Consider the following 56,040-nt stretch of genomic DNA (forward strand, 5'->3'; position numbering starts at 1 on the left):
CAGGCCCAAGATCACGCTCGCACATAGATTCTTCATGATTAGTACTTTAAAATTATCGTATACAGTTCCGTTAACGGACAATTGTACCGTGCAGTAACCCATAATGGTCGATGTCTGGGTTTTATCAGCCATAGAGATGGTACCCCGAGTAGGGACCACCTTTAGGGAGAGTTGTTGTGCTAGTTCAGGGTGGATAAAACTCTCCGTGCTTCCACTGTCAATTAAACATTTAACCCCGCACCCGTTTACCTCGATGTCCACCATTGATTTGGATAGCGGGTGCGGCCTGGTCTGGTCCACTGTGACCGATGCCACTGTAGGGCCCTGATCAAGACAAGATGGCGTCCACGCTGTCTGCTCACAAGATGGCGGACCCCACGAGGTCGGGCAAGATGGCCGCTCCCACGGCGCACACGCGGCGGTGGCGGGTTTTCCGGCGGGGTTCCCTCTGCACACCTTCCCGAAGTGCCCCTTCTTACCGCACTTAAAGCAGGTGGTGCCTTTCGCCGGGCACAGGTTTCTGGTGTACTTCGACTGCCCGCAGAAGTAGCAGTTGGGTCCCCGACGCGTCGCGGCTGTCGTAGGGCTTCTGGGAGGAGAGCGGGGCCCCGACGGTGTCGGGCTGCCGGGCGGGGAAGATGCCTTCCAAGATGGCGGCGCCCTTGGTGCACACGTGGCGGCGTGGGCGGCGCGGGCTGAAGAGTAGGCGTCTGAGTTTCTCTGGGCCACATCCAGGGATCGCGCTGTGTCCACAGCCTGTTTCAGGTCCAATCCCGTTTTTTTCCAGCAGTCTCTGCCGGATGTAAGTGGAGCTGAGGCCTGTGATGAAGGCATCGCGAACAAGCTTGTCAGTGTACACTGCGGCTTTTACATCTTGGCACTTGCAGTCTTTGCCAAGCGTTTTCAGGGTGACTAGGAACTCATCCAGCGATTCCCCAGGTCGCTGTGCGCGAGTAGCGAGCAGATGCCTAGCATACACCTCATTCGTAGGCTGCTGGTAATGCGCCTTTAAGATGTCGCAGGCGGCCGGGTACGTGTCGGCGTCTTGGATGAGGGGGTAAACCCTGTGGCTTACCCAATTCCGCAGGATTCCGAGTTTCATACTTTCAGCGTCCGTAGCGCCTGTGAAGGCTGCGGAATTGTCCAGGAAGAATTCCATACACATAAACCAGTGTCCGAAGCGTGCCGATGCGTCCGAAGCATGCTGGTCCAAATCCAAACGTTCGGGTTTCAAGAGTTGATCCATTGTGTTGAAAAGTAAGTTAATAAAATTGATGTGCCTCAATAAATCCGAGACTCAATGTTAGCGGAACAAAACAAGGCTTTTATTAACTTAGAAGGTAACACACAGTGGAGAGGTGTCTTCCATCCAGAGGTCTGCAGTACTGGATGCGAGGCACGCTGAGCCTGCTTACATAGGGGCCAGGTATGGGCGGAGCCCTACACACAGTACAATACAAGGTGAGGAAACGGAACTGAGGTAAGGGAAATGAAACTGAAACTAAACCACAGTCACAGGCACAATCACACAGAGAATACAGATGAGTGATGAATGGCATATTTCATCACAAGCATAGATGAAGGTTTCAGCAGCGGATGAGCTTCAGTGGAGTAAAATGGAAATTTATATCACACCTTTCGCAACGTTCAGTAGCCAAGTACTTTTCAAGTGCAGTCACTGTTATAATGTAGGAAACGCGGCAGCCAATCTGTGTACAGCCAGCTCCCACAAACAGCAATGTGATAATGACCAGATAATCTGTTTTGTGGTGTTGGTTGAGGAATAAACATTGGCCAGGACACTGGGGAGAACTCCCCTCTTTTTTGGATAGTGCCTCGTAATGTTTCCTCTAAGCTGTGTGCGTGCGTGGAAACGCAGCAATGGGGAAGGTGCCGTGCAGGCCACTCACAACCTTTCGCGTTTAAGATACCACACGTGCGCACAAACATTTTTTTTGAGCAAGAACATTGGTGCCAGGGGATCTTTTACATCCACCTGAGAGGACAGACAGGGCTTCGGTTTAACATCTCATCCGAAAGACGGCACTTACGACAGCGCGGCGCTCCCTCAGTACCGCACTGGAGTTAGCCTGGATTAGGTGCTCAAGTCTCTGGAGTGGGGACTATGAACCCACAACCTTCTGACTCAGAGGCGAGTGTGCTACTCACTGAGCCATGGCTGAACACCTGAACACTGACGGAGCGGAGCGTTGTTGGAGGTGTTGTCTTTCAGAAGCGAGGTTAAAATGGAGCTGCTGTTCAGGTGGATGTTAATGGCCCCATGGAACTACTTGAAGGAGAGCAGGGGATTTCTCCCAGTGCCGTGGGGCCATCGATCGTCCCTCAAGCAACAGTAACAAAACAAGAGCAGTCGGCCATTTATCTTACTGCTGTTTTATTACACTTCATAGAATCATAGAATAGTACAGCACAGAAGGAGGCCATTCGGCCCATCCAGTCTGCGCCAGCTCTTTCGAAGAGCAATCCAGTTAGTCCCACTCTCCTGCTCTTTCCCCATACCCCTGCAATTTTTTTCTCTTTGAAGTACTTATCCAACTCCCTTTTGAAGGCCACTATTGAATCTGTATCCACCGCTCTATCAGGCAGTGCTTTCCAAATTCTAACCACTCGCTGTGTAAAAGTGTTTCCTCCTGTCGCCTCTGGTTCTTTTGCCAATCACCTTAATTCTGTGCCCTCTGGTTATCGACCCTTCCACCATTGGAAACAGTTTCTCTTTATTTACTCTATCTAAACCGTTCATGATTTTAAACATCGCTATCAAATCTCCTCTTCGCCTTCTCTGCTTTAAGGAGAACAACCCCAGCTTCTCCAGTCTATCCACGTAACTGTAATCTCTCATCCCTTCAAAAGTATTTTATTGGCTGTGAAGCACTTTGAGATGTCCTGAGGACGTGAAAGGTGTTATATAAATGCAGGTTCTCTCTCACTGAGTGATTGACACCTCCACAGCCCATTAGTAATAGCGACAAGCCTACTTGGCTCGTTTCCCGGAGCAAATGTCTGTCAGAGTGGCCTCTTGCCTCTGAGACCCAGCTAACGTGGCCGGGCTGCTACTGAAACGCCTCCTCAGGAAGCCCATCCACCCGTGGCAAATGGGATATCCTCACTGATCAGGCAGGAGGTGGCACCAGCTGAGTTAGTTAGTGTGTTAGCTTCTTTGCAATATACCATTAGCAAGTCAAACCCCCAACCCCTCACTCCATCTGCGTCTTAGCTGCTGCTGTCTGTCTGTATACAAGCAATGGGTCTGCTCACAAAACGGCCCAGGATGCGCTGTTTTATAATGACAGGACCCTTATACCATTTATTGCACAATGTATTATGCTCCTTAAAACCTACCTTTTTGACAGCACTTTCTGCTGTCTCCCCACCGCACCGCCCCCCCCCCCCCATTCCTTTCCTGGTTCAGACCCCATACTGTAATGCACCTTGGGACATGTTGCTAGGTTACAAGTGCTGTAGAATGATACAGCACAGAAGGAGGCCATTTGCCTCATCGTGCCTGTGCCAGCTCTTTGGTAGAGCTATCCAATTAGTCCCACTTGCCCCCCCCCCCTGCTCTTTCCCCAGAGCCCTGCACATTTGTAGAGGTACCTTGTTGAAAGAGTAAAGCCAAGGATGAAGATGATTGAGCAAGAGTCAGGAGGCAGGCTATAAGGGTAAAAGTGAATGTTGAAATGACCCAGATTCCTTGAATCTTCAGGGTTGTCTCTCTAACCTGGCCCATGTTATACCTGAACTGTGAGCGCTTGATGCTGACACTGGATACTGGAAGCGGTAAAGTGTTCCATTTCCCAGTGCTGATGTCCCTCCCTTTGCAAAGCACGGAGCACAAAGTAAAATATTTTAAGCTATAAAATTGAGCCTGTAGTGCAAAGATTTGTACTATTTTTGTCAAGAATATTACGTTCTGGATCTGTATTATGGGGATGCATAAGTCTGTGTTTTAAAATTACCTTTTGTATTTTATGAGAATGGTGTTGGAGATGTAACTCTTTTTATAAGAAGAATGCAGAAGTACCTGCTATATTTTGTATTTATTGCTTTGCCCATAGTTTGGGTGGCCTTGTGTACAGTCATCAGTGAGCATGGTGATTAAAGACCTCTACCTACCCATAGTGCAAAGGACATCCTAAAACTATGGACAGCAGCTCCAATTTCAGTCCAGTTTCGAATCCGTAATTTAGTAAAGAGAGATTTGTAGGCACGCGTTATGTGCATGGGTAAGAGCAGCAACAATCTTAATCTCGGTTCTGAAAGTCTAATTATGATCTGGGTGTGTGATACCGTAGTAAAGGAATGTCTTATTTCTTGGAGCGAGGGGGCAGATGCTTGTGACGCAGTCAGAGTGCCATGTGTGATTAAAAGTGCATTTACACTTTACCTTTAGTGTGGGTGTGAAACAGAAGCTCTTTTGGCGTGATAATAAAGTTGCACTGTAAATTGCTCTCTCCACCTTCGTCTCAGTAGCTCTCTCCCGATCTTCACTCCTGTCTCTCTTCCTCCATTGCTGTCTCTCCTCCCCACTTTTCTTTTTTTTCCCCTTTCTTACTCTTTGTGCCTACCTCCCTCTCTCTTGAATCCCTTTGCTGTTTCACCTAATTCATGGCCCAGAAATTCGGGTCGGGGGCTTCCCGCGGGTGCAAGCCTCCGACCTGCACTTACCTAGCGCCGGCCGTTGTGCTGTGGGCCCGCGTGGGATTCCGATCCTGGGCCTGCTCCAACTGCCGGCGCGCAGTGCTTGCGTATCCCAGGGGCGCAGTTAGTTCGAAGCGTCCCCTGGGATCACGTGGGCCATGGGGAGCCAATCAGAGCAGAGAACCTGTCAAATCTATGAATACAATTCAGCCCCAAAACATAACTAAAACTTCAAATACATTTTTTTTTAAACACATTTTAAAAATAACTATAAATTACATAAATTTAAATTATTGTTTAAAATAGTTATTTTTTGAAAAAATTAATTGCAGTTTCTAACGGGGTTAAAAATAAACTTACCTTTCTTTAAAGTATTTAAAAATAATAAACCTGTGGAAAAAATGTTTTAATTTTACTTAATTCACCACTTACCTTGTTAAAAGCAGGCCTTGTGACTGCTTTTTAAAAGCGTAGCCCCTGGAGACTTACCCTCCCGGGAAAACCTGCAAAAAAAATGGAAGTTCCAGGCACACACGTTCGACCTGTGAACACCTTCATTTAAGGGAACTGAAGTTCCGGTTTCCCGCGCAGTGCATGCACGAAACCGGCACTTTCGTTGGGCCTACGCGTGAGTACCCAGCGCGTACTCACCCGTGGGGACCCGAATTTCTGGCCCATGCATGTCTATGACTTGTATCTGAACAGGTTCCTCCTTTGCAATTTGTATTAGGGCTCCCTCTAGTGTGACATTTTATGAATTTCTGCACCCTCAACAAGGTGCGCACACAGCAAGCAACCGCCAACACTCAACCTTAATTAGATTTGTCCCTTCGTTCAGATTCAATGCCTCGCTACTGCTGAGTGTTTGAGTGAGTGTGTGATTGTGTTTTGAGCAGTAAGAAAGAGCATGGTTAAAAGTTGCCACTTAGTTCCCTACCGTGGGAGTAAAGAGTTTGTTTTCGTTCAAATCTGGTCAGAAATCAGAATTCTTTGACCGCCTCTGGGAAATTGTACGACTTGGATCAGCAAACTGCACCACGCTCAATAAGTGGATGAATCTGCAGGGCCTGCAGCCAACATCACTCGCACCACCGTTAGTGCACTAAAAACAACACCAGCTTAGCCAGTAACTAGGGAACGCACCCAGTTAACTTTAGATGTGGCAGATGTGGCTCAGTGGGTAACACCCTTGCCTCTGAGTCAGAAGGTTGTGGGTTCAAGTCCCACTCCAGGGACTTGAGCACAAAAATCTAGGCTGACACTCCAGTGCAGTGCTGAGGGAGTGCTGCACTGTCGGAGGTGCCGTCTTTTGGATGAGATGTTAAACCGAGGCCCTGTCTGCCCTCTCAGGTGGACGTAAAAGATCCCATGGCACTATTTCGAAGAAGAGCTAGGGAAGTTATCCCCGGTGTCCTGGGGCCAATATTTATCCCTCAACCAACATCACTAAAAACAGATTATCTGGTCATTATCACATTGCTGTTTGTGGGAGCTTGCTGTGTGCAAATTGGTTGCCGTGTTTCCCACATTACAACAGTGACTACACTTCAAAAGTACTTCATTGGCTGTAAAGCGCTTTGAGACATCCGGTGGTCGTGAAAGGTGCTATATAAACATAGAAACATAGAAGATAGGAGCAGGAGTAGGCCATTCGGCCCCTCGAGCCTGCTCCTCCATTCAATGAGATCATGGCTGATCATCCAAATTCAGTACCCTGTCTCTGCTTTCTCCCCATATCCATTGATCCCTTTAGCCTTAAGAAATATATCCAACTCCTTCTTGAATATATTTAATGAACTGGCCTCCACCACCCTCTGTGCAAGTCTTTCTTTTTTAGATAGCCAGCCACGTTCAGGTATTTTAAGTCCATCACAAATTTGATCCAGGTTTCATTATTGTCACCCGACCAGCTGTAATTCAGTTACCAAGAGTAAGACAGTCTTGCTACAATTGTACAGGGCCTTGGTGAGACCACACCTGGAGTACGGTGCACAGTTTTGGTCTCCTTATCTGAAGAAGGATATACTTGCCTTAGAGGCGGTGCAATGAAGGTTCACTAGATTGATTCCTGGGATGAGAGGGTTGTCCTATGAGGAGAGATTGAGTAGAATGGGCCGATACTCACTGGAGTTTAGAAGAATGAGAGGTGATTTCATCGAAATTTGTAAGATTCTGGGGGGGATTGACAGGGTAGATGCTGAGAGGTTGTTTCCCCTGGCTGGAGTGTCTAGAACTAGGGGTCACAGTCTCAAGATAAGGGGTCGGCCATTTAAGACTGCGATGAGGAAGAATTTCTTCACTCAGAGGGTTGTGAATCTTTGGAATTCTCTGCCCCAGAGGGCTGTGGATGTTGAATAGTTGAGTGTATTCAAGACTAAGATAGATAGATTTTTGGACTCTAGGGGAATCAAGGGAGATGGAAATCGAGCAGGAAAGCCCGATATAGGGGCCGCATGGCTGACTCCTGCTCCTAATTCTTGTGTTATGTTCTTATGTAACTATCTCCTCTTTGCGTTTATTGGATTTTTGTATGTTTATTTCCCTGTTTGACTTTTATCCTGTTGTCCATTTAGTTCTGTTAGTCACACCATCCCACCTGGGTCAGAAGGTTGGGGGGGGGTTTGAGTCCCTTGAGTACGTAACCTTGGCTGATACCCCAGTGCAGTAATGAGGGAGTGCTGCACTGCCAGAGGTGCTGCTCTTCAAATGAAATGCCGCCCAGATCCTGTCTGCATGTCCCAGTGGTTCAGTCAGACAACACACCCTGAAGAAGAGACGGGAGTTGTCCCAAGAGTCCTTGCAAAGAACATTAACTGGTGATTCACATCACTGCTGTTTGCGGGATCTTGTTCCTGTATTTGCCCACACTTCAAATGAATCCATTGTAAAGGAGGTGCTTTGAGAGGGAATAGGTGCCCTATAATTGCAAGTCTTACTTGCTCTCTACTTTTTTGCCTTATCTTTTGCTCTACACCTTCCCAAGCATTTCAATAGAAGGTAATGTACTGAATGACAGCAAAGCACTAATACAAAATAATGAGCAGATTAGTGCAGTAACAAATTAAGTTCTACAAAAATCAAAGTAATTGAAAAACCATGAGTGCATAATTACACAATTAATGCAGCTGTAATTAGTTCTCTATAATAACTATTCTGCCATTCTGTTACTTTCTAATCAATACAGTAATGCAATGGTAATTACACTCATAGATTAGAATCATAGAATAGTATGATACAGCACAGAAGGAGGCCATTCGGTCCATTGTGTCTGTGCCGGCGCTTTGAAAGAGCTATCCAATGAGTCCCACTCCCCTGCTCTTTCCCCAGAACTATGCAAGTTCTGCCTCTTCAAGATATGGAGCTATAAAGTTTTAAGTGTGCAGCTACCATTAATTCTTTCTAAAAAGAAAAACCTGTATTTCTATAACGCCCTTCACGACCACCGACGTCCCAAAGCGCTTTACAGCCAATGAAGTACTTTTAGAAGTGTAGTTGCTGTTGTAATGTAGGAAACGCGGCAGACAATTTGTGCACAGCAAGCTCCCATAAACAGCAATGTGACAACGACCAGATAATCTGTTTTTTGAGGGATAAATATTGGCCAGAACACTCATGTTTGATTTACCACATTAATGAGATTGCGGGTTAGGTTGTGCGGGTTAGGTTGATTGGCCATGATAAAAAAAAATTGACCCTTAGTGTTAGGGGGGATTAAATACGTGGGGTTACGGGGATAGGGCTTGGGTGGGATGGCTGTCGGTGTAGGGACCGGGTGCTAGGGTTTGGATGATCAGCCATGATCTCATTGAATGGCGGAGCAGGCTCGAAGGGCCGAATGGCCTACTCCTGCTCCTATCTTCTATGTTTCTATTGGATTTGAAATAGTTAATAAGACACTGGGTTTGAAATGACGCAGGGTACTTTAGTATGGAGCATGTCAGCACATTCATAATTCCCATGTCTGTTATTTAATTAGTAACAGGTATGTTTGTATAAAATTCCTCTATCCATCATTTTACCAAAGTGCGAAGAAAGAAAGCTCTTGTATTTATATAGCACCTTTCACATCCTCACTATATTCCAAAGCACTTCAAGGAATTACTTTTTGAAGTGTAGTCACTTTTTTTAAATTCCTTCATGGGATGTGGGCGTCGCTGGCAAGCCCAGCATTTATTGCCCATCCCTAATTGCCCTCGAGAAGGTGGTGGTGAGCCGCCTTCTTGAACCGCTGCAGTCCGTGTGGTGAAGGTGCTCCCACAGTGCTGTTAGGGGGGGAGTTCCAGGATTTTGACCCAGCGACGATGTAGGAACGGCCGATATATTTCCAAGTCAGGATGGTGTGTGACTTGGAGGGGAACTTGGAGGTGGTGGTGTTCCCATGCGCCTGCTGCCCTTGTCCTTCTAGGTGGAAGAGGTCGCGGGTTTGGGAGGTGCTGCCGAAGAAGCCTTGGCGAGTTGCTGCTGTGCATCTTGTAGATGGTAGACACTGCAGCCACGGTGCGCCAGTGATGGAGGGAGTGAATGTTTAAGGTGGTGGATGGGGTGCCAATCAAGCGGACTGCTTTGTCCTGGATGGTGCCGAGCTTCTTGAATGTTGTTGGAGCTGCACTCATCCAGGCAAGTGGAGAGTATTCCATCACACTCCTGACTTGTGCCTGTTATATAATCCAATAGGACAGTTAATTTGCACACAGCAAGGTCCCACAAACAGTAATGAGATGAATGACCAGTCAATCAATACAGCTATTCTGATATAAAGTCCATGCACTGACAGTGTACAAACTTACAGTCTAAACAAAACTGCAAGTCACCTCAGGAACAGAAATCTGCTTCATAATTACTTTCATGACTGCGAGATCTATACAGGGCCGATCATATTATTGAGTAGCTTGAGCTGGGGGATTTGCCAAAATGAAAAAGGCAGATACAACAGAGGGCTGAAGAGATGGAAAAACTGGCTGTTATTAGTAAGCTTAAAGAAAGATATGGCTGTGGCGAGCCACATAAGAAATAGGAGCAGGAGTTGGCTATTTGGCCCTTCGAGCCTGCTCCGCCATTCAGTAAGATCATGGCTGATCTTCTACCTCATCTCCACCTTCCCACCAGATCCCCACTCCCACGCACGGAACTTACAAGAGCAGACAGAAGGGAGGGAATTTCAGAGAGTAAGTGGGTAATATTTAAGGTGGCTCACCACCACCTTCTCAAGGGCAACTAGGTGTGCAATTGAGAAGGTGGTGTTGGGCCTTCTTGAACAGCTGCAATCCGTGTGGTGAAGGTGCTCCCACAGTGCTGTTAGGGAGTTCCAGGATTTTGACCCAGCAACAATGAAGGAATGGTGCTATATGTCCAAGTCGGGATGGTGTGTGACTTGGAGGGGAATTTGGAGGTGGTGGTGTTCCCATGCGCCTGCTGCCCTCGTCCTTCTAGGTGGTAGAGGTCTCCAGTTTGGGAGGTAGAGCATATTCAGAGAAGATTAGAAGGTATATTGAAGGGGACAGGTAGACCCAGGAGTAGTACATAAGAAATAGGAGCAGGAGTAGGCCATTCAGCCATTTGAGCCTGCTCCGCCATTCAATGAGATCATTGATATACCTATCAATTCGTCCAATGAAAAGCGACGAGTTAGGAAAGTAACTATAGGTTTTTATTGACTAAATAACAGAGCCCACCCTCATGGGTGATCGGATCCAGCAAGGAGGAATACCAGCCAGTCGACTGCCTTTATACCTGGGCAGGTAGGTGGAGCCATGGGCGGAGTCAGTGATGGTCAGCCCAGGTATAACAGTGTGACAAGAGGCGACCTCGTATAGTGATACAACAGTGAGAACAGTGATAACAATATAACAGTGATAACTATAGTGTAACGATAGTGAACGATAAAAGTGGTTTACCACATTCACCCCTTCTTTAGATTTGAGTCCGGCGGGGTGAAGTGTACTACCAGTTCTGGTATGTCAGTCTGTCCGGAGGCCTCGTAAGCCTCTCCGATCGTCACAGCGGCGGTGTTGCATTATCCGGTGTTAATGCTGGTGTCTGCGTGGTCGGCGAAGGCTCGTGGGGTTCCGGCATGCTGTCTACCTGGGCTGGAATTGGGGGGGTGGTGGGGGGGGGGTAAAGGTGGTGTCTCCGGAGTGCCCGAGGGTGCGAGGTCTCGTAAGGAGACAGTATCCTCCCGCCCGTCTGGGTAAGCCACGTAGGCGTACTGGGGGTTGGCGTGCAGGAGGTTCACCATCTCGACCAGGGGGTCCGTTTTATGGGCCCTCACGTGCTTTCGCAGCAGGACGGGCCCCGGAGAGGTCAGCTAGGTTGGTAGAGTGGTTCCCGTAGTCGACTTCCTGGGGAAAACAAACATTCGTTCATGGGGGGTGGCGTTAACGGCAGTGCAAAGTAGTGACCGGATGGAATGCAGCGCTGTCGGGAGGACTTCCTGCCAGCGGGAGGTTGGGAGGCCCTTAGACTTTAAGGCTAAGATGACGGCCTTCCAGACAGTCGCGTTCTCTCTTTCCACCTGGCCGTTCCCTCGGGGGTTGTAGCTGGTGGTCCTGCTTGCTGCAATACCTCTCGCTAGTAGGAACTGGCGGAGTTCCTCGCTCATGAAGGAGGAGCCCCGGTCACTATGTATATAGTTCGGGAACCCGAACAAGGCGAAGAGTTCGTTCAGGCATTTGATGACCGTGGTACTGGTCATGTCTGGGCAGGGGAAGGCAAAGGGGAAACGGGAGTACTCATCAACGATGTTGAGGAAGTACACATTACGGTCGGATGACGGTAGGGGCCCCTTAAAGTCGATGCTCAGGCGCTCGAAGGGGCGGGTGGCCTTGATCAGGCTTGCTTTGTCCGGCCTATAGAAGTGCGGTTTGCACTCGGCACAGGTCTGGCAGTTCCTGGCCATGGTCCTGACCTCCTCGATGGAGTAGGTCAGGTTGCGGGCCTTAATGAAATGGTAAAGTCTGGTGACCCCGGGGTGGCAGAGGTCGTTGTGGAGGGTCTGAAGTCTATCAATATGCGCGCTGGCGCATGTAATTCGTGAAAGAGCATCGGGGGGGTTCGTTCAGCTTACCTGGCCGGTACAAGATCTCATAATCGTAGGTGGATAGTTCGATTCTCCACGTCAAGATCTTGTCATTCTTGATTTTGCCCCTCAGCTTGTTATTAAACATGAAAGCGACCGAACGCTGGTCGGTGAGGAGGGTAAATCGTTTGCCTGCCAGGTAATGCCTCCAGCGTCATACCGCCTCCACGATCGCCTGGGCTTCCTTCTCGACCGACGAGTGTCGGATCTCAGGGCCCTGTAGGGTCCTTGAGAAGAAGGCCACCGGCCTCCCCTCCTGGTTAAGGGTAGCGGCTAGGGCGAAGTCGGATGCATCGCTCTCCACTTGGAAGGGGATGGACTCATCCACTGCGTGCATTGTGGCCTTGGCTATGTCTCCCTTAATGAGGGAGAAGGCCGCGCACGCCTCCTCTGTGAGGGGGAAGGATGTGGACTTCATGAGGGGTCTGGCTTTGTCCGCATAATTGGGCACCCATTGGGCATAGTAGGCGAAGAGTCCCAGGGTTCTCTTAAGTGCCTTAGGACAGTGGGGGAGGGGTAGCTCCATGAGGGGACGCATTCTTTCGGGGTCGGGGCCGATGACTCCGTTCTCTACTACACAGCCGAGGATAGCAAGGCGTGAGGTGTTAAACACACATTTCTCCTTATTGTAGGTGAGGTTCAGCCGTTGGGCCGTACGGAGGAATTTCTCCAGATTCACATCATGGTCCTGCCGGTCGCGGCCGCAGATGGTGACGTTATCTAGATAAGGGAACGTGGCCTGCAGTCCGTTCTGGTCGACCATCCGGTCCATCTCCCTTTGGAAGACCAACACCCCGTTGGTGACACCGAAGGGGACCCTAAGGAAGTGGTAGAGGCGCCCGTTCGCCTCGAAGGCGGTATACTGGCGGTCCTCCGGGCTGATAGGGAGTTGGTGGTAGGCCGACTTAAGGTCGATGGTCGAGAATACTCGGTATTGTGCAATCTGATTGACCATGTCAGATATGCGGGGAAGGGGGTATGCGTTCAGCTGGGTGTACCTGTTTATGGTCTGGCTGTAGTCGATGACCAAGCAATTTTTATCGCCGGTCTTAACGACCACGACCTGGGCACGCCAGGGGCTGCTGCTCCCCTCGATGATGCCCTCTTTCAGGAGGCGCCGCACCTCATAGCTAATGAAGGCCCTGTCCCCGGTGCTGTACCGCCTGCTCTTGGTAGCGACGGGTTTGCAGTCGGGGGTTAGGTTAACGAACAGGGACGGTGGCGGGACCTTGAGGGTGGATAGGCTGCAGGTGTTACGCGGTGGGCGGTTTAACATCCGCTGGTTGTCGACTGTGAGTGGGGGGAGGGGTCCACCGTATGCTAGGGTGACACTTTGGAGGTGGGATTGGAAGTCCAGCCCTAGTAGGACGGCAGCGCAGAGCTGGGGGAGGACGAGGAGTTTAAAGTTTTTATACTCCGTACCCTTAACCGACAGGGTCACAACACAGTAGCCGCTGATGTCCGTGGCGTGGGACCTTGATGCCATCGAGATTCGGTTGCGCGTTGGCAGGACGGGGAGGGAGTAGTGGCTCACCGTGTCTGGGTGGATGAAGCTCTCCGTGCTTCCACTGTCGAACAGGCAGGTCGTGGCGTGGCCGTTTACTTTGATGTCCATCATCGACTTGGACAGGTGATGCGGGCGGGCTTGATCCAGAGTGACGGAGGCTAGTGTGTAGCTGAGCGAGTCATTGTCGTCTGCGGGTGAGGCGGTCGTCGGGTCTGGAGGCACGGTGGCAGTCGAGCGTGGTGGGTAAAATGGCGTCTCCCACGAGGTTGGACAAAATGGCTGCCCCCATAACTCACATGAGGCACTATTGGGGTCGGTTGCCTTGATCAAAGATGGCCGCCCCCATGACTCACGTGTGGGGATGCTGGCCTCTGTTGCCTTGAAGATGGCCGCCCCCACAGTTCGCATGAGGCACTGCTGGCCTCTGAAGATCCACTTCTGCAGGCCTTAGCAAGGTGGCCTTTCTTCCTGCAGGTTGAGCAGGTGGAGTTCCTAGCTGGGCAGCGCGACCTCGGGTGTTTCTCCTGGCCGCAGAAAAAGCAGCCGCGGGGGTCCGATGTCGGAGCCGGTACCGGGGGTGGCGGTCCCGATCGGGTCCGGGACGCCGACGCTGAGGTAGGTCCCGGGGGCGGCGCGGTGAAGGGTATTGCGGTGGGGGTCGGGCCCGAGTCCCAGGGTCGCGAACAGTACCTGGAGAACGCCTCCTGGTCCCGATGGGCCACCTCCAGGGAGAGAGCGAGGGCTGCAGCTTTGTCCAGGTCGAGGTCCTTTGCTTCCAGTAATCGCTGCCGTGAGTAGTCGGACCGTAGGCCTTTCACGAAGGCATCGCGGACGTTGTCTTCCGTATTTTCTGCCGCCGTTACTGCTTTAAAGTTACAGTCTCTGCCGAGTGCTTGTAGCACCCGTAAAAATTCCTCCACCGGCTCCCCTGGCAGTTGCGGGCGGGACCTTAGGAGGTGCCTGGTATACATGGGGTTTACCGGGGTTTGGTACTGTCTTTTCAGCCGGTTGATGGCGTCCTCGTATGTTTTAAGGTCCCGGATGAGCGCGAATACTTTAGGGCTCAGTTGGGCGTTCAGAACTCTTAGCTTGGATCTCTGAGGCACGTTGGACTCTTCCAGGTAGGCTTCAAAGCAGCCCAGCCAGTGATCGAAGTCGAGGGCTGCGTTCGCTGCCCGTGGATTTAGATCCAGGTACGGTGGTCTGAGGGCTCGCAGCCAAGCCGGCTGTTGTGATTGTTGCGGCTCGGCGTCTGAAGGCTGCTGTGGCTGTTGTGGCGGGGCGTCTGGATGAGACATCTTAAAATTTAGTCAATAAAATTGATATACCTATCAATTCGTCCAATGAAAAGCGACGAGTTAGGAAAGTAACTATAGGTTTTTATTGACTAAATAACAGAGCCCACCCTCATGGGTGATCGGATCCAGCAAGGAGGAATACCAGCCAGTCGACTACCTTTATACCTGGGCAGGTAGGTGGAGCCATGGGCGGAGTCAGTGATGGTCAGCCCAGGTATAACAGTGTGACAAGAGGCGACCTCGTATAGTGATACAACAGTGAGAACAGTGATAACAATATAACAGTGATAACTATAGTGTAACGATAGTGAACGATAAAAGTGGTTTACCACAATCATGACTGATCTTCTGCCTCAACTCCATTCACCGGCCCTATCGCCATATCCCTTGATGCCCTTACTAGTCAGAAATCTATCGACTTCTATTTTGAATATACCCAATGACTGAGCCTCCACAGCCCGCTGGGGTAGAGAACTCCAAAGATTCACCACCCTCTGTGTGAAGAAATTTCTTCTCATCTCAGTCCTGAATGGCCGACCCTTTATCCTGAGGCTGTGGCCCCTGGTTCTAGACTCCCCAGCCAAGGGAAACATTCTCCCAGCATCCACCCTATCAAGCCCTGTAATCATTTTGTATGCTTCATGTAGGGGTAAATGACAGGGTGAGAAAAAATATAAAAGCTTAAAAGCCACAGTTTTGAGGATTGCCTGAAAACCCAAAGATCGAGAATGCAAAGTAATGTTCTCTATTATATTTCCGGTCTTTTGGGAAAGGAGGAGAGTTCACCAAAAGAATTGAGGAGGTAACGAGTGGTTGGCAGCATGATGTGAGAACAAGGCTACCTTCATAAATAACTGGGAATACTTCCAGAATAAAGAGGATTGGGACAGGAGAGGGCTGGTACTATGTTGCAGCCCTGAACTGCAGAATTGCCTCTTTCCATTTTGGCCTCAGCGGGCTGAGGTTCAAACTTTGTGATGGTTGAATTTAGACATGGTGAGACATTCTGTTCGATGCAGACAGCGTGCAGTCTAGATAACTTCAGGCACCACGTCATGGAACTAGCCAGAGGCTGATTTTGGCTTTAAATAGACTTATTTACGAGAACTTGACAGCAACTAGACCTTAACTCTTAAATTATATCTAGGATCCACTTGAGTAAACAGTCAGTCTTAAGTCACACATTACTCTTCAACTAATTCTTTTGAAATGAAAATGCATTCTCATCCAATTTGTGATTGTCCAAACAGGCAGCAATTAAAAAAATCCAGGCTAGCCTGTTCACGAAAAGAAATAGCCGGGTAAGAAAGAATTTAGAATTAGTACTACAAGCATAATTGGGGTGGATTGAGGAAATGTTTTCATGCAAAATTGTTAGAATACAGATTGACCACAAGTGGCCTTTGGAATTAGATAAACCTTTAATGGTAAGGATAAAATCGGGGAAATGGGATTAATGTGCTAGAAAATGAATGTATCAACATGCAGACATTGCACTAGCCATCTGCCACAGCGTTACTGAGCATGCTCTCCTGTAGGAAGATGCCACGGCTCCAGTCACAGGCGAGCATGCGCTTCCTGTAGAAAGATGGCGATGGCAACGCTACAATGTAGTAGGCGAGCCCGCACTTCAACCGAGGATTCCCCTCTACCATGGTTGACGTGGCCCTCGACCACGTCTGTTCCATTTCCCGCACTTCTGCTCTCACCCCTTCCCCTCCCTCCCGGAACCACGAAAGGGTTCCCCTTGTCCTCACCTTTCACCCCACCAGCCTCCACATTCAACGGATCATCCTCCACCTGCAGCGTGATCCCACCACCAAATGCATTTCCCCCCCCACCAATCAGCATTCTGAAGGGTCCGCTCCCTCCGCAACACCCTGGTCCACTCCTCAATCACCCCCAACAGCCCCTCCCCTCCCCTCCCCACGGTACCTTCCCGTGCAAGCGCAGGAGATGCAAAACCTGCCCTTTCACCTCCCCCCTTCCCACTGTCCAGGGCCCCAAACACCCCTTCCAGGTGAAACAGCGATTTACTTGGACTTCTTGCAATTTAGTATACTGTATTCGCTGCTCACGATGCGGACTCCTCTACATTGGGGAGACCAAATGCAGATTGGGTGACCACTTTGCGGAACACCTCTGTTCAGTCCATAAGCGTGACCCCGAGCTTCCGGTCGCCTGTCACTTTAATTCTCCGCTCCACTCTGATCTCTCCGTCCTCGGCCTCTTACACTGCTCCAACGAAGCTCAACGTAAGGTCGAGGAACAGCACTTCATCTTTCGATTAGGCACTTTACTTCTGGACTCAACATCGAGTTCAACAATTTCAGACTATAACCTCGGCCCCCAAGTTTTCTTTTTTCTCTCAGATGGCAGCTGTTGATGATTCTGCCATTGCCATTTACACCTCATCTAGAGTCATCTTTTGTTTCTTAACTCATCCCATTACCATCTCCTTTTACCTCGCACCATCGTCCATTTTGTCATTTAATCTCTCCGGCCTTGCAGCCGATCACAGACCTTGTCTTTTCTTTCCTCTCCTCCCCCCTCTCCCTGCCCCTGCTTAAAATCTGTTACTTCTTCAACTTAACATAGAAACATAGAAGATAAGAGCAGGAGTAGGCCATTCGGCCCCTCGAGCCTGCTCCGCCATTCAATGAGATCATGGCTGATCATCCAAACTCAGTACCCTGTCCCTGCTTTCTCCCCACATCCCTTGATCCCTTTAGCCTTAACTTTTTCCAGTTCTAAGAAAAGGTCATCGGCCTGAAATATCAACTCTATTTCTCTCTCCACAGATGCTGCCTCACCTGCTGAGTGTTTACAGCATTTCCTTTTGTTGTTATGCGCTTCCTATAAGATGGCAACAACAAAGCTCCACAGCCGAGCATGCGCCTCCTACAGTAAGATGGCGGCGACAAGGCTACACTGTCGCAGGTAAGCATATGCGCTTCCTATAGTAAGATGGTGGTGCTAAGGCTCCACAGCCACAGGATGCGCTTCCTGTAGCAAGATGGCGGCTGCAGCAAAGTTTTACAATCACAGGAAGCATGCGCTTCCTACAGGAAGATGGCGGCGGCAAGGCTTCATAGTCGCAGGCGAGCATGCGCCTCCTGGAGACGGGCCGAGCAGATCCCGAACGCGCTCGGCTGTTTCCGTCACTGACAGTGACGTAGCCGAACGCGCTCGTGTTTTTCCGGCTTCGAATGTGACGACACCGAGAGCACCGGCAGCGGCCGTTCAACCCCCCCGAAGCCCGAAAATGGAAGGAAACCGAGACGAGGCGGAACGCTGCACGGAGATCGGTTTGAACGCGCTGAAGCACGGCAACAGGGAAGAGGCGCTCAAATTCTTACGGAAAGCTCAGAAGTTGTACCCGACCGAAAAAGTTAAAGGTGAGCGGCGGCGCCAGGCTGAGGCTGAACAGCGGCCTGTCTCTCGGACCGCCAGCGAACAATGCGCATGTGCCGGGGGCCGCTGGGGCCTCTGGGAGTTGTAGTTCGCTGGCGCATAGCGCGCCGCTGTGAGGCGACCTGGGGGAACTACAACTCCCGCGGTGCAACTCGGCACGCCTGACAACAAGACCGCCCCTCCAGATAGGGGCAAAGGGCTTGTGAGGAATGTAGGCCGGAGAAGAGCACGAGTTCATGCACTTTAAGGATGCCTATCAAAAGGAGCCCCCACACACAGTGTCAGTGGGTAGCACCCTCTCCTCTCAGTCAGAAGGCTGTGGGTTCAAGTCCCACTCCAGAGACTTGAGCACAAAAATCCAGGCTGACACTCCAGTGCAGTGCTGAGGGAGTGCTGCACTGTTGGAGGTGCTGTCTTTCAGACCTCTCAGGTGGATGTAAAAGATCCCACGGCCAACATTTAGAAAAAGTTCTCCCTGGTGTCCGGGCCAATATTTATCCCTCAACCAACACATAAAAACATTATCACGTTGCTGTTTGTGGGAACTTGCTGTGCGCAAATTGGCTACCGCGTTTCCTACATTACAATAGTGACTACACTTCAAAAATTACTTCATTGGCTTTAAAGCACTTTTGGACATCCTGAGGTCGTGAAAGACGCAATATAAATGCAAGTCTTTTTTTCCATACAAACCACAAATTTGACAATTGTCACTCAGTCCAATCACTTATTTTGGATTGAAAATGCCCCCGTCACTTTCCGAAATATACACAGCTCTATATACAGTAAGGGTTGGTCATTTATGTCACTTGTCAGTCCTAACACTTCCCCTACCTTGTTGACTCTGGATGGGCTGCATATTATGATCTTTTAGCAGTGTATCTACAAGCTCCATGGATCTCTCAAGATTTACACATTAGATTTTAACATTGACATGGGGTAAACAGCACTGAGTGGAGCTTTATTGACCCTCCCCATCAGTGCTACTATAATCACATAACCTCCTAATAACTGGGACAAGATGGGGTGTAGAAGTGTTTCTTAACTTCACTCCTGAAAGGTCTGGCTCTAATTTTTAGACTATGCCTCCTAAAAGTTAGAGCCAGACCTTTCAGGAGTGAAGTTAGGAAACACTTCTACAGACAAACTCTCTTCCACAAATGTCAATTGATGCTAGATTAATTGTTAATTTTAAATCTGAGATTGATAGATTTTTGTTCACCAAAGGTATTAAGGGATATGGGCCAAAGGTGGGTATATGGAGTTAGGTCACAGATCAGTCATGATCTCACTGAATGACGGAACAGGCTCGAGGGGCTAAATGGCCTCCTCCTGTTCCTATGTTCTTAAGGAATTTCTTCACTCAGTGGGTGGTGAACCTTTGGAATTCTCTGCCCCAGAGGGCTGTGAATGCTGAATCGTTGAGTACAATCAAGGCTGAGATCGATAGATTTTTGGACTCTAGGGGAATCAAGGGATATGGCGATTGAGCGGGAAAGTGGAGTTGAGGTTGAAGATCAGCCATGACCTTATTGAATGGCGGAGCAGGCTCGAGGGGCCGTATGGCCGACTCCTGCTGCTAATTCTTATGTGCATTTTAGGACACTTGTTGACATCGCATATCTTGCCAATTCTGCACAAATTCAGTAACAATTTGGATTTTATACAACATTGTTAACAAAGCAAAACATCATGAGGGTGGGATTAGATGCTGAGCAAGAGTTAGGAGACAGCTGGGGAGTTGGCCAAAGCTGCATCAGAAAGATAGTGTTTGAACAGGCTTATGAAGATGGTTAGAGATCTGACATGGGGGAGAGGATTAGGGAGAGAGTTTCAGAGTGCAGGGTGTGGTAGTTGAAGGCTCTGCCACCAATGGTGAAGGGATACATAACTAACCAAAACATGATTGAAAAGTAAGTTCCTGGTGTTTTACAGGAGACATCACTGTCTGAATGTACAGCACCAGGGGTTAACTGTGGATTACCTAGTCAATTTTTTTAAAGTCACAAACAAGCACTCATTGCTACCAGGCCTAGATTAGGCACTTAGTTTCTGGAGTGCAGATTGAAACCACAATATTCTAACTCAAAGGCAAGAGTGCTATCACTGACATAGGGAAAGGCTGCCCCTAGTTTCAGGTTAATATTGGTGTTTGGGTGTTTTCATTTTTATGGTACGAAAGACGAGCAGCAAAAGTTGACAACACTGTCCAGTCACGTGCTACTTTTGGCAATATGTTGCCAACTTCCTCAATGACGGGTCGACATCTCAAACCAGATTTAGAGTGAAAAGCTTCATGTTAGCCATTTAAGGCTGAGATGAGGAGGAATTTCTTCACTCAGTGGGTTGTGAATCTTTGGACTTCTCTACCCCAGAGGGCTGTGGATGCTGAATCGTTGAGTATATTCAAGGCCGAGATCGATAGATTTTTGGACTCTAGGGGAATCAAGGGATATGGAGATCGGGCGGGAAAGTGGAGTTGAGGTCAAAGATCAGCCATGATCTTATTGAATGGCGGAGCAGGCTCGAGGGGCCGAATGTGGGAAAACTCAACTAGTTCACCAATGTCAGGGAAGAGAACCTACGACCTCTACTGGTCTGGCCTACGTGGCTCCAGTCCCACACAATGTGGTTGACCCTTATTGTCCTCGGGGCACTTTGGGATGGGCAATAAATACTAACTTGCCAATTTCACTTGTACGAACAAAATGTTTTAAATCCCTCCACGGTCTCGCTCCACCCTATCTCCGTAGACTCCTCAAGCCCTACAACCCTCCTCCTCAAACTCTCCGTTCCTCTGACTCTGGCCTCTTACATATCCCGTCCCCTCCTCCCTTTGCTCCACCAGTGGTAGCCATCCCTTCAGCTGCCTAGACCCCACTCTCTGGAACTCCCACTCTGCCTCATCACCTCGCTTTACTCCGCTCCTTAGATCCCAACTCCTTGACCAAGAGACTAGGGGGGGAAAATTCGGTTGCTTTGCGCCTCCTGGCGCCGCTCGCGAAATTGACCAGACATTTTGCGGCGGCGCTAAACACTACCGCCACGATCACCTGCGCCTGCAGATCGTGACGTCAGTCGAGTGCGCAACGCCCCGTTGGCGCCCCAGACCGGATATTGAGTGGCGCCCCCTGCCTTACCGCCTGCCGCTAGCAACGACAGGTTGAGGGGAGCGTTTTGCAGTCAGAAAGAGACTGGGGGAGCGCTATTTAAAGGCGACTGCTTCCTGCCTTTTTTTGTCGGTGACATTTTTGCACCACGCATTCTGAGAGAGAGAGAGAGAGGCTTCTGGAGAGATTCAACGCTGTGTGAAGGAGTTTTGGGTACTGAGCAGCACTTTGCAGGTTTATTTTGATTTGCCCTTCCTTGTATCGACTGTGGGGGCTGCACTCTGAGCTCTTTTCCTGGGCCTCTCCATTGTTCTTTCCAGCAGATTTGATGTACAGGTCTCCCCAGGCTGAGATTCAAGGCTGCAATGAGCAGGATGTGGATGGAGAACAAGATCGACCCCTGTAAGAACTGGCCGGCGCCAGTGTGCCTGTGTTCCATTGCTGACTGACATCACATGAGCTTCACCAGCACTCTGAGGTAGCGCCTCGCTCCTCGGCGTTAGCGCCTTAAGACAGGTGTGTAGCGCCTGATTTAGCGCTCCAATCACCTCCAGGGGTGATAGAAGCCAAGTTTACAGTCGGAGTCAATAATTGCGCCAGGTGCTAAACTTTGCGCCCGGCCGATAATTGCGCCCCAAACGGGGCGATATCGAATTTCTCCCCCCTAGGTCTTTTCAGCCTTGAAGGGAGATGGTAGAAAGGTGAGCTTACTGAGTTATACAGAATAATTAATGGGAAAGGTAAATGCAGAATATTACTTTCCATTAAATTGTGAGAGGACAAGGGACACAGGTTCAAACTAGTAAACGGTCAATTTAATACTGATACTAGGAATCTCTTCACCCAACTTCTCATCTCTCCTTTGACTTAGCACCCATATTTCCTTTTGTCTCTTGCCTTGGGATGTTTTTCTACGTTCAAGGTACTATATAAATGCAAGTTGTTGTTGACTGGTGATTTCCAACCACATTTATGTGATTTTTAAAACATTTAAAAATGTTTTAGTTCAGGGTATTTTCCTCTGCGATGAACTGCAAGTGTTGCTATGGAGATTCCACAACAGTTTCCCCTTGTATCGGTCTTTAGACCCACTGTGGAGCTGATGCAGGGTGTCAATTACTGTCGGACACACGTTACAGTGTTAATAAAAACAGAAAATGCTGGAGACACTCAGCAGGTCAGGCAGCATCTGTGAAGAGAGAAACAGAGTTAACGTTTCAGATCGATGACCTTTCTGACGAAGGGCCATCGACCTGAAACGTTAACTCTGTCTCTCTCTCCACGGATGCTGCCTGACTTGCTGAGTATCTCCAGCATTTTCTGTTTTTATTTCAGATTTCCAGCATCTGCAGTATTTTCATTTGTTTACAGTGTTAATACCTTTTTGTTCAACCTTTGATGTGGCTACGCTGCGAGTTGGTAACACATTAGCCAGGCCGGTTACAATTTACGTTAAACTACAGGTGCCTTTGTTCAGCTGTCTTTAACCTCAACTTGTAACAGTTTCTGGCCAATGTATTACCAAAACACAGTGTGCCCACATCAAAGACTGGGGAGCAATATAAAGTATCTAAAACTGCCACATGGTGAAATGTGCTGGACTATTAGTTGATTCTGTTTCCTGCCCTTTCTCTATGTTTATCTGCATTGTCGGAGGTGCTGTCTTTCGGATGCGATGCTAAACCGAGGTTTCCCCCAACAGAGGAAATAGTTAACTCCCCATCTACCCTATCAAATACCTTAAATATTTTAAACACCTCAATTAGATCACCCTCAACCTTTGAAACTCAAGGAATTACAAGCCAAGTTTATGCAAATTGTTTTCATTTAACCCTTTAAACCCTGATAACTACTATCAGAAGCGAAAACATTGGAATAATTTAAGAAAAAGACTTGCATTTATTTAGTGCCGTTCAAAACCTCAGGACCTCCCAAAGCGCTTTACAGCCGATGAAGTACTTTTTGAAGTGTAGTCACTGTTGCAATGTAGGAAATGCCAATTTGCGCACAGCAAGCTCCCACAAACATCAATGTGATAATGAGCAGATAATCTGTTTTAGTGACGTTGATTGAGGGTTAAATAGTGGCCAGGACACCAGGGAGAACTCCCCTGCTCTTCTTCGAAATAGTACCGTGGCGTCTTTTACATCTCATCCGAAAGACGGCACCTCTGACAATGCAGCACTCCCTCGATACTGGCACTGGAATCTCAGCCTAGATTTTTGCGCTCAAGTCTCTAGAGTGGGACTTGAACCCACAACCTCCTGACTCGGAGGTGAGAGAGTGCTGCCCACTGAGCCACGGTCTGACACTGCAGTGGGGAAATGTAAGGTCTTTCTAGACGGATGCTATATAAATGCAAGTATCTTTAACTTTTGGTAAGTTTTGGCCATTTTGTTTTATAGAAATTGTATTTGTTTTAAATCCTTTGCTCTGCTCTGAATGCTGAACTAATAAGTCTGGACTAATAACAGGGTTTGTAATTATATAAAGGGGGTGTAGTTGCTTTTGTCTGAAATAGTGACACTCACTTGCGCTCATTGCGAGGCTCTGGTCTCATTGTGTAGGCTGTGCCACCTACGGAATCAGCACCGAGACTGTCGGGAATCTTTTGAAGGAACGGGGAATAAGCAGAAATGCATTTTCCATTTTTTTCAATGTCTATTTGCTTAAAAACTAGTTTCAGAACTGTTGCCTTGGAATCGATGTATAGAAATCAATAGACTCCTGAGTATCAGTCCTGACTGTTTTCCTATAAATGTCCATCGGCTGTGTGTTCTGGCCCAGGGCATGTCCTAACTCAAGTCTCACACGAGAGATTCTGGAGTAGCTGAGGTGGTTTCCCCTTGCCTTCCTCGTGGATTTTATGTTCGGAGTACCTTCTCCTAGATGGGCTTCAACCAAGTCGAAAGAGCTCCACCTGCATTTTACAATGGATGGGAAGGACCATCTGCACTCATTGACACAAGTACAGGAAACTTTGGTTTATCCGGAGGTTAACTGTCCGGAATGCTCGAGCCACCGGCAAAAATCAGGAGCCGTTTCGTTAGTTTTTTTTTCTTTTCGTTGCTTTTTTTTCACCAGTCAGGCTCTGCAAGGTCTCGCTGAAGCTGTTGCTAAGCTACAGAGACGCTTGCAAGGTACGGCAGACTGTTTAGAAGCTGTTGCTAAGCAACAGGGTTTGTTGCCAGATACGGAGCTCAAAATCTCCGTATGTTTCAACATTAGCGCTGGTTTGTCCGGCAGTTTTGATGGGACGGCAACAGCTCGGTCCCGTCGGTGCCGGATATCACAAAGTTTCCTGTACTTGTGGATGTCAATATTCAGAGCCGGCGCTCTCGGGCTCCGCTCAGTGCGGGAGTCTGGAGTGGGGCTCGAACCCAACTCTACTAACCCACAGGTGGGGCTATTACTATTGAGCCAGTGATCTCTCCGTCCAGATGCAGATACCCTGGATGTCAACCCAGTATTTAGAGACCATATTCTAGTCCCCACTTACCAGGCTGTCTGGAGTGGGGGTCGAACCCTCACCTTCGGGCTCAGAGACGAGAACGTTACCACTAAGCCAAAGGCTCACTCCTCCTACATGTGCATCAGTGAGCACGTACTGTTCCTTAGTAAATTCTTCACAAAGGTAACCTGCAATCATAACAATCATTGATTTCTATCATTCAATGACTGATCCACTGTGACATATTAGTCGTGTGATAAACTATCATAGCTGGTGTCTTGCAGCCCTTGATAACACATTAGCTGGTGTTGTATAGGCCATTGCCACCTGGTGAGTGGGTAGTTGTTGTCTGATAGTCAGGAGTCCAGTTTTGCCGTGCTGTGCAGTGGCTGGGTTGCTCTAAACCCCACAGGGTTACAGTTACCGCCACAAAGTGTTTCTGACATTGGAAAATATTTTGAGAACTGAGTGCATATTACAGCGCATAGATTGAGCACAGTTTTAAAGAAATTGCAGTTCTTACTTTCTTTTGGAATCACTTTTACGGTATTCATCGTGCCCCAAATTTCTGATAAATAGTGTAATGTTTGGTGCTTTGTATCAGGAGGGAGCTGCGAGCCCTCCCCACAGAGTACCTGTAGGTTCATTGAGTGCTGTATTTTCTGCAAAATGGTAAAGATCTTAAATTAATCTCCATGGCAGTCCTTGTAGCAAAATACAGAGATATCTATTATATTTCTTTAATACAAATATCTCTGTATTTTCATCCTTGTTTTCAACTCCCTCCATAGCCTATCTCTGTAATCTCCTTCAGCCCCACAACACTCCAAGATCTCTGCGCTCCTCCAATTCTGGCCTCTTGAGCATCCCTGATTTTAATCACTCCCCCATTGGCGGCCGTGCCTTCAGCTGCCTGGGCCCTAAGCTCTGGAATTCCCTCCCTCAACCTCTCTTCCTTTAAGAGGCTCCTTAAAACCTACTTCTTTGACCAAGCTTTTGGTCACCTGCCCTAATATCTCCTTGTGTGGCTTGGTGTCAAATTTTGTTTTATAACGCTCCTCTGAAGCGCCGCGGGACGTTTTACTACGTTAAAGGCGCTATATAAATACAAGTTGTTGTTGTCACAAGGATTAGCTCAATGCCCTACTCCTGTTCCTGTGCTCCTATATGACTGCAGATAGATAGGGTAAACGCGTTGTCTTTTAAAATAGAAACATAGAAACATTGAAGATAGGAGCAGGAGTAGGCCATTCGGCCCCTCGAGCCTGCTCCGCCATTCAATGCGATCATGGCTGATCATCCAAATTCAGTACCCGGTCCCTGCTTTCTCCCCATACCCCTTGATCCCTTTAGCCTTAAGAAATATATCCAACTCCTTGAATATATTTAATGAATTGGCCTCTACTGCCTTCTGTGGTAGAGAATTCCACAGGTTCACCACTCTCTGGGTAAAGAAATTCCTCCTCATTTCTGTCCTAAATGGCTTACCCCTTATCCTTAGACTGTGACCTCTGGTTCTGGACTCCCCAACCATCGGGAACATCCTTCCTGCATCTAGTCTGTCCAGTCCTGTTAGAATTTTATGTATCAATGAGATCCCCTCTCATTCTTCTAAACTCCAGCGAGTACAAGCCCAATCGACCCAATCTCTCCTCATACGTCATTCCTGCCATCCCAGGTATCAGTCTGGTGAATCTTCGCTGCACTCCCTCCATGGCAAGAACATCCTTCCTCAGATAAGGCGACCAAAACTGCACACAATACTCAAGGTGTGGTCTCACCAAGGCCCTGTACAACTGCAGCAAGACATCCTTGCTCCTGTACTCAAACCCTCTCGCTACGAAGGCCAACATACCATTTGCCTTCTTAACCGCCTGCTGCACCTGCATGCTTACCTTCAGCGACTGGTGCAAATGGAGCAAAATGGAGTTAAAATTGAAGCGGTCTTTCCTGTCAGAATCTCAAAATGGAGCCTGAAGCTCAGTTGTCTGCGAGATATGGTCCAGGCTGCTTGATCTGTACATCGGGCAGAAGGTCCGAAGTGAGTTGTACCTGTTGGGTAAACAGGTGACCATTGTGACATTTATCTTGATTGACTGACAGCTCTGTTCCCAGATGATCTTTGGTTTAAAATATATACTGTAGACTCGATATTTTTAGTTCAGTTCTTAATTGACACAACACTTACGTACAACTTTATATTGATGCAGGTCTATGATAAACTGGTTCAGCCAAAACCTTGTTAAATAACGAACTGTGTAAGGAATATTCCAAAGAAACAGGTATTTGTAAAATTATAGAACCTACATCATTGGAGCAGGCCATTCAGTCCTTTGGGCCAGTACTTGCTGTTCAGTTGCAGCTATTTACTTTAATCTCATTTGCCTGCCTTTTTCCTGTATCCTTTTATATTCTTCCTTTTCAAATAATTGTCCAAGTCCCCTTTAAAGTATGAAATATAAAGAGAAAATGCTGGAAACACTCAGCAGATCAGGCAACATCTGTGGAGAGAGAAACAGAGTTAACGTTTCAGGTCGGTGAGCTTTTGTCAGGTTATGTTGTGGTCTTTCCCTCAATGGCCGCTTGTGGTAAAGATTTCCATGTTTTAACAACACTGTGTCTAAATTTTGTTTAACTTCTTTGTTCCTCTTGTGATAATCCAGAGTCCATGCTTCCTTGTTAAGGAAGCAGTAGCAGGGCATTTAGAAAAACATACTGCAGTCAAACAGAGTCAGGATGGTTTTAGGAAAGGGAAATCATGTTTAACAAATTTGCTGGAGTTCTTTGAGGATGTAACAAGCAGGGTGGACAAGGGTGAGCCAGTGGATGTAGTGTATTTGGATTTCCAGAAGGCATTCGATAAGGTGCCACATAAAAGGTTACTGCATAAAATAAGAGCTCACGGAGTTGGGGGTAATATATTAGCATGTATGGAGAATTGGCTAATTAACAGAAGGGATCGAGTGCAATGTTTGCGGATGATACAAAGATGGGTGGTCAAAGAATCTGCAAAGGGATATAGACAGGCTAGGTGAGTGGGCAAACATTTGGCAGATGGAGTATAATGTGGGAAAGTGCGAGGTTATCCACTTTGGCAGGAAAATTAAAAAAGCAAACTATTATTTAAATGGAGGGAGATTACAAAGTTTAGAGTGACCCGGGGGTCCTTGTGCATGAAACACAAAAAATTAGCATGCGGGTACAGCAAGTAATCAAAAAGGCAAATGAAATGTTGGCCTTTATTGCAAGGGGTTGGAGTATAAAACCAGGGAAGTCCTGCTACAACTGTACAGGGCGTTGGTGAGACCACACCTGGAGTACTGCGTACAATTTTGGTCTCCTTATTTAAGGAAGGATATACTTGCATTGGAGGCAGTTCAGAGACGATTCACTCGGTTAATTCCAGAGATGAGGGGTTTGACTTATGAAGAAAGGTTGAGCAGGTTGGGCCTATACTCATTGGAATTTAGAAGAATGAGAGGTGATCTTATCGAAACATATAGATACTGAGGGGCTCGACAGGGTAGAGAGGATGTTTCCCCTCGTGGGGAAATCTAGAACTCGGGGGCACAGTCTCAGAATAAAGGGTCGCCCTTTTAGAACTGAGATGAGGAGGAATTTCTTCTCTCAGAGGGTCGTAAATCTGTGGAATTCTCTGCCCCAGAGAGCTGTGGAGGCTGGGTCATTAAATACATTTAAAGTGGAGATAGACAGACTTTTACAAGATTAGGGAGTGAAGGGTTATGGGGAGCGGGCAGGGAAGTGGCTTTGAGCCCACGATCAGCCTTGATCTTATTGAATGGCGGAGCAGGCTCGAGGGGCCAAGTGGCCTATTCCTGCTCCTATTTCTTATGTTCAATTCTCCAATCAGTGAAATAATCCGCCGTTATTTACCTTCTCAAATCCTTTCATGGTTTTGAAAACTTGTATTAGATTCCTCTGCCGTTTAACCTTCTCTGTTCCAGTGGAAAAAGCCCCAATTTTCTGAGAATTTCTTCCTGGCTACCGCCTTCATTCCAGGTATTATTCTAGTGAAATCTTCACTGTACCCTTTCCATGGCTCCAATCTCCTTCCTCTACTTGGTGCCTAGAACTGCATGTGGTACTTCAGCAGTGCTTTAACCATTGTCATCAATTCAACAGTAATTCTTCACCTTTATATTCAATGTCCCTGTATAGAAAATCCTAAATCCCATTTGCCTTTTTCTATGCTCTGATTCTACCTTTATTATTTTAAGTGTTGTACTCAGGTTTTTTTTAATGAATGATCCTTCTCTGTATTATCTTGTAAATAAATCTATTAGTTTTAGAATGAATATATTGGTCTGAAAGCGGGGAGTTTCCCACCTTTTGGAGAAGACAGGAGGATACTGTGAGCATCCCATGTGATCTCCAGAGCACCAAGAGGGAGAATTGCTTATCCTGCAGCTTGCTATCACAATTATGGCATGCACAAGGGTGCATCGGAGGCTCGGTCTGCTTATGGAAACTGCCTTAGTGCCGTGTGCGCAAGTTATCAAGTGTGAGGAAAAGCCAAAGTCCTGCCTGAGAAGACAAAGAAAGCATGGAGCAAGAATAAGACGTTTGCCCATCAAATCCATCCCTCCACATAGAAACATAGATGATAGGAGCAGGAGTAGGCCATTCGGCCCCTCGAGCCTGCTCCGCCATTTAATGAGATCATGGCTGATCATCCAAATTCAGTACCCTGTCCCTGCTTACTTATAAAATTCTGACAGGACTGGACAGACTAGATGCAGGAAGGACGTTCCCGATGGCGGGGGTGTCCAGAACCAGGGGTCACAGTCTAAGGATAAGGGGTAAGCCATTTAGGACAGAAATGAGGAGGAATTTCTTCACCCAGAGAGTGGTGAACCTGTGGCATTCTCTACCACAGAAGGCAGTAGAGGCCAATTCATTAAATATATTCAAGAAGGAGTTGGATATATTTCTTAAGGCTAAAGGGATCAAGGGGTATGGGGAGAAAGCAGGGACAGGGTACTGAATTTGGATGATCAGCCATGATCGCATTGAATGGCGGAGCAGGCTCGAGGGGCCGAATGGCCTACTCCTGCTCCTATCTTCTATGTTTCTCCCCATATCTCTTGATCTCTTTAGCCTTGAGAAATATATCTAACTTAAGAAATATATCTAGACCAGGTACAATCTGCTCCGACATGGGCTGTAAAAAGACTTACATTTATATAGCGCCTTTCACAACCTCAGGATGTCCCAAAGCACTTTACAGTCAATTAAGTACTTTTGAAGTGTAGTCACTGTTGTAATGTAGGAAATGCGGCAGCCAATTCGCACACAGCAAGCTCCCACAAACAGCAAGGTGATAATGACCAGATAATCTGGTTTTTAGTGATGTTGATTGAGGGATTAATATTGGCCAGGACACCGGGGAGAACTCCCCTGCTCTTTTTTGAAATAGTGCCACGGGATCTTTTACGTCCACCTGAGAAAGCAGATAGGGCCTTGTTTTAACGTCTCATCCGAAAGACGGCACCTCTGACACTGCAGCACTCCCTCAGTACTGCACTGGAGTGTCGGCCTAGATTTTTGTGCTCAAGTTTCTGGAGTAGGATTTGAATCCGCAACCTTCTGACTCGAGGCGAGAGTGCTACCCACTGAGCACTGTTGGCAACTGTACCTTATTGTTCAATCTCAAGGGAAACTTCTCAGGGTCTCTCCGCCCACACACGAGATGGTCTTGTAAAACTACACGAGGATAACGATCTGAGTTATGTGGAATAGATTTTCATGCATTTCATAGTGTCCTCACCGTAGATCTGGGAACAGATCCCAGATGTTGTATTTAGGAATGGTAATTCAGGTGGGGGTTGTGTAAGTAATGGGAGAAAATAGTAGGAGCATAACAGGAGAAAATCATTTCCTTCTGTTTTGTGCTAACATAAATAGCTTATTATTCAGTGTAGTGAAATGCCGGCGAGATAATCTGTTGCCAGCCTCTCTGTGTGCACTGTGTCTTCTGACTGATGTCATATTCATTTTCTTTTTCCTCTTCCCAGATTTGATAGAATCCCTGACGCAGAATGGCCATCCATCTGGTAACTTCACCCCATCAGAGGCCTCAGATTCGTCAGAGTGTCACCAAAGGAAAGGAAGCAGGTGTACCAGCTCTGGATCTGGGGAGGCGGGAGGAGAGACACTGAAAAGCTACACACTGGACCAGCTTGAGGCCGTGAAGAGGTAGAGGAAGGACGAGTAACCAGGGAGAAGGAAAAGATAACGGGGCCAGGTGTTTTTGAGTGGGGGGGAGGGGGTTGGTTGGTGAGACCTGGGATGCACCATCGAAAGGCACTGGCTGGATCTCTGGAATTCATACTATCTGGTCGAGGCTTTGTTGTGACCCCTCTCCCTGATAAAAACAATCGTGCTGCTTCTCTCAAACGTTCGGCCCATGCGGGAGAACTTGGCGCTTGTACCTAAAGAGTACACCTGTGGGGTTCTGCCGCCTGTAATCATCAGCAATGGCATTAGGTCCAATTTTGCAATCAGAAAGGCAAAGTTTTGTCTTAATTTTGAGGCATTTCGGGACTTTGCAGCCCCCATTACCACCGCCAGTGGCGAGAATGGAACCAAACGTGGACAGGCACTTTTCCCTTAGAGGCGGAAGGAAAATTGGAGCATGATACACGATTTCAAGGTGGTACAGGCTGCTGTGTGAGGCAAGGGAGGAGATTGCAGGGGCTCTGACACAAATTTTCAGAACCTCTCTGGCCACGGGAGGTACCAGAGGACTGGAGGACAGCTAACTTAGTACCATTATTCAAGAAGGGTAGTAGGGATAAACCAGGGAATTACAGGCCAGTGAGCCTAACATCAGTGGTAGGGAAATTATTGGAAAAAATTCTGAGGGACAGAATTAGTCTCCACTTGGAGAGGCAAGGATTAATCAAGGATAGTCAGCATGGCTTTGTCAGGGGGAGATCATCTCTAACCAATTTGATTGAATTTTTCGAGGGGGTGACTAGGTGTGTGGATGAGGGTAGTGCAGTTGATGTAGTCTACATGGACTTCAGTAAGGCTTTTGACAAAGTCCCGCATGGGAGACTGGTCAAGAAGGTAAGAGCCCATGGGATCCAGGGCAATTTGACACATTGGATCCAAAATTGGCTTAGTGGCAGGAGGCAGAGGGTGATGGTCGAAGGTTGTTTTTGTGACTGGAAGCCTGTGTCCAGTGGTGTACCGCAGGGATCGGTGCTGGGTCCCTTGCTGTTTGTAGAGTACATTAATGATTTAGATATGAATTGGTGGAGTGGTAAATAGCGAGGAGGGAAGCCTCGGGCTACAGGATGATATAGACGGGTTGGTCAGATGGGCAGAACAGTGGCAAATGGAATTTAACCCTGAAAAGTGTGAGGTGATGCATTTTGGGAGGACTAACAAGGCAAGGGAATACACAATGACTGGTAGGACCCTAGGAAGGACAGAGGATCAGCGGGACCTTGGTGTGCATGTACATAGATCCCTGAAGGCAGCGGGACAGGTAGATAAGGTGGTTAAGAAGGCATATGGGATATTTGCCTTCATTAGCCGAGGCATAGAATATAAGAGCAGGGAGGTTATGGTGGAGCTGTACAAAACGCTAGTTAGGCCACAGCTGGAATACTGTGTGCAGTTCTGGTCGCCACACTATAGGAAGGATGTGATTGCATTGGAGAGGGGGCAGAGGAGATTCACCAGGATGTTACCTGGGCTGGAGCGCTTCAGCATGAAGAGAGACTGGACAGGCTGGGGTTGTTTTCCTTAGAGCAGAGAAGGCTGAGGGGGGACCTGATTGAGGTGTACAAAATTATGAGGGGCATAGATAGGGTAGATAGAAAGGAACTTTTCCCCTTAGTAGAGGGGTCAATAACCAGGGGGCATAGTTTCAAGGTAAGGGGCAGGAGGTTTAGAGGGGATTTGAGGAAAAACTTTTTCACCCAGAGGGTGGTTGGAATCTGGAACTCACTGCCTGAAAGGGTGGTAGAGGCAGGAACCCTCACAACATTCAAGAAGCATTTAGATCAGCACTTGAAACGCCATAGCATACAAGACTACGGACCAAGTGCTGGAAAATGGGATTAGAATAGACAGGGCTTGATGGCCGGCGCGGACATGATGGGCCGAAGGGCCTCTTTCTGTGCTGTAAAACTCTAGTCCACTCAGCATTCAGATGATTGTTCTAAATTGTTCAGACCACTCGTATAATAGCCGTTGTGTGAAATCATAGAATGTGATGCAGCACAGGGAGGCCATTCAGCCCATCGTGCCTGTGCATGCTCTCTGAAAGAGCTCTCCAATTAGTCCCACTGACCAGCCTTTCCCCATAGCCATGCAAATATTTCCCTTTCACGTATTTATCCAATTCCCTTTTCAATGTTACTATTGAATTTGCTTTCACCACCCTTTCAGTGAGCGCATTCCAGATCATCATAACTCGCTGCATAAAAAAAATTCTCCTTATCTCGCCTCTGGTTCTTTTGCCAATCACCTTAAATCTGTGCCCTCTGGTTACCGACCCTTCTGCCACTGGAAACAATTTCTCCTTATTTACTTTATCAAAACCATTCATGATTTTGAACACATCTATTAAATCTCCCCTTAACCTTCTCTGCTCTAAGGAGAACAACCCCAGCTTCTCTAGTCTCTCCACATAACTGAAATCCCCCATCCCTGGTACCATTCTAGTAACTCTCCTCTGCGCCCTCTCTAAGGCCTTGACATCCTTCTTAAAGTGAGGTGCCTAGAATTGGCCACAATCATCTTCTTAGGCAGTCCCTGGGAACCGAGGATGACTTGCTTCCACACTAAAAATGAGTTCTCAGGTGACTGATGAGTCCAATGCGGGACCTACAGTCTCTGTCACAGGTGGGGCAGACGGTGGTTGAAGGGGCGGGTGGGTGGGGTGCTTGGGTTGACGTGCGCTCCTTCCGCTGTTTGCGCTTGGCTTCTGCTTGCTCCCGGCGAAGAGACTCGAGGTGTTCGGCGCCTTCCCGGATGCTTCTCCTCCACTTTGTGCGGTATTGGGCCAGGGATTCCCCGGTGTCGGTGGGGATGTTGCACAATACTCCAGCTGGGGTCAAACCAGTGATTTATAAAGGTTTAGCATAACTTCCATGCTTTTGTACTCTACGCCTCTGTTTATAAAGCCAAGGATCCTATATGCTTTTTTAACAACATTCTCAGCTTGTCCTGCCACTTTCAAAGACTTGTGTACGTACAGGAAACCTTTTTTTATCCGGCACGGATGGGACCGACATAGTGCCGGTTCATCAAAAATTCCGGATAACCAAACGCTATAGTAAAAGATAGGGAGAGCTGACAGCTCCGTATAAAGCAACAAACCCTGTTGCTTAGCAACAACTGTAGAACAATGGCCTCAAGTTTCAAGCGTCTCTGTAGCTTAGCAACAGCTGCAGCCACACCCGTGCACAGCACAGATGGAAGAAGGCAAATACAATATGAAGTAAAACCTACTCCTGAATTTTGCCGGTTAACCGACATTTCCGGTTATTTAGGTGCCGGTAAATCGAGAGTTTCCTGTACACCCTTGGATCTCTCTGTAAAATTGTAACATTTAATTTATACTGCCTCTCCTCACTCTTCCTACCAAAATGCAACATTCTTTTAGAAATTATTTTGTTCTTCACGTTGAGCGTGCCAATGTTTACTCGCTGGAAACTGACCTGTTGCTGTGCTTTCTGTCTGCTGTGCAGAATAAAGAAGTGTAAAGATTACTACGAAATCCTAGGGCTAGGTAAAGATGCCCCAGAGGATGACCTGAAGAAAGCCTACAGAAAACTGGCTCTAAAGTTTCACCCCGACAAGAACCAGGCGCCAGGAGCTACAGAGGCATTCAAAGGTAAGTGCCCTGGCACCTGGGCATCCAGCTGGCAGCAGGAGAATTCCATTGTAGATTACTTTAGGAAAGGATCCATTTGGATTTTATCACTGAAAGGAAGACTCCTATTTATATAGCATCTTCTTATCATATCTCACAAACATCTCGGTGTCAGCCGTGGCTCAGTGGGCAGCACTCTTGCCTCTCAGTCAGAAGGTCGTGGGTTCAAGTCCCACTCCAGAGACTTGAGCACAAAAATCTAGGCTGACACTCCAATGCAGTGCTGAGGGAGTGCTGTACTGTCGGAGGTGCTCTCTTTCGGATGAGACATTAAACCGAGGCCCCGTCTGCTCTCTCAGGTGGACGTAAAAGATCCCATGGCACTACTTCGAAGAAGAGCAGGGGAGTTCTTACTGGTGTCCTTGCCAATATTTATCCCTCAATAAAAATCACTAAAAATAGATGATCTGGTCATTATCACATTGCTGTTTGTGGGAGCTTGCTTTGCGCAAATTGGCTGCCACATTTCCTACATTACAACAGTGACTACACTTCAAAAACTACTTCATTGGTTGTAAAGCACCTTGGAAGGTCTGGTGGTCGTGAAAGGCGCTATAGAAATGCAAATCTTTTAAAATCTCACTGGATCACTCTGAAGTGCAGTAACTGATGTTATGGAGGCAAACGTAATTTCCAAGATCTCACAAATACCAAGAAGATGAATGACCAGTTAATCTATTTTTCGTGACTTTGCTGGAGGGAAGACTACTGATCAGGGCACTGGGAGAACTCCCTGCTATTCTTCAAATAGTGCTGTGGGATTCGTACATCCACCAGAAGAGGCAGGCAGGGCCTTTGTTCAATGTCACGTCCAAAGGACAGCACCTCTAACGTTGCAGCATTCCTTCAGTACTGCACAGTATTAGTCAAGACTCTGTGCTCCAGGCCTGGAGTGGGGCTTGAACCAACAGCCCTCTGATTCAGAGATGAGTGTGCTACCAGGTGAACTAAGCTGGCACTGATCCACACTACTGATCTTACAGGGCCATATATACACACCTATAAGATGACACATGATGTAAGATGAACCTCTACTTTCTGGTAAAGATCCTTAAAAAAAAAAAAAAAATCTATGACACAGGTTTTAGTCATCAATTCCAGTGGCTCCCCAAAGAGTGGGAAACTTGATTTGAATGGGCGCTGGAGGTTCCAGACACTGTCGCCTATGACAGAACAGGACACACGGAGCTTGAGAAAAAGAGTGCAGGAGACAGAACCTGAGAGTTGGCAGCATAAGACAGGTAGCCTGAGATCGGAGAGCAGGAGACTACGTTTCTAATCTTGCAGGATTATTTCACTTCAGCTCATCCCTAAAACAAATTCTCGTTGCGACTGTTGGGAAGATAGGAATTGCTAGATGAAGAAAGACCAAGGTCCAACTAGTTCGCCTTCTACCATCCTGGTAGTTGCGTGATACGATACTTGACTTGTTGACTAATCACAGCAATCAATCTCGTATCAATGAGTCTACAACAGACCCAGACATGAGGTGAGGAGAACCCCCAGTGGTGGAGAGCTTTGGGAACCAGAGGTCCAAAGTCACCTGTTCCTCCCGAGCACGCTGCACTCACCACATATCATGTCTCGACTTACTCAACCCAGGTGAGGGTGGAGCCCAGGATCTACAGAACTTTCCTCCATCTCTGAGGAAATGTCTCAAAGACCATGAATTATAAATTTATTTTTGAATGTGATGCAATGCTAGTTATTGACAGCTGCTCGACCTCATTAAAACTGAAGTTGAAACCAATTAAATGCCTTCCCTGAGGGAGATTACTCGCTTCCATTACAAAATGTCGAAAGCAAGCAAGTACCGTTAATCTGTCCCCCAGTTTTTAGGATTTAACACTAATTGAAAAATATCCCATTTCCGATACACTAATCACTGACATATGGCTATTTAAATTGTTTTATTCCCTGCCCATTAGGTGTTTCCTAACTGACACTTAACCCGAGAATTTCAAAACCTTGTTCCACAGAATGTGTGAAACATCACAAAAGAGAAATGGACAAACACATGACCAATTCCCAGCCTTCACCACTGATAGTAAATGAGCCAGTGGCATTTTCTGAGCAAAGCCCAGTCGCGAGGAGTCCTTATGTATTTCCTTCCCTATGGGAGAAATGCTTGGTATTGTTGCAGCTCCTCCTCTGATGCAACAGCAGTGGCAGTAATCAGGAGCTGGCTGTGTGGGGAATCACACATGCAGACCGGCATCCTATAAGTCTATGGCTTAATGCTTTGGAGTGAAGGCAAGATGTTAATCTGCTCCCAGTGCTTTGACTCACTTGAGAAACCATTGGATGCTGTGATGGGGGATGGCAGGCTCTTTCTGGCTTGATGAGCCAGGATGGGCTGAAAACCTTTTCTCATCCATTTCTCTTTTGTGATGTTTCACACATTCTGGAACAAGGTTTTGAAATTCTCGGGTTAAGTGTCAAGGTTGGAGGAGGAGGTTACAAGAAGAGAGTGACTTGGGCAGCATTGTCCCATATTTCTTCCATCACTCAAAGTATGACGCAAAATCTGTTTGACCTTATAAGAACATAAGAATTAGGAGCCAGGAGTAGGCTGTACGGCCACTCGAGCCTGCTCCGCCATTCAATAAGATCATAGCTGAACTTCTACATCAACCCCACGTTCCCGCCCTATTGCTGGATTCCCTTAGTGCCCAAGAATCTATCGATCTCAGTCTTGAATATACTTAACAACTGAGCCTCCACAGCCCTCTGGGGTAGAGTTGTAAGAAAGGAAATGTAATTTGAAAGCTCAATATGTATTAAATTCTGCAAAAATGTTTTCTTTGCAGGGTTGTGGGATGGTTCTGAAAATTCAGACTAAATGATAAATGAATGGGGTAGTTTTGGTTTGAGTTTGAATGGCTGTAGCTGATGCCAGGCACTGGAGGGGCAGGCTCTGGTCTGAAGGTCTGGTGTTTCTTCTTGCCCTTTCTGACGTTTGTTCGGACCTTCACCCTTTTCCTCCAGCTATTGGGAATGCGTACGCAGTGCTCAGCAATGCAGAGAAGCGGAAACAGTACGACCTGTACGGGGATGAGAAACAGGCTGCAAACCGGCACAGTCACGGTGCCTCCGACTACCACAGAGGCTTTGAGGCAGACATCTCACCCGAGGACCTCTTCAACATGTTCTTTGGTGGCGGATTCCCCTCTGGTACGTTTTGGTTGTGGTTGAGGAAATATTTCCAATAACTGCAGTGAAGGACCAGTTAACTTGTAACCGGTTAAATTGTTAACAATGTATAGGAAACTTTGGTTTATCCGGAGGTTAACTGTCCGGAATGCTCGATCCACCGGCAAAATTCAGGAGTCGGTTCAGTAAGTTTTTTTTCTTTTCGTTGCTTTTTTTTCCACCAGTCAGGCTCTGCAAGGTCTAGCTAAAGCTGTTGCTTAGCTACAGAGATGCTTGCAAGCTACGGCTGACTGTTTAGAAGCTGTTGCTAGATACGGAGCTCAAAATCTCTATGTTTTAACATTAGCGCTGGTTTGTCCGGCAGTTTTGATGGGACGGCAACAGCTCGGTCCCGTCGGTGCCGGATAGCACAAAGTTTCCTGTACCTGACTACAAGAGTGTCACATAATTTGCACCTATTGCTGACATTACTAATATTTGTTTTAGTCACTATTATAATGTCACCAGGTAAATGTATAAGTAGAGATGAGTCAATATCCATTAAGCAAGATTGGTCTACTGATAATGTCCTGCTCATTCAGGAATTGCTCTTATCATTTATTTACCTTCCGATTAATGATTGATCTCAGAGATTGTTCTTTAATCCGGGTATAAACTTGAACCTGTTTAAACAGCAAGTATTTCAGCCTTATTGCTTCCTCATTGAATTTGCAATGAAATCGCTTTGAAGCAAGCAAGCACATTTGTATATGCAAGAAATTTCAGGACAGGAGGAGGCCATTTGGCCCATCATGCTTGTGCCAGTGCTAACGCCACACTGAAGCTCTCTAATCCTGTTACTCTGCTCTTTCCCGTACCCTTTAATATTTTAGCCCTTCAAGTCTTTATCTCGTTCCTTCTTAAACGTTGTGCTTGACCTGACTTCAGTATCAAAGCCGTGCAGGACTACAAACATAGATGTCTAGCTGTACATTGTTACAGTTGGTAGAAATTTCTGAGTTGAATTCTACTTGATGGTAGGAATGTGACCTTTTTAAAGATGGGTAATAGATTTAAAACAGTTTGTTTCGAAGGGTGAAAGATACAAACTGAACTTTGCACCTAAAACTTCCACGTTTAAAAATTATTTACAGGAAACTCTTTTTTATCCGGCACCGACGGGACCGGCGTGGTGCCGGTTTATCAAAAAGTCCAGATTACAGAGAGGTATAGTAAAAGGTACGAGAGCCCCGTACACAGCAACATATCCAGGCGTCCCTGTTGCTTAGCAACAGGTGCAGGAACCCCGGCCACAAGATCCAGGCGTCCCTGTTGCTTAGCAACAGGTGCAGGAACCCCGGCCACAAGATCCAGGCGTCCCTGTTGCTTAGCAACAGGTGCAGGATCCCCACCCACAAGATCCAGGCGTCCCTGTTGCTTAGCAACAGGTGCAGGAACCCCGGTTACACGGCCACAGATCCAGGAACGGCCACTAATATGAAGTAAAACTTACCTGAACCTACTCCTGAATTTTGCCGGTTAACAGAGCTTTCCGGTTATTTAGGTGCCGGTAAATCGAGAGTTTCCTGTACTTATTTTGCCAGCAGTTTTAACTTTAGAGCCAGGCTGACTGGTTCATAGAAATTCTTCAATTGTTTATCTCATTCTGTGATTGACTGGGTTTCTGTAGCCACTTCTAGTAATGTATTCTGCATGAAAAAAGTTAACCTCCCCCTTATATTTCTGTTGGTAATGCTGAGTCTGTGTCCCTTTGTTACCAACCTGAAAAGGGTTCCCTTTGTTTCACCATTGTTGCAAATTTCCACCCATCTGAACCCTGGGTCTCAGCCTGAACTAATGCAAGTTACCGCCCTCTCAAGGGAACCATGTTTGAAGTATATTTTTGAGCTATCCCAACTCAGTTGCTAGTGAGCACGAGCATTTAGCACAAACCTGCACTCAGCATTAAATTGACGGTGTCGCTTGGCGAGCCCATGGGGATGGATGGTGTGGGAAGTGGCATTGCGGTGGTTGCTTTAGTACCGAGGGAAGTTGTGATTGAGAGGTTTATGTAAAGATGCATTGTTGGCCGGGTGCACCAGATTCGTGCTATTCCTGAGCTGGGATTGCCTGGTGCAGTCCTTGGGTGGCAAAAGCAGAAAAGTGTTTCATTATCCAGCACTACCCTCCTCCACCTGGATGATCACAAAAAAATGCCCCCAAAAAATGTATACAGGTAGACTATCCTTTATCCGAAAACCTCGGGACCAGCCATGTTTCGGTTTTCGGAAAATTTCGGATTTCAGAAGGTATTTTATAAGACTGGGAAATTTGTCGGGGGTGGGGGTCGGCGGGGGTCTCGGCGGGGGGTCGGCGGGGGTGGGGGTCGACGGGGGTTCGGGGTCGGCGGGGGGTCGGGGTCGGCGGGGGGAGCGTAAGTCGTGCGTCACTCTGGTCATGTCATGTGCACGACTTACGCTGAACGAAAAAACTTTCGGTTTTTAGAGGTTTTCGGTTTTCGGAAGTTCGGATAAAGGATAGTCTACCTGTATTTACATTGCTTAATGTTCAATATTGTCCCATTGTCCTGCAAAGAAAGAGAGCATCTTGCATTTATAGAATCATAGAATAGTCCAGCACAGGAGGAGGTCATTCGGCCCATCGAGTCTGTGTCGGCTCCAGTTAGTCTCACTCCCCCGCTCTTTCCCCTTGTCCATGCAATTTTTTCTCCTTCAAGTATTTATATTTATCGAGCGCCTTATTGAATCTCCCACAAACGTCCCAAAGCACTTCACACAATGAATTACTTTTGGAGTGCAGTGACTGTTGTAACGTAAGCAAACCCTTTCCTCCTTTTTCTTTCTTTCCCTCGCATCTTTCCTTCCTCTGTCTCCTTCCCTCCTTCTTGGTAGTGGTTATGTGATTGAAAGCACGTATATTTTGGAAAACTCGTGGGGAAAGGCAATGCTCAAAAAAAGGGGCTGATGTTTTACAGAATGTAGCACTTGTTCAGGACGCACCTTCCGGGTAAGATCAAACTGCCTTGAATTTGGAGTCTTTACTATTACTGTGAGCAGCCCCTGAGGTAATATAGCGGGATCATGTTCTGTAGTGGGGCCACAATGGACAATTGAAGATTCGATAACTGCATTATTGAAAATCAAGCCATAATCCTGTGAGAGGGAGACGCTATTCAAATCATTGACCAAGCTCCAGTAAAACAGGACCCGATGCAGCAACGTTTCCTCATTCAATATCCAGATTTCTATTTTAAAGATGTAAAACAGCTACATTTTAGAACGTATAAATAAGGTTGATTTTAAATTGATTTTATAAAAGTAGAGAAGTAGCCACTCTAGTCTCATTGCACATCTCAGGAGGTTGAATGTCCTCTTCATACTGTTATTCTTTAAACCACCAGGCAATGTTCATGTATATAGTAATGGGCGAATGCGCTACACGTACCACAGACCCGAGCGACGGGACCAGCATGGTGATGTGAGTATACAGAATCGGAGAATCGTGCAGCACTGAAGAAAGCCACTCAACCCACCGTGTCTGTGCCAGCGCTCTGAAAGAGCTAAACACTCAATCCCATTCCTCTGTCCTTTCCCATAGCATTCAAAATAGATACCTTAATCACATTTTTATCCCCTTCCCTTCTAAAAGCTATCCTGTATTCTACTCCACCAGTGTTTCTGGTCGGGTATTCCATGTCCTAACAATCCTGTGTGTAAAATAAAAAAAATACTCCTTACCTCTCCCGTCGTTCTTTTGGTAATGATTTTAAATTTATGCCCATTAGTTGCCAGCTCACTGATGTGGTAATAGTTTTTTCCATATTATCCTTAACGAAACTCCTCATAATTTTGGATCATCCTATTTTCTGCAGAGTTTGTTAGCTTTCCTTGAGTGCTATATTATGGGTCATAGTTTCCATTTTTTTACAATTTGACTCAGATCCAGATGGAGATGTTCTTCTCGATAGGCATTGCACAACATACAGGAAAGACCAACTGGTCCATCAAGCCTGTTCCATCCCACATGGTGCAACCTACATGCGCCATTATACCCATTCCCCCCCCGCCCCCACTTCCATCCCCCCCACAGCCACGCAATCTCAGCTGACCCAGTGTCCACAGCCTTTTGGGGGAGACAATTCCAAATTTCCACCACCATTTGTGTGAACAAGTGCTTCCTGATTTCACGCTTGAACAGCCTAGTTCTAATTTGAAGATTGTGCACCTTGTTTTGGATTCCCCCACCGGAGGAAATAGCTTCTTGGTAGCTACCCTAACAAATCCTTTTATCATTTCAAGCACCTCAATCAGATCACCCCGCAACCTGCTAAACTCAAGGGAATACAAGCCAAGCTTATGCAACCTGTTCTAATTTAACCCTTTAAACCCTGATAGTAGCAGAAGCAAAACTTTGGAATAATTTAAGAAACAATCAGATGCTGCAGTGGGGAAATGTAGGGTCTTTCTAGACGGATGCTATATAAATGCAAGCATCCTTTCATTTTTGGTAAGTCTTGGGCCATTATGTTGTATAGAAATTGTATTTGTTTTAAATCCTTTGCTCTGCTCTGAATGCTGAACCAACACCCTTTAAACCCTGATAAATACTGTCAGAAGCAAAGACATTGGAATAATTTAAGAAAAGACTTGCATTTATATAGCACCTTTCAAGACTTCAGGACGTCCCAAAGCACTTTACAGCCAATGAAGTAATTTTGAAGTGTTGTCACTGTTGTAATGTAGGAAACGTGCAGCCAATTTGTGCACAGCAAGCTCCCACAAACAGCAATGTGATAATGACCAAATAATCTGTTTTTAGTGATGTTGATTGAAGGATAAATATTGGCCAGGACACCGGGGATAACTCCCCCTGTTCTTCTTCAAAATAGCACCACAGGATCGTTTACGTCTCATCTGAAAGATGGCACCTCCGACAATGCAGCACTCTCTCAGTACTGGCACTGGAGTCTCAACCTGGATGTTTGTGCTCAAGTCTCTAGAGTGGGGCTTGAAGCCACAAACTTCTGACTCGGATGCAAGAGTGCTACCCACTGAGCCACGGCTGGCACTGCAGTGGGGAAATGTAGGGTCTTTCTAGATGGATGCTGTATTAAATGCAAGTATCGTTCATTTTTGTTAAGTCTTGGGCCATTTTGTTTTATAGGAATTGTATTTGTTTTAAATCCTTTGCTCTGCTCTGAATGCTGAACCAAAAGTCTGGACTAATAACAGGGTTTGTAATTATATAAAGGGGGTGTAGTTGCTTTTGTCTGAAATAGTGACACTCACTTGAGCTCATTGCGAGGCTCTGTTCTCATTATGTAGGCGGTGCCACCTATGGAATCAGCACGGAGACTCTCAGGAAACTGAACATCTTTTAAAGGAGCAGGGAATAAGCAGAAATGCATTTTCCATTCTTTTCGATGTTTATTTGCTTAAAAACTGGTTTCAGAATTGTTGCTTGGGTGTTGCTTTATTTTCAGTTTTAACTGGAATCTTATGTATAGAAATCGATAGACTCCTGAGACCCAGTCTTGGCTGATTTCCTACATATTCCTCATAGTTTAACTCTTCTGGTATCATTCTGGTGAGTCTGCTCTGCTCCCCCTCCAAGGCCAATATATCATTCCTGAGGTGCGGGGCCCAGAACTGAACGCAGCGCTCCAGATGGGGTCTGACCAGCACTCTGTGGAACAGATGTTACTGGACGAATAATTCAGAGACCATGGCCCAGAAATTCATTAAGGCGCCGGCAGCTTTGCGGCCAGTTACCGCCTAAAGAGGGCTTCTGCGCCAATACAGGAGTTTGCGCTGATATTCAGCGCAGCGGTAATGGCGGCGGCAGCCGTTAGCGCTGCGCCGGCACCGATGACGTCATCGGTGTGCGCAGTGCCCCGGTTCTGTCCCGATACCGGCCCGATCCCCATATTTAGTTGCGGCCGCCTCTTCCGCAGCGGCCGCAAACAGCGACCAGAAAACGGGGCCGTACTGTAGCCTTAGTGGGGCGCTTTAAGGTGGAGGTGCGGCCGGCCGCTTTTTCGGCGGCCGCCTGCCCGCACCTCCTTCCCCGGCCTCCTCCACCACCCCCCCCCCCCCCCCCCGCGGCATTGCCGGCTGCTTTCCGCGAACCCGGCACTTCTCCGTGGTGCCGGGCTCATTTGCCGGCACTATCCAGCGGCGATCTCCCCGTGGCAGGCACCTCCCCCTTAAGATAAGGAGGAGGCCTGCAGTACCGCAGCCTGCCGCTCCGCAGCGGGTGGCGCAGCGGCGCCTAGAGCGCTGAAATTCAGTTTCAGTGCCCCAAGCGGGGGCGGGCACACCCTGGAATAGCACCCGGTTCCGACTTGGGACGCAAAAACTGAATATCTGACGGTCGCAACTGGCTCCGCGCCCAGCGCTAGCTTTTGGGCGCTAGCCAGCTGGCGGGGCCATAGTGAATTTCTAGGCCCATGAGTTCAAATCCCACCATAGCAGTTTGAGAATTTGAATTCAGTTTTAAAAAGCCGGTATCAGTAAAAGTGACCATGACATAGAAACATAGAAGATGGGAGCAGGAGTAGGCCATTCGGCCCTTCGAGCCCGTTCCGCCATTCAATGAGATCATGGCTGATCATCCAAATTCAGTACCCTGTCCCTGCCTTCTCCCCATATCCCTTGATCCCTTTAGCCTTAAGAAATATATCCAACTCTTTCTTGAATATATTTAATGAACTGGCCTCCACCGCCCTCTGTGGCAGAGAATTCCACAGGTTCACCACTCTCTGGGTGAAGAAATTCCTCTTCATTTCAGTCCTAAATGGCTTACCCCTTATCCTTAGAGTATGACCCCTGGTTCTGGACTCCCCGACCATTGGGAACATCCTTCCTGCATCTAGTCTGTCCAGGCCTGACAGAATTTTATAGGTTTCGATGAGATCCCCTCTCAATCTTCTAAACTCCAGTGAGTATAAGCCCAATCAACCCAATCTCTCCTCATACGTCATTCCTGCCATCCCAGGTATCAGCCTGGTGAATCTTCGCTGCACTCCTTCCATGGCAAGAACGTCCTTCCTCAGATAAGGCGACCAAAACTGCACACAATACTCAAGGTGCGGTCTCACCAAGGCCCTGTACAACTGCAGCAAGACATCCTTGTTCCTGTACTTGACGCTGTGTGATTGTCATAAAAACCGAACTGGTTCACTAATGTCCTATTAGGGAAGGAAATCTGCTGTCCTTACCCGGTCTGGCCGATATGTGACACCAGCCCCAACGTGGTTGACTCTCAACTACCCTCTGAAGTGGCCTAGCAAGACACTCAGTTGTATCAAGCCTGTCCAAAGCAACTAGGAATGGGCAATACATGCCAGCCTTGCCAGTGACACCCACATCTTGTGAATTAATTAAAAAACAAAACCATAATGGGTTCAAGAAGGAACTAGACAGGTTCTTGTCAACAAGTGGATTCAGGGCTATTAGAAATGCAAGGCTTAGTGGATTCAGAGCTATTAGAAGGGAATACAGTGGATAGCTGGGCTAGACAGACTTTCTGAAACTGTTACAATGCTTGACCAGTTCTTTATGACTGTGCATGATTTGATTGTAATGCTGTTTTTATTTTTGCAGGGTGGGTTGGCACTCTTTGTACAGTTAATGCCAATCCTGATCCTGGTGATTGTGTCTGTGATCAGTCAAATGATGGTGTCAAGCCCGCCCTACAGCCTGAGCCACAGGCCGTAAGTAAAGTCTTGAGTTCATCCCGTCACTGTATAAAATCCGATTCGTCGCCCATTTAAACTTCTGGCTACTCTGGAGGTGGTCACGGAGAACATCGGGTCTCTTCTTTAGCTTGAACAATCTATTAAAGCGGGCAGGTTTATGATAAAGTATCAGTTAAGCTGGAAAGAGAGTGAAAGTATTTGATCTGGCAGGTTGCAGCCCCCTTTCCAGGATGAGTTGAGTACTAGAGCTGAAGAGTAGACAGGTGGCGGTGTCCTCAAGGGCTCTATATTCTGTGGTGGTTGTGTGTCTTTTGTATGAGCATTGATTTCATGTGGTTTCACGGAGTTAGGAGTTTTTAGGGTCCATCCCATACCCTGAAAGTATGTAAGGATCTCGTCCCTTCCTCTTCCCCTTGCAAAATGTTTCAGTGAGTTTATCCTACAAGTTGCAATTATATAACGCCTTTAATTTAAAACAAAGTCCCAAGGCACTTTTTTGTTACCTATTCATGGGATGTGGGCATCACTGGCAAGGCCAGCATTCATCGCCCATCCCTAATTGCCCTTGAGAAGGTGGTGGTGAGCCGCCTTCTTGAACCGCTGCAGTCCGTGTGGTGAAGGTGCTCCCACAGTGCTGTTAGGGAGGGAGTTTGACCCAGCGACGATGAAGGAACGGCCGATATATTTCCAAGTCACTTCACAGGTAGTGGTAAGAGAAATGCATGCCAAGTCAGGAAGAGAGAAACTAGCAGAGGTGACTGAAAGCTTGGTTGAAAAGATGTGTTTTGAGGAGATTTTGAAAGGTGCAGAGTGGCGAAGGGATTTAGGAAGGAAGCTCCTGGGATCCCAGAAGGCAGCTGAAGACTCTGCCAAGTCGGGTTAGTTTGAGACTCTGGAGGCATTTGCGGACAATGCTGAAGATTTTTAAATGTAATGTGTTGGGAGGCAGGAAACTGGTGTACATTAGCGAGGGCAGTGCAGGACAGAATACAGGCGGCAGAATTTTGGGTAAGTTGGCATTTATGGAGGTTGGAAGAGCGTTGGAATAGTCAAATAAGTAGCACAAGCAACGAGCGGGAGACCAGGAGCCTGAGAGAAAGGAGCGGGAGTTGAATAGCACTCAGGAGCCCAGGATAGGTAAGAGTGAGACTAAGCTCGAGTGAGACTGGAGTAAGTGAGTGTGCTCACCAGAGTGAGCTACAGTAGCACCCACCACAATGACTCCAGTATAAGACACCTCCCCTCCCCCCACCCCTTTCAACCCCCAAACAGTGACCTAAATTTCTAGTCTTGTACACGAGTGTGTAAGGTACCAGCAGGGTGTTCCAGCAAGAAGCAGCGGGGTGAGAGTTCACACACACGATTGCCCGCACAGCTCCTTGAGTGAGGCACTGAGCGGAGACCATTGGGAAGGAGGGACCATCTGACAGAGCATCATAAACTACCTTTGCGTACCACCCTCTGTCTCAATTGAATCCCCAATGGGCCACGTGGGACACCACAGCAAGTGGAAGAGGCGAAAATTGTTTTTTTTTGTCTTCATTTGCAATGCAAAGTAGAATTACCTATGTGTGCTGTGAGCTATAAATAGCACTAATAGTTTGCCATCTGTGAGAGTTTTCTAATCTTGAGCTGGCGTTTGTTCTCAGGTCCGTTGGTCACGTTTACAGACGGACGACAGAAGTACTGAAGGTGTTGTACTTTGTGGCAGATAAATTTGCAGAAGAATATACAGGGCAGAACCTGAAGCTGGTGGAACGGAATGTAGAAGAAGATTTCATTGCGAACTTGCGGAATAACTGCTGGAAGGAAAAACAGCAGAGTGAGTATAGGCAGGGGCGATGGGTGGGCAGGGGGCAGAATGGTTTCGTACATAGAATGATGATACTGGCCAGGCTGAACTTAAAGCAGTGTGTGGTCCAGAAGATGCAGGCTAATTGTGGCTGCATAAACCAAAGTCACCGAAAGCATCTCGTGTACCCCAGTAACTCACCCTGCAACTCTTTATCTTGAAAAATCTTAATATTTTATAATAGAAGTATTTTTTAAAATTCATTCTTGGGGTATGGGAGTCACTAACAAAGCCAGCATTTATTTCCCATTCATTGTTTCTCTTGAGAAGGTGGTGGTGAGCCACCTTCTTGAACCGCTGCAGTCCGTGTGGTGAAGGTACTCCCATGGTGCTGTTAGGGAGGGAGTTCCAGGATTTTGACCCAGCGATGATGAAGGAACGACAAAGGAATGTCCAAGTCTGGCTGGTGTGTAACTTGAAGGGGAACTTGCAGGTGACGGTGTTCCCATGCGCTTGCTGCCCTTGTCCTTCTAGGTGGTAGAGGTCATGGGTGATATACCTATCAATTCGTCCAATAAAAAGCGACGAGTTAGGAACGTAACTAAAGGTTTTTATTGACTAAATAACAGAGCCCACCCTCGTGGGTGATCGGGTCCAACAAGGAGGAATACCAGCCAGTCGACTACCTTTATACCTGGGCAGGTAGGTGGAGCCATGGGCGGAGTCGGAGGTGGTCAGCCCAGGTATAACAGCGCGACAAGAGGCGACCTCGTATCGTGATACAACAGTGATAACGGTGATAACAATACAACAGTGATAACTATAGTGTAACGATAAAAGTGGTTTACCACATTCACCCCTTGTTTAGATTTGAGTCCGGCGGGGTGAAGTGTACTACCAGTTCTGGTATGTCAGTCTGTCCGGAGGCCTTGTAAGCCTCTCCGATCGTCGCAGCGGCGGTGCTGCATTATCCGGTGTTAGTGCTGGTGTCTGCGTGGTCGGCGAAGGCTCGTGGGGTTCCGGCATGCCGTCTACCTGGGCTGGAATTGGGGGGGTGGTGGGGGGGGGTAAAGGTGGTGTCTCCGGAGTGCCCGAGGGTGCGAGGTCTCGTAAGGAGACAGTGTCCTCCCGCCCGTCTGGGTAAGCCACGTAGGCGTACTGGGGGTTGGCGTGCAGGAGGTTCACCCTCTCGACCAGGGGGTCTGTTTTATGGGCCCTCACGTGCTTTCGCAGCAAGACGGGCCCCGGAGAGGTCAGCCAGGTTGGTAGAGTGGTTCCCGTAGTCGACTTCCTGGGGAAAACAAACATTCGTTCATGGGGGGTGGCGTTAACGGCAGTGCAAAGTAGTGACCGGATGGAGTGCAGCGCTGTCGGGAGGACTTCCTGCCAGCGGGAGGTTGGGAGGCCCTTAGACTTTAAGGCTAAGAGGACGGCCTTCCATACCGTCGCGTTCTCTCTTTCCACCTGGCCGTTCCCTCGGGGGTTGTAGCTGGTGGTCCTACTTGCTGCAATACCTCTCGCTAGTAGGAACTGACGGAGTTCCTCGCTCATGAAAGAGGAGCCCCGGTCACTATGTATATAGTTTGGGAACCCGAACAAGGCGAAGAGGTCGTTCAGGCATTTAATGGCCGTGGTACTGGTCATGTCTGGGCAGGGGAAGGCAAAGGGGAAACGGGAGTACTCATCAACAATGTTGAGGAAGTACACGTTACGGTCAGAGGACGGGAGGGGCCCCTTAAAGTCGATGCTCAGGCGCTCGAAGGGGCAGGTGGCCTTGATCAGGCTTGCTCTGTCCGGCCTAAAGAAGTGCGGTTTGCACTCGGCACAGGTCTGGCAGTTCCTGGTTATGGTCCTGACCTCCTCGATGGAGTAGGGCAGGTTGCGGGCCTTAATGAAGTGGTAAAGTCTGGTGACCCCGGGGTGGCAGAGGTCGTTGTGGAGGGTCTGAAGTCTATCACTTTGCGCGCTGGCGCATGTAATTCGTGACAGAGCATCGGGGGGTTCGTTCAGCTTACCTGGCCGGTACCAGATATCATAATCGTAGGTGGAGAGCTCGATTCTCCACCTCAAGATCTTGTCATTCTTGATTTTGCCCCTCAGCTTGTTATTAAACATAAAAGCGACCGAACGTTGGTCGGTAAGGAGGGTAAATCGTTTGCCTGCCAGGTAGTGCCTCCAGCGTCGTACCGCCTCCACAATCGCCTGGGCCTCCTTCTCGACCGACGAGTGTCGGATCTCAGGGCCCTGTAGGGTCCTTGAGAAGAAGGCCACCGGTCTCCCCTCCTGGTTAAGGGTGGCGGCTAGGGCGAAGTCGGATGCATCGCTCTCGACTTGGAAGGGGATGGACTCATCCACTGCGTGCATAGTGGCCTTGGCAATGTCTCCCTTAATGAGGGAGAAGGCTGCGCATGCTTCCTCCGTAAGGGGGAAGGATGTGGACTTCATGAGGGGTCTGGCTTTGTCCGCATAATTGGGCACCCATTGGGCATAGTAGGCGAAGAGCCCCAGGGTTCTCTTAAGTGCCTTAGGGCAGTGGGGGAGGGGTAGCTCCATGAGGGGGCGCATTCTTTCGGGGTCGGGGCCGATGAGTCCGTTCTCTACTACACAGCCAAGGATGGCAAGGCGCGAGGTGTTAAACACACATTTCTCCTTATTGTAGGTGAGGTTCAGCCGTTGGGCTGTACGGAGGAATTTCTCCAGATTCACGTTGCGGCCGCAGATGGTGACGTTATCTAGGTAGGGGAATGTGGCCTGCAGTCCGTTCTGGTCAACCATCCGGTCCATCTCCCTTTGGAAGACCGAGACCCCGTTGGTGACACCGAAGGGGACCCTAAGGAAGTGGTATAGGCGCCCATTCGCCTCGAAGGCGGTGTACTGGCGGTCCTCGGGGTGGATAGGGAGTTGGTGGTAGGCCGACTTAAGGTCGATGGTCGAGAATACGCGGTATTGTGCAATCTGATTGACCATGTCAGATATGCGGGGAAGGGGGTATGCGTCCAGCTGGGTGTATCTGTTTATGGTCTGGCTGTAGTCGATGACCAGGCGATTTTTATCGCCGGTCTTAACGACCACGACCTGGGCACGCCAGGGGCTGTTGCTCCCCTCGATGATGCCCTCCTTCAGGAGACGCTGCACCTCAGAGCTAATGAAAGCTCTGTCCCCAGCGCTGTACCGCCTGCTCTTGGTAGCGACGGGTTTGCAGTCGGGGGTGAGGTTAGCGAACAGGGAAGGTGGCGGCACCTTGAGGGTGGATAGGCTGCAGGTGTTACGCGGTGGGCGGTTTAACCTTCGCTGGTTGTCGACTGTGAGTGGGGGGAGGGGTCCACCGTATGCTAGGGTTACACTTTGGAGGTGGGATTGGAAGTCCAGCCCTAGTAGGACGGCAGCGCAGAGCTGGGGGAGGACGAGGAGTTTAAAGTTTTTATACTCTACCCTTAACCAACAAGGTCACAGCACAGTAGCCGCTAATGTCCGTGGCGTGGGACCTCGATGCCATCGAGATTCGGTTGCGCGTTGGCAGGACAGGGAGGGAGTAGTGGCTCACCGTGTCTGGGTGGATGAAGCTCTCCGTGCTTCCGCTGTCGAACAGGCAGGTCGTGGCGTGGCCGTTTACTTTGATGTCCATCATCGACTTGGACAGGTGGTGTGGGCGGGCTTGATCCAGAGTGACGGAGGCTAGTGTGTAGGTAAGCGAGTCGTTGTCGTCTGCGGGCGAGGCGGTCGTCGGGTCCGGGGGCCCGGTGGCAGTCGGGCGTGGTGGGTAAAATGGCGTCTCCCACGAGGTAGGACAAAATGGCGGAGAAGATGGCTGCCCCCATAACTCACATGAGGCACTATTGGGGTCGGTTGCCTTGATCAAAGATGGCCGCCCCCATGACTCACGTGTGGGGATACTGGCCTCAGTTGCCGTGAAAGAAGATGGCCGCCCCCACAGTTCGCATGAGGCACTGCTGGCCTCTGAAGATCCGCTCCTGCAGGCCTTAGAGAAGTGGCCTTTCTTCCTGCAGGTTGCGCAGGTAGAGTTCCTGGCTGGGCAGCGCGACCTCGGGTGCTTCTCCTGGCCGCAAAAGAAGCAGCCGGCGGCCCGATCGCGGGTGCCCGATGTCGGAGCCGGTACCGGGGGTGGCGGGCCCGGTCGGGTCCGGGACGCCGACGCTGAGGTAGGTCCCGGGGGCGGCGCTGCGAAGGGTATTGCGGTAGGGGTCGGGCCCGAGTCCCAGGGTCGCGAGCAGTACCTGGAAAACGCCTCCTGGTCCTGATGGGCCACCTCCAGGGAGAGAGCGAGGGCTTCAGCTTTGTCCAGGTCGAGGTCTTTAGCTTCAAGCAGTCTTTGCCGTGAGTAGTCGGACCGTAGGCCTTTCACAAAGGCATCGCGGATATTATCTTCCGTATTTTCAACAGCCGTCACCGCTTTAAAGTCACAGTTCCTGCCGAGTGCTCTTAGCGCCCGTAAAAATTCAGCTACAGACTCTCCTGGCTGTTGCGGGCGGGATCTTAGGAGGTGCCTGGTGTACATGTAATTTACCGGGCTGCGGTACTGTTGTTTCAGTAGGTTGATAGCGGCCTCGTACGTAGTCGTGTCCTGGATGAGTGCGTATACTCTCGGGCTCGCTTGGGCGTTCAGAAGTCTTAGTTTGGATCTCTGCGGGGCGCCGGATTCTTCCAGGTAGGATTCGAAGCAGTCCAGCCAGTGTTTGAAGTTGAGGGCTGCGTTTGCTGCCTGTGGGTTTAGATCCAGGTACGGTGGTTTGAGGGCTTGCAGCCAAGCCGGCTGGTGTGGCTGTGCTTCTGGGAGGGCTTCTGGCTGGCCAGTAGTAGACATCTTTAAAATTTAGTCAATAAAATTGATATACCTATCAATTCGTCCAATAAAAAGCGACGAGTTAGGAACGTAACTAAAGGTTTTTATTGACTAAATAACAGAGCCCACCCTCGTGGGTGATCGGGTCCAACAAGGAGGAATACCAGCCAGTCGACTACCTTTATACCTGGGCAGGTAGGTGGAGCCCAGGTATAACAGCGCGACAAGAGGCGACCTCGTATCGTGATACAACAGTGATAACGGTGATAACAATACAACAGTGATAACTATAGTGTAACGATAAAAGTGGTTTACCACAATGGGTTTGGGTTTGGGAGGTGCTGCCGAAGAAGCCTTGGCGAGTTGCTGCAGTGCATCTTGTAGATGGTGCACACTGCAGCCACGGTGCGCCGGTGGTGGAGGGAGTGAATGTTTAAGATGGTGAATGGGGCGCCGATCAAGCGGGCTGCTTTGTCCTGGATGGTGTCGAGCTTCGTGTGTGTTGTTGGAGCCATCGCACTCATTACAGATACAAAACAATTTTTAAATGCTGGTTGCTTCTGAACTGCAACCTGAAATTGACAAACATTTGAATCTTTCCAGTTTTGAAGAAGGGTTTCAACCCGAAACGTCAACTCAAATTTCTCTCCACGGATGTTGCCTGACCTGCTGAGTTTTTCCAGCATTCTCTGTTGTTATTTTGAATCTTCTAAGTTTACCTAACAATTAAAGTCTGATTTAACTGAGCTTACTTAACAATAGTGAGACTGTGTAGCCTTAAAAGAGCTCAGACCCATAGCAAAATAACACCTGATGCATTAAAGAAATAAAGAATGTGCATTTATTCATCACCTCAGGACATCCCAAAACACCACAGCCAATTATGTATTTTTCAAGTGTAATTGCTGTTGTTATAGGGAAACGCAGCAGTAAATTTGCAGACAGCAAACATCAATGAGATAAATGACCAGATAATCTGTTTTAGTGATATTTGACAGATAAACAATGGCCAGTACACCAGGGAGAATTCCCCTGCTCTTCGAATAGTGCCACAGGATTTTTTTACATCCACCTGAGAGCAGACGGGGTCTCGGTTTAACATCTCATCCAAAAGACGGCACTTCTGACAGTGCAGCGCTCCCTCAGCACTGCACTGGAGTGTCAGATGAGATTTTGTGCTCAAGTTTGTGGAGTGAGGCTTGAACCCATGACCTGACTCAGGTGAGAGTGCTACCCGCTGAGCCAAGGCTGACACCTGATTACATGGTCTAACACTTACTAAAACGGCACTAGTGTATATAGAGAATATGTTGGAGATGATTTATGAAAAATGAGAAGGATGATTTAACAGCATGTACTCAGTTTATATTTTTAAAATTTTTGCAAAACTAGGACAATTATTTTCCTGAGTTTGATTATATTTCTCATGGGATACTTTTGCGGATTTAGATTGGTTCCTTACAGGGCAGGGTGATGAGGAAATCAGCCCACAAACACAATTTCTATGGCATGTTGTGAGGCTCCAAGTCCTGTGTGTTCATTTAATCCTGTTCTGTGATTATTCTGCAAATTACCATAATCACGTACCTTCATGAAAATAGAGTGGGACGTACAGTGGGTCGCAATGGTAGTGCGAGGTGTTGTGTCTTTGATCTGCCATTTGCTGTGGGGAGATGCTGAGCAGAATTCACAAGCCTGCTGATAGGCAACCGGGGTCACTCTCGTGCACCTCCCTTCAGCTCCTTTTAAGTGGATGGTTGACAGATGCCAGACCAAGTTATACTCTTTGGGGATCAGCGGAGGGAGCGGGGAGAAGGATGCAGGGAGCTCTAAGACGGGTATCACTTTGGCTCGGTTGGTAGGACCTATCACTTCTGGGTCAGAACATTGTAGGTTCAAGCCACATCAAGCACACTCCAGTGGTTGGGACTGCAGAATTGTGGCACGTGCCATACTTCAGTTGAGATGTTAAATGGAGGTTACTTCTACCCGTTCTGGTGATTCAGGTGGATGTTAAAGGTTCGCTGCCATTATTTGAAGAGAACAAAGTTATTCCAGAGCTTTGACTAATGTTCCTCCCTTAATCAATATCACCAAAAACAGACTAAATGGTCATTCACTGCTTTAATATTTGTGGGATGTTACTACATGCAAAATGGCTATTATGTTTGCCCACATAAGCCACGGTACATCAAAATATTTAATTGTAGCGCTTTAAGATGTTGTAAAGCATGATATATGAGTGCAAGTATTTATTCTGCTCTGCCACAGTTGTTGATAATGAACAGTCTGTGTTGGCAGAGGTGCAAAATCACAATGGGTGTTTGTGGTACAAAATTGCATCTGCTCTCTAACGTTTTAATTCTGTCTCTACAGAAGAGGGGTTGTTGTACCGTGCCCGCTATTTTGGAGATGTAGATCTCTACCAGAGAGCCCAGAAAATGAGCACACCGAGCTGTACCAGGCTATCGGAGGTTCAGGCTTCCCTGCATGGTTAGAACCGAGTCTGCCACTTTAATAACCAGAGATCAGGTACGTCCTGTAGACACCAACATTCATTCACTCACTGTCATTTCTTTTGGTCAATTGGGTGTGCGGCGGATACAGAAACTCATTTGCACATCAAAGAGCCTCCAAACCAAGCTCCCGAGATTATACAGATCGTTTCGGTTTGCCCGATAAGGAGTCTGCACTCTCCCTGTAGAAACACACGCCCCACAGCTAAATCCAGAGAATTTAGACAGTTTGGCAAGGACCGAGGCTGCATAGACATCCAGCTGTGCGCAGAGGGTTTTAGGGAGGTAATTCCAGAGCTTAGGGCCTTGGCAGCTGAAGGCACGGCCACCAATAGTTGAGCGATTTAAATCGCTGTGTAATTAACCAGCTACGGTTTGGTTGCACTCTTGCCTCTGAATAAATACAGTAAAGCACTTTGGTATTAATCATATTCTCTTTGCCAGCTCTGTGATTTTAGATCACAGCTCGGGAATATTGTAACTGTTGATAGAATAAGGGAGAGCTACCTTCAACAAAGACATTGAGGGATCAACTGAGACTTTGATTTTTGTAAAGGATATATTTAACCTGTTTATGTCAGACAATTTCCGTTACTCTTTCAAATTATTTGTTTATTCCTCCTGTTTCACTTTGTCCTCTCACTCGATATAGCGATGGAGACGATTACTAAAAAAATACCCTTGAAATTTGTCTTAAGACTGGATTTTGATTAGCCAGCAGCACTGCTGAAAACACTCACAGCCTATGAGCACTCCCCCACCACTGGACTTTTTTCATGAACTGGAGCAAGAGGCCCAAGGCCTCCTGGACACCGCCCTGCCATGCAGACTGCGAAATACTCGACTTGGTAGGAGACTGGGACATCGGAAAGCAGGAGAGACATGACGACGCATGAACCAAGTTTGTACATGTGCACTAGTCACTTCTAATGGAGCGAACAACAAATGTGTTGAATTAATGATTTGGAAATTATTTATAGTTGTATATACATTGTACTTTATGCAGGGGCTGAAATCAGTTGTAACTTATTTTGCTCTTCTATAGAAATAAACCTGTACTGTGACAAATACCCATGTCTCTGCATTCAGTTGCTCACATCGGTCACCGATTTGGAAACCATATGGGAAACTTCTTGGAGCACCATGTTGTCTGGCTCAGAGTACATTACATAGGAGCAGGAAGCCATACAGCCACTCGAGCCTCATGAGATCACGGCTGATCTGCATCAACAGTAAAACCACCCCATAAAATTAACAGTAAACATTAGGGGGGGAAAGTGACAAGGCAGACCGGGCCCCGATTTAATGTCTCTTTCGAGAGATGGCATTTCTGACAGTGCAGCACCCCCTCAGTAATGTACAGGAAACTCGTTTAAACGGCACCTAAATATCCAGAATTCTCTATTAACCGGCAAAATTCATACTCCGAAAACACCTCAATAACCGGCAATGTTGCCGAGTCCGAGTCTCCCGTGGTGGCCGAGTTAGTCAGTGGGGGTAGTTCTCCAAACTACCACTACTCGGCTTCTTGGCGCTGTCGGAAGTCGGAAGACCTCAATAACAGGAGTCTGACTCTTTGTTTGTTAAAAATAGCCTCGGTAGATAACCCTCTCCGTCATCCGGAATTTTTAATCAACCGGCAACACGCCGGT

At 47.9% G+C, this 56,040-nt stretch overlaps 1 protein-coding gene across 1 annotated transcript; it reads left to right on the forward strand.

The window, feature by feature from the left end:
- Window positions 1-17,727: 17,727 nt before the first annotated feature.
- dnajb12a (DnaJ heat shock protein family (Hsp40) member B12a) lies at window positions 17,728-55,458 on the forward strand. The gene is made up of 9 exons (XM_085970645.1): window positions 17,728-17,937; window positions 30,550-30,730; window positions 34,243-34,388; window positions 37,416-37,601; window positions 40,981-41,057; window positions 45,185-45,294; window positions 46,929-47,101; window positions 54,249-54,404; window positions 55,041-55,458. Exons 1-8 carry the CDS (start codon window positions 17,805-17,807, stop codon window positions 54,368-54,370), a joined length of 1,128 nt encoding a protein of 375 aa, XP_085826771.1. The 5' UTR covers window positions 17,728-17,804; the 3' UTR covers window positions 54,371-54,404; window positions 55,041-55,458.
- The last annotated feature ends 582 nt before the right edge of the window (window positions 55,459-56,040 follow it).

Source organism: Somniosus microcephalus, chromosome 29 (assembly GCF_052327205.1).
Source record: "Somniosus microcephalus isolate GS21.2 chromosome 29, FLI_Smic_1.0, whole genome shotgun sequence".
Classification (NCBI taxonomy): domain Eukaryota; kingdom Metazoa; phylum Chordata; class Chondrichthyes; order Squaliformes; family Somniosidae; genus Somniosus; species Somniosus microcephalus.

Excerpts from the sequence above, each read along its gene's own strand:
- dnajb12a (XM_085970645.1), top strand. The coding sequence starts at position 17,805 with ATGGAAGGAAACCGAGACGAGGCGGAACGCTGCACGGAGATCGGTTTG. Across the intron at positions 17,938-30,549 it reads CCCGACCGAAAAAGTTAAAG|ATTTGATAGAATCCCTGACG; the intron begins GTGAGCGGCGGC and ends TCCTCTTCCCAG. Across the intron at positions 47,102-54,248 it reads CTGGAAGGAAAAACAGCAGA|AAGAGGGGTTGTTGTACCGT; the intron begins GTGAGTATAGGC and ends CTGTCTCTACAG.